General features: G+C 45.4%; 1 protein-coding gene across 2 annotated transcripts; it reads left to right on the forward strand.

The window, feature by feature from the left end:
- Window positions 1–17,922: 17,922 nt before the first annotated feature.
- Window positions 17,923–57,030, forward strand: SORD (sorbitol dehydrogenase). 2 transcript variants are annotated; one of them, XM_084640788.1, is made up of 9 exons: window positions 17,923–18,289; window positions 24,523–24,556; window positions 27,254–27,418; window positions 29,628–29,787; window positions 35,800–35,918; window positions 36,420–36,485; window positions 40,339–40,514; window positions 51,778–51,899; window positions 56,722–57,030. In XM_084640788.1, the coding sequence occupies exons 1-9, from the start codon at window positions 18,227–18,229 to the stop codon at window positions 56,885–56,887; spliced, it is 1,071 nt and encodes a 356-aa protein (XP_084496914.1). In that variant the 5' UTR covers window positions 17,923–18,226; the 3' UTR covers window positions 56,888–57,030. The 2 variants fall into 2 exon arrangements, with proteins under 2 accessions (XP_084496914.1, XP_084496915.1); XM_084640789.1 differs by lacking the exon at window positions 24,523–24,556 and having other exon boundaries at window positions 17,925–18,289.
- Window positions 57,031–72,089: the final 15,059 nt, after the last annotated feature.

A 72,089-nucleotide genomic window follows, 5' to 3' on the forward strand; every position in this document is an offset into this window, starting at 1 on the left:
AAATGACTGCTTCTTGGAGCAGCTGGTACAGGAACCCACAAGGGGAGAGGCAACTCTCGATCTAGTCCTGAGTGGAGCGCAGGATCTGGTCCAAGAGGTAACAGGACCGCTTGGAAATAGTGACCATAATATAATAACATTTAACATTCCTGGGGTGAGAAGAACACCTCAACAGCCCAACACTGTGGCATTTAATTGCAGAAAGGGGAACTATGCAAAAATGAGGAGGTTAGTTAAACAGAAATTAAAAGGTACAGTGACTAGAGTGAAATCCCTGCAAGCTGCATGGACACTTTTCAAAGACACCATAATAGAGGCTCAACTTAAATGTATACCCCAAATTAAAAAAAACACAGTAAAAGAACTAAAAAAGAGCCACCATGGCTTAACAACCATGTAAAAGAAGCAGTGAGAGATAAAAAGGCATCCTTTAAAAAGTGGAAGTCAAATCCTAGTGAGGTAAATAGAAAGGAGCATAAACACTGCCAAATTAAATGTAAAAATGTAATAAGAAAAGCCAAAAAGGAGTTTGAAGAACAGCTAGCCAAAAACTCAAAAGGTAATAACAAAATGTTCAAAATGTTTTTTAAGTACATCAGAAGCAGGAAGCCTGATAAACAATCAGTGGGGCCCCTGGACGATCGAGATACAAAAGGAGCACTTAAAGATGATAAAGTCATCGCAGAGAAACTAAATGAATTCTTTGCTTCAGTCTTAACGGCTGAGGATGTTAGGGAGATTCCCAAACCTGAGCCGTCTTTTGTAAGTGACAAATCTGAGGAATTGTCACAGATTGAAATATCATTAGAGGAGGTTTTGGAATTAATTGAGAAACTTAACAGTAACAAGTCACTGGGACCAGATGGCATTCACCCAAGAGTTCTGAAAGAACTCAAATGTGAAATTGCAGAACTATTAACTATGCTTTGTAACCTATCCTTTAAATCAGCTACTGTACCCAATGACTGGAAGATAGCTAATGTGACGCCAATGTTTAAGAAGGGCTCTAGAGGTGATCCTGACAATTACAGACCGGTAAGTCTAACGTCAGTACCGGACAAATTAGCTGAAACAATAGTAAAGAATAAAATTGTCAGACACATAGAAGAACATAAATTGTTGCACAAAAGTCAAAATGGTTTCTGTAAAGGAAGATCATGTCTTACTAATCTATTAGAGTTCTTTTAGGGGGGTCAGCAAACACGTGGACAAGAGGGATCCAGTAGACATGGTGTACTTAGATTTCCAGAAAGCCTTTGACAAGGCTCTTACGTAAATTAAGTTGTCATGGGAAGAGGGAAGATCCTTTAATGGATTGAGAACTGGTTAAAAGACAGGGAACAAAGGATAGGAATAAATGCTAAATTTTCAGAATGGAGAGGGGTAACTAGTGGTGTTCCCCAAGGGTCAGTCCTAGGACCAATCGTATTCAACCTATTCATAAATGATCTGGAGAAGTGGGTAAACAGCGAGGTGGCAAAGTTTGCAGATGATACTAACCTGCTCAAGATAGTTAAGACCAAAGCAGTCTGTGAAGAACTTCAAAAAGATTTCACAAAACTAAGTGATTGGGCAACAAAATGGCAAATGAAATGTAATGTGGATAAATGTAAAGTAATGCACATTGGAAAAAATAACCCCAACTATACATACAATATGATGGGGGCTAATTTAGCTACAACTAATCAGGAGAAAGATCTTGGAGTCATTGTGGATAGTTCTCTGATGACATCCATGCAGTGTGCAGCGGCAGTCAAAAAAGCAAACAGGATGTTAGGAATCATTACAAAAGGGATAGAGAATAAGATGGAGAATATCTTATTGCCCTTATATAATCCATGGTACGCCCACATCTTGAATACTGCGTACAGATGTGGTCCCCTCATCTCAAAAAAGATTCATGGAGGTTAAGTCCATTAATGGCTATTAGCCAGGATGGGTAAGGAATGGTGTCCCTAGCCTCTGTTTGTCAGAGTGTGGAGATGGATGGCGGGAGAGAGATCACTAGATCATTACCTGTTAGGTTCACTCCCTCTGGGGCACCTGGCATTGGCCACTGTTGGTAGACAGGATACTGTGCTGGATGGACCTTTGGTCTGACCCAGCATGGCCATTCTTATGTTCTACCTCTCGGCCCCAAGGAGGTGCCGGTCACCTACCAGTGCCAGGTGGATTAGTTACTGAGGGGGATGGAGAATTTTACCTTCGCGTACATTGATGATACTTGTGCCATTAGCCAGACCTGGGAGGACCATGTGTCCCAGGTGAAGAAGGGGTTGAGTCGCCCCCAGGATGCAAGGCTAACTGTAAAAGCTGGGACATGCAAGGTGGGGATGTCAGAGGTGTCGCACCTGGGCCACAAGGTGGGGAGCGGTTGCCTAAAGCCAGAGCCAGCCAAGGTGGGGGTGATCAGAGACTGGCCTGCTCCCCAGACCAAGAAAGAGGCTCAGGCCTTTACTGGGATGGCAGATTACTACTGGAGGTTTGTGTCCCAGTTTAGCTCTGTGTCAGTTCCCATCATTGAGCTATGCAAGAAGAGTAAGCCAGACAAGCTGTTCTGGACCAGGCAGTGCTAGAGGGCTTTCTGCCTGCTGAAGGAGAATCTGGTAAAGGGCCCAATGCTAGGAAACCCAGACTTTGACAAGACATTTATGGTGTTCACCAATGCCCCCCCGCACAGGGCTGGGCATGGTGCCGAGGCAAGCTAATGCAGAGGGGAAGAAACACCACATGATGTACCTGAGTGGCTTTCATGGGAGCAGGGCTATGCAGCCATAGAGAAGGAGTTCCTGGCCATGGAGTGGGCTTTTAAAAGGCTGCAGCCGGATCTATTTGGGCGGCACTTAACTGTGTACCCAGACTACGCACCCTGCCATGGCTGCACCATGATGAGAGGGGCCAATGCCAAGTTTCAGGTGGAGTCTGTCCTTCCAGGATTATTTGATGGAGGTGGCCCATGTTAAGGGGAGTGCAAATGTTAGAGCTGATGCTTTGTCCTGGAGAGGGAGTTCTGAACTTCCACAGGCCACTGGCTAAAGTGATCCTGCTCAGTTTGGTCTTGAAGGGGGGGAGAGATGTGATGAAATGGGGATTTTCCCTTGTTATGTTGTATGTGAGCCTATGTGAATCTTACTGTTTTGCACGAATGCTGTGTGTGCCTCAGTTTCCCTGTGTATTGCACCAATGTCTAGGTGGTGGGAATAAAGTGTGTGTGACTTTTGCAGAGGCTGCACCAGCTGCCTGCACTGATGCTATGGCCACCCCTTCATAATCTGAGACCCAGCAGGGGGATGCGACCAGGTGACTCTTGACCCAGGATGCAAGACAAAGGCCGGAGGAGTAGCAATGGGCAGGATGGGGACCAGGCAGCTGGAAGCGAGTCAGTCTCGGCTGGCTTGAGGTGCAGAGGGAGGGCCAAAGCCCTGGCTCTGTGACAGTGTTTTCCCCAGGAATTGAAATTTGAGAGGGTGTTGGAATATTTCGGGGGGTGGCGGGGAGGGCTGACGAGGGTGGAGACCGTGAGGGCAAAGGTGGGCTGTATGGCACCATAGTGAAAACTGAAAAATGTTTCATGACCATTTTATTAGACTTAACTCATGTTTTAAAATCATCACAAAAATTAAAGTTGGCTACTCAAGCCTACTATGAAGCATGACATCTACAGTCTTCTTGGTTTCTTGTTGTAATTTTGCACTCTTTGGTGTCGTCTTGTGTGTCCGTTACTTCCAGTCCTTCATGATATGCTCATGATCAGGCCGAAGGTGACTTCTTTCAGAACACACAATTCTATTCAATGAGAAAAAGAACCCTCAACTGTAGCTGTTGTGACTGGGAGTAGCAAGAGATGAATTTCTACTTCTTTCATCCCAGGAAACATAGCACAAAGGTTGGGTCAAACCACTAGCGATGATAAAGAAGTTGAAGTTAAATTGTCATTTGCTTGTCATCTGATATTCCACTCTGTGGTCAAAATTCTCTATTCTGTCCTGAGCACATGGCAGCCCCATTGCTGGTAGTGCGTCACTCCACTCAACTGTAGGTGTTTTATAAGACAGGCATCTGTAAAAGCTATGTAGAGGTTGAGTAGAATCCAGAAATCGCTATTGTAGATTTGTAAGAATCAAGTCTGTGTACTTTTTCAGCTGGATTAACAAGCACTTCTTGTCCTCTTCACTTAAGGAGTCAAAAAAAAGTACCTTCATTAGTCAACTTCTGGACTGAAGTCTTTGCTTCTTCCAGTACACTTTCAATGGATAACTCTCTGATTGATCCAAGGGTAGCTTCTACTGCTGGACAAAGATCTACTACTGTTTTAGCAGACACTTGGATGACATTGTTTAATGAGTTTCAACAGTAGACTTACAAGACAGAGAATGGCAATAGTCTTCTCTGAACCTAGTAACAAAAGTAGTCCACCAGCCTCACTACTTAAATCTGTCCTATCTTGGTGGATACTTTCCAAAGCCAGTAATAACGGCTGTAGTAATTTTAAGACAACAGCCAAGAATCGTTCATGAGAAAGCCAGCAGGTTTTCCCAGGTTGGTCTAATCTGAACTTCAATCCCAGTGTATCTTCTGTTTGTTTCCAAGACGTTCAGTCCTTTTGGACTCTTGCTGAAAAAGAGAGTATAAAAAAGCCATTACATTTATGGCTTTTTAATGACTTTTGAAGATTCTGCAGCTTGTACTAGCACTAGCTGGAGTAGATGGCCTCTGCAGTGTGTATAGGAGAAATTAGGGTTATACTTTTCTCTGTGCAAAGCTTGTATCCACTATGTCTTCCAGAGAAGTTTGCATCTCCATCAAATGCACAAGCAGCCATCTGTTTAGGGTTCATTTTACAAGTATTTAACTCTTATAAGATGTCACAAATGCAGCTGATGTGTCTTCTATAACCTGAACATCTAGAATGCATCTACTGGCCTACCACAAACATCAAGATAACATATACAATGACTTAATACTTAATGCCTATTTGCATTGGTGCATTCATTAGCCATGTATGCACATATTTTGAATGTGGTGAGAGAGTTCTTCACTTTTTCAACTGTTGAGTCTTTCATGGTTGCACTGCATGCTTCTAGAGAGTCAGCTGAGTTTTTTCAGAAAGATAGTGAGCATTTGCCAGTCTTGTTTGAAACCAGTGTCCAACTTCAGGATGAACAAATGCCAATGCACTTAACATTGGCCTCCAGTTTGTAGCGTGTGGCATAGGTGCCGACTCCGTGGGTGCTCCGGGGCTGGAGCACCCACGGGGAAAAATTGGTGGGTGCTCTGCACCTACTGGCGGCTCCCTGCCCCCCCGCCCTAGCTCGCCTCCGCCTCTGCCCCTGAGTGCGCCGCTGTATCCTGCTTCTTCCCCCTCACTCCCAGCGCTTGCACCATGAAACAGCTGTTTCAGGCGGCAAGCCGGGGAGGGAGGGGGGAGGAGGGGGAATGCCGCCCACTTGGGGGAGGAGGCGGGGCTGGGGTGGGGATTTGGGGAGGGGTTCAATAGGGGCAGGGAGGGGCGGCGTTACGGCAGGGACTTTGGGGCAGGGGTGGAGTAGGGGCGGGGGGGGGCACGAACACCCACCAGCTCAGGAAAAAGTTGGCGTCTGTGGTGTGTGGTATCTTGTGCTTAAATAGGAAGTATGATGCCACAGCCATGCTGGGTCCCATAAGCTGAGTTGTGTCTCCAGCATTCTTAACAGCCTCATTAAGTTCTTCTAACATTGGTGTTGACAGTTACGGGCTTATAAGGCTTTCTGCATGTTGATGCAGTCCAGAGGCATGGTGTTTTGCAGACTTTTCGTATAGGTTGTCAGTGTGGGCTTAGCTGATCAGTCTGGCAAACCAAGCTCCTCCACTTTTACTATATAAATCCATGATATGCCCACATCTTGAATACTGCATGCAGTTCTGGTCGCCCCATCTCAAAAAAGATATATTGGAATTGGAAAAGGTACAGAGAAGGGCAATAAAAATGATTAGGGGTATTTTTAATCTCTCGTCAGATTCCATATGAGGAGAGATTTAAAAGACTGGGACTTTTCAGCTTGGAAAAGAGATGACTAAGAGGGGATATGATAGAGGCCTATAAAATCTTGACTGGTGTGGAGAAAATAAATAAGGAAGTGTTATTTACCTTCTCCACTTAACACAAGAACCAGGGGTCACCCAATGAAATTATTAGGCAGCAAGTTTAAAACAAACAAAAGGAAGTACTTCTTCACACAATGTACTGTCACCCGTGGAACTTTTTGCCAGGGATGTTGTGAAGGCCAAAATTATAACACTGAGGTTAGGTCCATCAATGACTATTAGCTAGGATGGGCAGGGATGCAACACCATGCTGAGTGTCCCTAGCCTCTGTTTGCCAGAAGCTAGGAGTGGACGACAGGGGATGGATCACTCAGTGATTCCTTGTTCTGTTCATTCCCTCTGAAACACCTGTAATAGTTATGGTTGGAAGACAGGATACTGGGCTAGATGGACCATTGGTCTGACCATTCTTACATAAAATGGTCAGATCAAAAAGAATGGTCAGACCAAAGAATGGTCACCAAAGAATGGTCAGACCAAAAGAATGGTCTGGCCATTCTTACATAAAAAATAATTATAATAATAAAAAAGTTAGTACAGAAACTCCCCAAGATAGTGACCTCTTCAGATAGTGATGATATGGGATAATGACCTTGACAAATAATGCATTTTTAAAATCTTGGCCTACTAGGAAATGTATATTTATATAAGTTTCCCAATCACAAATCTAGCATTCTGGAGCAAAGTCCCTAAAACATAGTCCAATGCTCTGGCCACTTTGTTTGTTGTGCCAACGTTCACTCTACTGCTCTGTCCCTAATGGCCCTGTGCTGTCACCTTCTGCTGCCACCTGCCACTGTGACCTCTGCGAGTCGGTCTCTCAAAGGTCCACCCAGCTCTCAGTGGGGGAACCTTGCTGCTAGTGCAGGCTGGGGTGTCTCTTCCACAGAAACACTGTCCTGCAGCAGGTCTAAGCACTTAAACCTGATTATCAGTGATTTCAGCTCTAGTGGTCACTTATGAAGCCTAATCAACTCTCTCTCTAAACAGGAGAGAGGGGCAGGTCAACTAGTGCCTGTGACTCCTAGGCAGAGCCCACACCACCAAGCAAAACCCCTGTGCTCCACCCTCTCTCTCTTCACTGGTGTATGGCATCCAAACCTCCTGCTTAGGGAGTGCAGTTCAGTTGAGTGTGACCAGTGCTTAATTTGTAATGAAAGAGGTGCCGGGGCTCAAGCAAGTTTGTTACTTTCATAACTGATGTGAGAAGCCCAGAGGTCCCAGGGCTGCAAACTGTCAAGCCTAGAGGTGCTGGGGCTCAGCTCTGCCAAGCCTTAGCACAAATTAAGCACGGAGGGAGACTCCCTCATTCAACCAGGCTAAGTTCAGTTCTGCTGCCCTTTCCTCATACAATATGGAGAACAACATTTCAAGACTCCCCACGTTTAATACTTAAGTGATTTGTAACCCAACACCGGCCAAAATTGTTCACTTGGGCAGCACAGTTCTGTCTGCTGGATACTTAGGCCGAGTAGGTGAGTTCATGTAAATACAGTCTGGTCCTGAAGCCTTTCACTAGCTGTCAGGGGAGAGCTCATTCAGACCTTGCTTATATATAACAATTTGAAATTATTAGGTAGGCCAAAATAGCCAAAACAAATGTGCTGACATTGTCATAAATAACAGCTGTGTGAGGAGGCTAGTCTTTATTCATACTTTTCAAACCCATTATATTTCATTTTCTCATATACTGTATATGCTTTTAAAGTGTGTATTAATGTTTAAATTTCAATTCAGATTTCCAACCAATGACTAAACTGGCAACACTGCATGTAACTGTGTGTGGGGGGGAGGGGAGGGGGGGGTCCCTGCTCTGGGCTACCCTTCCCCCAAGATGTACTTGGCTGAAAGTCACTGATTTCTGTGCTAACCAGTTCTATCCTACACTATGTTCCTATCGACTAATAAACCTTCTGTTTTACTGTCTGGCTGAGAGTCACATCTGACTGCAGAGTTGGGGTGCAGGGCCCTCTGGCTTCCCCAGGAGCCCCACCCGGGTGGACTTGCTGCGGGGAGCACACTGTGTGGAAGGGGATGATGAATGCTCCAAGGTCAGACCCAGGAAGGTCGAAGCTGTGTAAACTTCTTGACCTGGAAACAGTATGCTCAGAGAGAGGAGACATGCTCCGCCAGAGTCCTGCCTGGCTTCATAGGGAGTAGTTCCGGAGCATCACCCCAGTGACATCCTGTTTTACAGACAGCATAGCCATGTACTTAGATTTGGTAGATGTTTTCTGAGAGACAGTAAGGCTAGGTGGCTGAGAGCTTGGGTTGCCATATTAGAAGCCAAGGCTCTGTATCTTGTGTAATTGCTTTATGGGGTATGAACACTTGCTCAGTGATAAAGGTGATATTAAGACCAATTGTAGGAGTGAAACTTGAATGTATGATCTTCTGAGATGGAAGATCTATTTTGTCTCTGTGTTGCATACTAACAAGACATGCCTGCACAAGGCTAATAAACGTTTGCTCAGGGAGCAAGCAAACTGTAGTGAGCACAATGCAAATGAGAAATGATGTGATTCATAATTCAGCCAAATCTACAGGAATTTACATGGGACCTGTAAACCACACACCTCTATGATCTAAGTACTAGCCCACCCTAGCAAATGACACAGTCCTGCTTCAAATCATGGTGGTGCTAGAGATCTTCAAATAAAGGCTTGAAGTATGTTTACAAAGAAAAGTGTTAGGCAACCCAGATATAGGGGTTACTGCTGCTCCCCCACGGCTCTCCCTCAATGACTCTCAGCTCCCCTCCACTCAATCAGTGCTACCCATGGCCCCCCTCCCTCAGGGACTCTCACCCTCCTGCTCCCCCGGCAGTGAGCGGGATAGTGAGCGTTCCATGGGATGAATACTTGCTTTCTTGCTAAACTAAATCTTTTCACCTCAATTCCCCTCAGTGCAGAACCCTGACATTCCCCCCTGCACACAGCTCTCAACTGATGTTGAGAAGGAGTGGAGCTGCTTACAAGGTGTGGAAATTTCCTGCGCATACAATTATATATTATAGAATCATAGAAGATTAGGGTTGGAAGAGACCTCAGGAGGTCATCGAGTCCAACCCCCTGCTCAAAGCAGGACCAACACCAACTAAATCATCCCAGCCAGGGCTTTGTCAAGCCGGGCCTTGAAAACCTCTAAGGATGGAGATTCCACCACCTCCCTAGGTATCGCATTCCAGTGCTTCACCACCCTCCTAGTGAAATAGTTTTTCCTAATATCCAACCTAGACCTCCCCCACTGCAACTTGAGACCGTTGCCAGGGCCATCCTTACCCATATGCAAAGTACGCAGCTGTGTAGGGCACCAGGAAATTTGGGGCACTAAATTTCCTGGTGCCCTGCACAGGCCCTGCTCTGGCTCTTCCCTAGGGCCCCCGTCCCTGCTCTGCCCCAGCCCTGCCGCCACTCCCCATAGCTCTGCAGTAGGGCCAGGGCTGCACTCGCCGGCAGAGGGAAGTGCAGTGACCTGGCCCCAGCCTGCTCCGAGCCGCCAGTGAGTGCTGGGGGGTGGTTCCCTCCTGCCCCCCAAGCCATCCCTCCCAACAGAGTCTTGGGGTCAGCCCCCCCCCCACTCCCTCCCACAGAGGCCTGGATCTCCTCCCCCCCGGGGGGGGGCGCTGTGTAGGGCCCCAGAATAACTAGGGATGGCCCTGACCATTGCTTCTTGTTCTGTCATCTGCCACCACTGAGAACAGCCAAGTGCCAGCCTCTTTGGAACTCCCCTTCAGGTAGTTGAAGGCTGCTATCAAATCCCCCCTCACTCTTCTCTTCTGCAGACTAAACAAGTCCAGGTCCCTCAGCCTCTCCTTGTAAGTCATGTGCCCCAGCCCCCTGATCATTGTTGTTGCCCTCTGCTGGACTTTCTCCAATTTGTCCACATCATTTCTGTAATGAGGGGGCCCAAAACTGATACAATAGTCCAGATGTGGCCTCACCAGTGCCAAACAGAGGGGATAATCACTTCCCTCAATCTGCTGGCAATGGTCCTACTAACGCAGCCCAATATGACATTAGCCTTCTTGGCAACAAGGGCACACTGCTGACTTATCCAGTTTCTCATCCACTGCAATCGTCAGGTCCTTTTCTGCAGAACCGTTGCTTAGCCAGTCGGTCCACAGGTTGTAGGGGTGCATGGGATTCTTCCATCCTAAGTGCAGGACTCTGCACTTGTCCTTGTTGAACCTCATCAGATTTCTTTTGGCCCAATCCTCCAATTTGTCTAGGTCACTCTGGACCTTATCCGTAGCCTCCAGCATATCTACCTCTCCCTCCAGCTTAGTGTCATTTGTGAATTTGCTGGGGGTGCAATCCATCCCATCATCCAGATCATTAATAAAGATGTTGAACAAAACCCCTGGGGCACTCTGCTTGATACCGGCTGCTAATTAGACATCAAGCCATTGATCACTACTTGTTGAGCCTGACAAACTAGCCAGCTTTCTATCCACCTTATAGTCCATTCATCTAATCCATACTTTTTTAACTTGCTCCCAAAATACTGTGGGAGACCGTATCAAAAGCTTTGCTAAAATCAAGATATATCATGTCCACTGCTTTCCCCATATCCACAGAGCCAATTATCTCATCATAGAAGGCAATCAGGTTGGTCAGGCATGATTTCCACTTGTTGAATCCATGTTGACTGTTTCTGATCACCTTACTCTCCTCCAAGTGCTTCAAAATGGTTTCCTTGAGGACCTGCTCCATGATTTTTCCAGGGACTGAGGTGAGGCTGACCTGTCTGTAGTTCCACGGGTTCTCCTTCCGATTTTTAAAGATGGGCACTATATTTGCCTTTTTCCAATCATCCGGGACCTCCCCTGATTGCCAAGAGTTTTCAAAGCTAATGGCCAATAGCTCTGCAATCACATGAGCCAATTTCCTCTGTACCCTTGGATGCATTAGATCTGGACCCATGGAATTGTGCATGTCCAACTTTTCTAAACAGTCCTTAACCTGTTCTTTCACCACTGAGGGCTGCTCACCTCCTCTCCATACTGTGTTGCTCAGGACAGGAGTGTGGGAGCTGCCCTTGTCTGTGAAGACTGAGGCAAAAAAAGCATTGAGTACTTCAGCTTTTTCCACATCATCTGTCACTAGGTTGCCTCCCCCATTCATTAAGGGTCCCACACTTTCCCTGACCTTTTTCTTGTTGCTAACATACCTGTAGAACCCTTATTGTTACCCTTCACATCCCTTGCTAGCTGCAACTCCAGTTGTGTTTTGGCCTTACTGATTACACCCCTGCATGCTTGAGCAATATTTTTATATTCCTCCCTATTGTGTAAGTAGGTTGAGAATAGGCCCCTAAATTTCTAGCTATTGTTGCCAGTTGTTGAACTGGAACTGAGTGTTGCTTAAATGCAAGAAATTATTCTACTTCAGTCTTCCTACTCTGGTCACATGCCTCTTGAAAACTGTAAAGCATGATTTGTGCAAAGTTTGAGGAAGGCTTCAAGAATATAATAGATTGTTCAGTCTTTTATTTTCTCCACTAAGTGTAGTTTAGTTTACAGTGGTGCTCAACCAGCGGTACCCTAGAGTACACAGAGGTCTTTCAACTCATCTAGGTATTTGCCTAGTTTTACAACAGGCTACATAAAAAGCACTAGCAACGTCAGTACAAAGTAAAATTTCATACAATGACTTGTTTATACTGTTCTATATACTATACACTGAAAGGGGTACAGTAGTCTGGAAAGGTTGAGAACTACAGGCTTATTTATGTGAATAAATTGGGACCACTTTCACCATAAGCAGCACTGGATATTTTAAGAAATCCTATAAAAGAAAAAATATCAACTCTCCCAGTTTCTAAACCAAAAAATGTACAGCTGTTCAGAGATGTTGATGAAGGACAAAGAATAAAAAAGATGACTGGAGGTGCAATCAATACAAATGGATCCACAAAGGGAATTATCTCTTGCCAAGTGTGGGGATCCTCTGGTACAGAAGACATATTTTTAAAGACTGATCAATACAGATGAAATTATGTTTCGCCAATATCAATATGAAATTCTTGATGGAAGTATGTAAACACAAAGTGTGCATGCCCCATGGGTATATGAGAAAATATTCCTTGAGATATTATGCTTGTACAATGCATGTGTACTGTTGATAGCTAGAGTAGAAACATGCCTGTCTAATTTACCAGTGACAAATAACACAAGCTGATGCTTCATCTGCCCATATGACAGTGACGCTGCCCAAAAATACACAACAAAAGTCAGTCCCAAATGATTTACATGGTGTGTATGAGACTTGAGCTTCATGATAGCCAGGAAGGATGTGTGTGTCAGTACTCGCTGGTTCCTGCAATCTCTATAACTTTGGCTCTTCCAGGAATTATTGGGCTTTTTGAGGAGGTTGAAGCCAACTACACTTCTTTCACATGAGACAAAATTTCAGATAAGGGACTTTTATGTCTCCCCCTCAACATTTCAACATGCCTTTTTTGAAGAACATCCAGCAATTCCTATGACTGCACTGATTCATGACAAGCTGACAACACAAGTGCATGAGAAGTTCTTTTCATTTCTAGCAAAATGCATATCCCATGTCAGCAACAGGTAATGGTAAGAGACAGAGAAGCAGCTACTGTATAAGCTCTAGGGAATGCTGTGTGGAGTTATACACACACAATTTACTGGAATCATATAATCAAAGATGTGAAATTCTGGGTTTAGCTCAGAAAGGAGGGAAAGTTGACAGGAAAGTTTATGACAACAGTGTTCTTCAGCTATTAAACTATGAGAATGAAGAGGAACTTGGGGAGATGTTGGGAAAACTAAAGGTAAAATGGCGTGCATCCTCTCTCGATCATTTTGATCAGAAACTCAGAAAGGTCATTGTGTCAAAGACTGGCAGATGGCTATTGGAAGAAAGAGACAGGTAAACCAATGGAATTACAAAAAACAATCAAAGTCTGAATTCTGTGCTGAATAGGCTAACTAAGCGGAAGTAAGCAAACACAGGCAAAATGGTGTTGGCTTTCTACTTCCTGCAAACATTCTATCTACAAAATTTTAAGAGGATGGTGTGGCACGGGAAATTATCATCTTACCCAAGCACGCAAACAGTTAAATCCAGATTATATTGAATTCTCAGTTGATTACATGCCCATAGACAAGATTGTGTCCTTTATAAAGCAGTAGTGTAACAGAACATGTGTTTGGCTCAGAAGAGATGGTCACAAATCAAAGACCATGGACGGTCTAGCTCAGTGGGTCTCAAACTTCTTTTGCCCCACAGACCGCTTGAAAATTGCTGAGGGTCTTGGCAGACCACTTAATGATCTTTCCAAATGTTGTTAGTACCATCAGCTCACTACTGTAAAGTGCTTTGGATAAAAGTGCTATATAAAAAAAACTGAATTAACTTTTTTAGTTTTATAAATAAAAGCACACAACTCATTTTAATATCAGTAGTCTTACCTTTCTAATGCGATGGATGTGCCCTCTCCCACACACCGCAGCAGCCCTTGAGCTGGGGCTGGGAAGGAGGGCTGTCTTTCCCTGGCCACTGCAGCTCTGCACTTCCCAAATTCCCCCCACCACCTCTACTCACCCCACTGCTCCCTCCCCGCTATTCCCCCCAAGGCCACCATCTCACCTTACATGTGTGTCTTCTTCAGGGTCCAGTCACCTAATTGGAGCCATGCCTGCGTGACTCCACTAATTAGGTGGGTGGCCCTTCATTCTCTTGTGTGCAGCCGCCCAGGTGCACACCTAAGAGGGAACTATCCATGGACCACCTGAATGGAGCTCGTGGACCACTGGTGGTCCACGGACCAGTTTGAGAACCTCTGGTCTACCTGACTTGATAGCGAAGCAAAACTGTGTATTTCTACAATCACAGTCCAGCTGCTTTTGAATCAGAGGATTATGCACAAAGGAGTATGTGGTGAAATTATTCCCAGTTGAAACATGTTCCTGCAACACTTCTCAAACATGTTGCCACATATCGGCAGCACAAAAGTCCAAAGGTACAAGTCTAAATGCAAAAAAAGGCAGAGTATGCTCTGAAAAAACTCATGATGAATGCAAGAAAAAGCAAACCTGGAAGGAAAAAAACATGACAAAAGGATGAACTCCACGCACTGGCAGCACTGGATTCCCCTCTGATGAGTGAAATCAGAATTGATGCTGCAAAGAAAAACATCAAAGCAGGGGGAAAACATAAAAAGGGGACAAGTTGAGGTAAACCTGTTCCCAAGGGGAAAAGGTGAGTCTTCCTTTGTACTGGACAAGTTTAATTCTGGAGCACCGCTGTCTTCATGGTCTCCCGAAAGAATAAAAAAGCTATATAACTTCTATGAAAATCCTCAACAGGTTATCCATCTATGAAGAGTGTTCATGTACAGAACATTTACAGTAATGTTGAAGACATGAAGTATCTCTTGAACAACTAGCTAGCTGATACTATAATCGAGGGCTTCCTGCTTACTAGTTTCCCTAGAGAATGTTACTGAAACTGATGTTAACAGTTTTCAGCCCATTTATCATTCACTCATTTGTTACCTGGATACACTTTAAATGTGCACAAGTTTGGCATAAAACCAGACGTTATGGTGAAGGATCCCACAAATGTATACAGTTTTCACTGCATCTTAGTACTTGTTTTTCTGAAATGGGAAATTATTTTGTACCTAGACTCCAATCAAGGCCTCTCCACCAACTACATTCACATGCTACAAACAATTATAGAACCACAGATGGCTTCTAAGATCGACTGATCTGTGTGGATCATTCATGTACTGCTTGATGTTCCAGTTTGGCATGATTCACTGGCAAATGAATTTCCATTTTCATAGCAGAATATTTACTGTTTTGCTTACCTTTGCACTTTTATTGTATTTTATTTGTTTCAGAAATGTGTAAATATCTGAATATATTAAATAGATTTAAAAAACCTACTATACAGGTGTGCTTTAGATGTGTCTTATTATCAGAGTTACTGGTTCAGGTTTTTGCCCACTGATGGTGTCAAGGCCGATTCCACACTCTGGCACTTTGAGTGCAGGAGGTGGGGGCCTGCAAGGATTCTAAAAGTTAATACTGACCACTCCAGGCTTGTATTAAACTCCCAAGGTTACAGCTTCTCTCTGACCTTGGATGGGTAGATACTGCCAGCACCCAAGTACAAAACCCCCTTTTGGAACCTAGGAAGGCGCACTTGGGAATTCCTTCCTGTGGAGTACCCTTAAGCCCTTTCATGCCCCCCCCCCCACCCTTTCCAGGGAAGAGCTGAGAAAGAAAACAAAGAAAATCAGCTGTTGCCACCAGCTAATTAAACATCATGTGCACAAACCTTTTAGGACACAAAAATCTAATTCTGTTCTTAAAAAAAGGTAAATTTTATTAAAAACAAAAAAGAAAGAAAATACATTTGGAATTTAGGCTTTTTGCTCGATTTAAAAAAAAATTACAAGGATTAAACATCAAGATAGCTCTCTTGAGGTCCAGCTTAAAGGTTACAAGCAAAACAAAAGCACCTGGGGTTAGCACAGAGGAGTCCACAAGCCATAAAGAAATAAAAGAGATAAACCTAATTGTGTCTTCCTAGACATTTCCTGATCTATTTACATATCTGGGGTTTCAAATGAGTAGATTCTAAGTATGATTTGATGATTTTTCATAACTGGCACAAAGCTTTTTACAGCATAGCTGCTCTGTTCCCCCTCTCCGGAGAACAACAACAGATAGATAAAGGGGAAGTTCCCCCCCCCATTTTAAAAAGTTCTGGCCTTCCCATTGGCTCTTTTGGTCAGGTGCCCACTCCCCTCGTTTTTACCTAACGACTTTGTAATCCTTTACAGATAAAGCAAGTAGAGAACAGCTACTAACAGGGATTTTATAGCTAACTGCCTGGCTAGGAGTCTATATAAGGTAGCTACCCCTCCCCCTGCCTCACCTTCATTTATCACAGATGGTTTAACAGATGTCAACATAAACGCTGTAAGAAACTCACCATGAATGATCTTATGTGTTTGTTCCACATGCAGACCTACTTACTTAACCCATTTCAACTTGAAAACATACTCTTCTCAGACATGCAACCCAATATCCAGCTCTCCACTGGCAGCTGCTGACACCCATTATTTAAATTAACTAAGAAAAAATAGTTCTTGATAGCATGCATGAGGTTCTTCATGGTTCTTTGTTAAGCCATTGAGATTTCAATAGTTCTTTATAGCCATTTACCATTTCAGCTGGTTCATTGCTAGTTCTGGACAGCAATTTTTGGGATTGCAAGGGAAAAAATCTGTTATTAAACTAAACGAGGAAGTAAGCATGTGCCAACAAATACGTTGTTCAACTTTCGTAGCTCTACATTTGTGTTAATGATATGGTGTTTAAAAAACAGCAACTGTTTGATCTTAACAGGCAATAAAGATCCAATAAAAATTCCAGGCCTGTGCAATAAAGATGTACGTGTGGTGATGAAGCTCTTTTATCACTTCCTTTTGTAACAAGTAGAAATAGGGCCTTGCTATATGTTTCTTGGTAAAGAAAAGGGGAAATGATGTTAAAAATCCATTCTGATTTTTAAAAAATTAGATTGCAACACAGAACCTATGAAATAAGGTTCCCTATCAAAACAAAACAAAAACCGATTGGAACTGTTTCCCGCACTAAAATATTTCATCTCTCTACCATGACACAAGACAACATTTTTAGTCTCATTTTTTTTAGACTATATGGAAATACTATATAAAGATACTCCTACTACAATAACAACAACAACAATATGCTAATAATAATACATAACATTTTACTGCACAGTTGGCACAGTATTAAAAGTTAGTTTGGATTATGTTTTTACAACTATTACATTTTTCTGACACGGCTTCATATTATATAGGCCGATGCACTATCCTGGAAGAGGCTGTTACAGCTCAGTTCGGCCAGGTTTTTCAGTAGCCTTGTGTAGCTCTCACCTATTTGCATTACACGTATAATTTCCATCGTCTGTGCAACTTCGGAATGGATGGTGGTTCCGGAGCCTTCCTGGTGTTCAGGGGTTCGGGGTGGGGGGAACGTATGACATCGTGCTGTTACCTGGTGGCCTCCTTACCAGGCTACTGCCCTCCACCTGGTGCTACTCGTTTTCACCCAGTTTTGGTTATTAAAATGTATTCCCATCCACGTGTCGGGGCACTCAGATTCTTCCTCCATAGTAAGAATAGGAGTACGTGTGGCACCTTAGAGACTAACAAATTTATTAGAGCATAAATTTTCGTGAGCTACAGCTCACTTGAAGTGAGCTGTAGCTCACGAAAGCTTATGCTCAAATAAAGCTCAGTGGTTTGAGCATTGGCCTGCTAAACCCAGGGTTGTGAGTTCAATCCTTGAGGGGGCCATTTGGGGTCTTGGGCAAAAATTGGGGATTGGTCCTGGTTTGAGCAGGGGGTTGGACTAGATGGCCTCCTGAGGTCCCTTCCAACCCTATGATTCTATGTATTCTAAATGTGTTAGTCTCTAAGGTGCCACAAGCCCTCCTGTTCCTTTTGCGGATACAGACTAACACAACTGCGACTCTGATTCCTCCACAACGTGGCCGGGGCGTGTCACACTGTGGTACAAGGAAGAGAAGCTTCACTAGCTGCCTTCTCCCCAAGAGACCCCAGGCCTGTCCGCCCTTCAGGGCCCTGCGCCGGGTCCCAGCCACCCCCAGGCCTGCCCCGCCCCCCTTCAAGGCCCTGCGCCGGGTCCCAGACACCCCCAGGCCTGCCCCGCCCCCCTTCAAGGCCCTGCGCTGGGGCTCAGGCACCCTCAGGCCTGCCCCCCTCCCCCCTTCAACGGCTCAGTCACCCTCTGGCCTTGCGCGGCTCCCTGGGGGCGGGGCAGGGGTCCTCTCTCGTGCCCCCCCGGCAGTGCTGGCTCCCGCCAGGCTGCCTGCGGTTTGGACTATGAGAGCCGGCCGCTCCCCACCCCCCACCGGGTCCTGCCAGCCGCCGGCCCTTGGACCCAGCTAAAGTCCCTTGTGCCGCGGCTGCAGCGGCCGAGGCGCCGACTGTCGCTCACCCCCCGGACCCTGGGCCGCCGGGCGGCTCGTGCACCTGCGCGCGGGGAGCGGCCGTTGCTGAGGGCGGAAGCGCCGCGAGCGGCCCCGGCCCGGCTGGCTGAGGGAGGATGGCGGAGCAACGCGCCGAGAACCTGTCGGTGGTGGTGCATCGCGCCGGGGACCTGCGCCTGGTACCGCCGCCCCGCCCCGCCCCACCCCACCCCGCGCCGCGAGAGGCGGCTGGGGGAGGGGGTCACAGCCCTGAGGGGATTTTGGGGGGATCACAGCCCTCAGGGGTCAAGGGATTGTGTGTGGGGGGGTCACAGCTCTTGGGGTTCAGGGGATTGTGCGGGGGGTTACAGCTCTTGGGGGTATTCCACCCCTTGGGGTTCAGGGGAGCCTTTGGGGTTCAGGGGATTTGTGGGGGGATCACAGCTCTGGGGTTCAGGGAGTTTCTGTGAGTTTGCAGCCCCCGGTTCAGGCAGCCCAGGGCACTGCCTGGATCATAGACGTTTCAGGTGTAAAACCTAAAATTGGGTATCCCCAGTCCATCCTCTCAGGGCCAGGGCAGGGTTATACCCTACAGGGCATTTCTGGGTTTTTGCCAGTCTGGATTTCTATGTTCCACGTGGTGAGGCTCCCAACTCTTACCTATGGAAATGTTTTCACATCTAATACATCTTTCTTGCAAGAAGCTTCTGGTATTTGGCTTAAATTCATCTTTAGTTAATTTTGCCCCATTCTTCCTACTTAGACCCCCCTGTGGCACACTAAATAATTCCTTTCCCTCAAATGTCAGCATACTCTTAGCATGTCTCACTTACCCCTCTTCCCAGTCATTGCTTAGCTAAGCAGTTAACTCTTTTTATTTTTCCTCCAGCTCCCTGATTGTTTATATTGCTTTCTTCAGGGTTTCTGCATATTTCACCTAATGAAGTGTCAGCTCATTGATGATGCTGTTTAATAAGATTCAGCCTAACCCAGATCTACTCCAGCTATGTCCATTGCTATTAATTATTGCCTGTTGTTACTGTCCTTCAACCTGTTTTCAATGCACATGACTATTCCTGTCCAGGCCAGTTGGCATTAATATACGCAGTGAATTCATGTGACACAATATCAAATGACCTACTAGAATTAAATGGAGGAAGATTTGAAATCTTTCTGGTCCTTGGCAAGGCTGTTTTGTACCTCCTCAGAAGTCAGAGGACTCAGGGCCCTCCCAGGCCAGGAGTGGAATGGAAGCTCCTTTTGCCCCCGAGTTTGGCAGGGAGTGAGGATCGTAGGGCTCAGTGGGTTAGCTGGGGAGACAGGGGTTGGCACCGCTGAAGCTCTATTTGGCAGGGTAGGGGCACTCCCAAAGGAGGGCAAGAGATCGGAGAAGAGATGGCAGGGAAATGACGCTGGAGAAGTTTCACCACACTAGACTACAGAGTGACAAACTAACCCTGCAGTCTTCTCTGTTTTACCCAGATTCTGCACATTTCTCATGATCCAGCAAATTGCTAGCATGAGCCTCTGCTGGCAAAGTGTGGGCATCCCTGTTGTACAGGTTCTGGGAAAGAAGAGCATTGCTAACATTCTGTTTGTATTGCATTTGATGGTGTGTGGTGGGGAGGGCTTTGGAAGCCATACAGTTCAGTACATATTCCTGCACCAGAAGGTGCTGCTGGGACACAAGAGAAAAGATAAACAACATTTCATGGTGTACATTGAACATAGCTAACAGGTTGGAATGACAGAGTGCCAAAAATGACCCAATGAGGAATTGCATTGTGTTAAACTTGCACACTATGGGCCTGATTTTCATAAGTGCTTCAATTTGGAATCGAACTTTCTGGCTCCAGTCAGGTAAATAGACATCTGTTGTGTGTACAGGTATTTGCATTTGCAAATTTGGAAGATGTCAAATAAAGAGGCCACTTCTGAAAATCAAGGCCTATGTCTTAATGAACTTTGATAAGCAGTGAGGTAGTCACAGAAAATAGTTTTGATCTGGCAGGTGCTTGATATTAAATACAGACTTTGGTCACCTGTTGTGGCTCAGTTTATTTTTATTGCTCCTGTGCAGCTCAAACAAAGTGAGCAGTGTTATATACAATGTGTGGCTCACAGCCATATTTGAGATAGCGGTAACATCTGCCAAAACAGTATTAAAAAGCAACACTTATAATAATGTGCATCTCATACACATATAATGTACAGTTTTCTAAATAGAAACATAGGAATTGCAGTACTAGATCACACCCAAGGTCCATCTAGTCCAGTATCCTGACTCTGACAAAGGCAGAGGAGGTGCCCGCTTTGGATCACCTCATGATTTCTAATAGTTAGAGATTGGCTTAAGCCCTGAAACATGGGGTTTAATATTCCTTTCTAAATATTTGTTAGCATTAACTGTAATAACTGCATATTCTTATTATTCATATAAATGTCCAATCACTTTTTGAATCTCATTACATTCTTGACTTTAATGACTTCCTGTGGCAGTGAGTTCTAGACTCTATTTTTATTTTCTTTGTACAATCTCTTGCACAATGGGGTCCTGATCCACAACTGGGGCTCCTAGGTGCTATGGTAATACAAATAAATAATATTTATATGTTGTATTTGTATAGTATTTACATGCTTTTATCAATTTTACATTGCCGGTTTTTAATTTAATTGAAAATCCCCTCTATCACAATCATTATCATGTCCCCTCTTATTTGTCTCCTATCTGAGGTAACAGTCCCAATCTCTTCAGTCTTTCTCCATATGAGAGTTTTTCCAGGCCCATGGCCATTCTCTTTGTTCTTCTTTGAGCTCCCTAGTGAACAAATGGGTGCATGTTTTTTAGGATGCTCTTAGATACTCCACTTTCAGTATTGTGAGCTTCATTATCTTTCATACATATTGCAAACTCCTATTTTCACACACAACTTTTTAAAAAAAAATAGCTGAGGTTGTAAAAATTGTGTTTCACCAGTTCACACGTTTGTTAGATGCTTTCTATACATGTGAATAACTCAAAAAAGGCTTTCTTTAAAAACTTCTGATTCACTTTGGCTGTGTCCTGAGTGGGACAAAGTGCCTTGGACTGAAGAAATCTGGGTCAGAAATAAAGTTCTGGGCACTAAAATTACATAGAGCAGGTTGTGCCCAGATGCATACCCCATTGAGCTTCATTAATATCAACAGGCAGAATTTGGCCACATACTGTCCATATGCAGTGTTGATCATTTACTGCTTATTTTAACAATGAATGTCAGTGCAATGCTTGTGAGATATGCACAGGCAAGCAAGCATTTTAGTCTGGGAACACTGATATAGTAAAATCCAATTCCATGGGCAAGTTAGTGATAGAAAGGTAAGTGAGGCATCATTTAATTCATAAAAATCTGACAGAATCATAATTTCAATGTTGTCACGTTGTGCAGTGTAGCAGGGAGGGCTCACTGCCCCATCCCCTGGCTCCCAGCTTCAGGTCCTCTGATTGGTGGAAATTTTGATAATGCAGGGCTGTCAGAAAAGGATTCAGTTGGGTTTCATTTGAAAGCCCTTTTCCCCCCAAACACAATGGTACCAAACGTGACAAACCTAGAACACTTATGAAGATATATATTCAAAAAATGTTTAAAAATCAATTTTTTTTAAATTACACTGTAACACAAGGATGCATTGCTTGCATAAAAAAAGACACAGATTTTTGGTAATCCTATGGAAGTTAGTCTTGACATATAGGATTGAAAAAAATTATTCATTAAAGTCATCATCAGTGTCTTCTCTGTCTAGGGCACCACTCTGCTAGACACATTGTCATACTGATCCTCCCCTGCACCACACTCACACATCACCATACAAGGCAGGCTACTGGCCAACCATTTGCATGGTGGTGAGCATCTGGCTTTTGTACATGACCATTTGATTAGGATTGATTTAAGAATGCATTGTATTTCATGTGTAACTGGAAAAACCCATTCATGCTTGAAAGGAGAGGGTAGTTTGGGATGTGCTCAGTAATACTGGAGCCATTCCTTTGCTTGATGAGGTTCTCGATAGCAGGTAAAAAATGCACCCCTTCGTGGCATTTGTCTGATCCTTGGAAAACAGCCACCAATGTAGCTCTGCAAGTGTTGTAATGTTGATCTCAAATAGTAAACTTGACATATGAACGCCTCCAGGGCATTTATGATCTCATCAGTGACTGTCTCAGCCATTCCAAGCACCTTCAGTCTAAGGAGAGAGTCTTCGGAGGCTGAATCAAATGTCTTCCAGAAAGAAAATTTTGTCTTCCATCCTGAAAGGGTGTGAAAACCTGGAAGTGTGGCAGCTTTTAATGGTCTGGGAGATAGGAACACATCTCTGAGGGGATTCTGTTCTCCAGCAGCAGGCACAGAAACAGAATTTGCAGAAGTCTCGGGAGTTACAAAGAAACTACTGAAAAGTGAGAGGCAGAAGTTTCATTACGCCATGTGACAATGAAATTCTTCGAGCAATTCTTTGCATGCTGTACTGTTTTTCCTGCAATGTGTAGTTACTCATGCTTTGTGCAAGTATGAGACAGTAGCTTCTTCACTGTGAGATTGGAAATGTTTATGGAGTCAATGATTTTGTATTGGACAGGTGCAATACCAACCATAACTCCGCCCCACCCACTTCTCTGTCCCCTCGCACACTGGATCTGATTCACATTTACACTTATTCACTTTTAAATCACTCTGACTGTGTTAAGGGATCTCGGTGTAAATGAGCATCAGGCCCACCATGTTTATTTGACTTTACAGTCATTAAATCACACTAATCAAATCTCATCCTTCCCCAAGCTTTATGCCCTACGCTACTAAAGAGCCAAGGAAAGCAAAAAACAGCAGGGTGGGTTCAAAAGCACTGCTGGGATTGAGAATCTATATTGAAGTGTAGTGCAGTGGCTCCACTAAAAAGTCAGCATTTGCCTCACAGAGATATCAGAGATACTACAATATTTCCCTAAAATGGGTGGTAAGTCTGGTGTCTCTGGTGCCCTGTTGTGGTAATCTGTACATGACTGTTGGAGCTGATGCTTTGTGGACAATCATAACAAGACAATCCACTTCTTCAATCCAAAGTAATATTTGCTTATCGACTAAAAATTTAAATCATCTTTGCAGAAAGGTACAGCAAAAAATAAACATAGTGAGGTGAAATCAAACCAAACACAACACAATTCTCTTCACTTTAACTTTGCTTTCGTACTGTGATAGTGATGTCAAATATTGAGTTTAGTGTTTATGGAGTTTTTAAATTGGAAATTCTTTTAGGAAAGAATATCTGCTTTCAAAGGTCCAATGCCCGGGCTTATGTGTGGGAGTAACTGGGTGTAGGACACAATGTATGCCTTTGATAATGAAATAACTTCTAAGCAAACAGATTATACAGCTCTTATGCTAGTCCCAGTGAAGGACCAATTCAGTTTCCATTGCAGTCAATGGAAGTCTTTCATCTGGGAGTTGGGCTGGTTCCAGTCAACTTGAAAAGACAATGGCAACCACCCCACTTTCATTTTTAAAGTTAAGAAGAAACTTTGCAGCAAATCTACCGACAACTCAGAAATCCACTTTTCCTCCCCATTGTACACTAGCTTCCCAATCCTGTGAACAGAGTCAGTTATAGGGGTTTGAAAGCACCATGTTTATTTTTGTACGTGGGCATTTTGTTTAACCTCCTTGTGTAGTGAAATCTTAAGGACTTATTCTTTTTTCTTTGAATACTTGGGAGGAGCTCAGATACCACAACGTTTGGGAACCAGGTAAGTATATAAATATAGAGAGAAGAGGTAAAAGTCCTGCCAACATATAGGTTACCTTTTATTGGTGTGAAAAGTGACCCAGGGTTGTAGCTGAGCCCTTCTATATATGACAAAGTAGCTGTGTAATGCTCATTTTCCTGGGATGCTCAGGCTCCACACTGTTAAATAGCCACTGTATCCTGCTTCTTTCATGCTCCCATTAGTTCCACTTGTGGGGGAAAAGATGGTGTTTTTGTCCTCAGCCACATGGAATTTTTGTTTTGTTTTCCCTGTGATTGGTCAATGATTCAGGTTTTATAATGCCTCATTCATATAACGATCTCAAGGGACAGCTATTTCAGCAATAATAGCATTACAAGAGAAGGGCGTGAGAATAGGCATTTAGAAAGGAACATTTAATCCTGACGGTCTTTAAAAGTTGTTGGTTTACTGTGAATATCTGAAGCCACTCTGATTTCAGAAGATGAGTTTTTTGGATCATGGGATAAGTTGCTCAACTGAAACCACAAGTCCTATTCCGTTGTAGGGAAGTTTGGTATATAAGACATGATCCTGTTACTGTAATTACTTATATACTGGAGAAAATTCTAGGGATTTCTCAGAAAGCAGCCCCAAATTTTAATGCAAACTGAATGCTTTTTGTTTGTTTCCCTATAGGAAAATCGCCCGGTCCCAGAACCAGGTCCCAATGGTAGGTCTCTAGAGTGACTGCCTGCCTTCTACCTTGTGGTTTTCTTTGAGTGTAATTTCTTCCTAAATTTTCTATTTGCCCTTCTCTGATCTCCCCCTGTAAACCAACTATAGCGTCTATGATAACATATAACATTGTTCAAAAACGGAGCATATAGGTGGAGCAGGTCAAATCTTGCATCCATCTGAGAGGGGATGGTGGTGAAATCTGAAATGTATGTGGAGTTAGCTAAATCCCTCTCCCCATGTTTTCGGTTGACAAGATCTGGGAACAATAACAATTTATGAAAGACACAGTCCTGAGGGTCCTATTGAGAAATGATGCATAAGATTTAGAAAATTAGTTTTCTTCCTTTAGACCTACCTGAATCCACTCTGCTGAAGTGTAAGTGGATGGGACTTGCACTGGGAAGGAAGAAGGTGTAAATAAAGTTGGGCGAGAGACTAGGTCATTTTAATAATATCTGAATAACCAGCAGTGTTTGTGTGCTTCATATTACCTTCCTCTGAAAGAGAACGATATCAAAAAGGGGTGCTGAGCATTGACTTTGATGGGAGTTGGAAACGATCTGCACTTCTCAGGATTGGGCCCATAGAAACTAGAGAAGGAAAAAATAGCTAGAAACTCCATTCTGGCCTCATTCAGATAACAACCTTGTAAAATGGAAATTGCATTGGGATTTTGATGACTCAGGCTACTTATCATGTGATCAGAAACACTAAACATAGTTTCCTTTTGATAATCTGATTGTTTGTCTATTACCCTAACCCTGAAGTATATGTGCTTTATTGCTGCGTTCAAATGCATAGTACCCCATTCTATCTGAATATTAGTCAAGTAGGTCGAAGGCCTGTGAATCATATTTAATCAAAGATCTCATTTGGCACCCAGACTAGAGCTCTCCTCTTAGATTACATTTGCCTTCATTTACAAGAGATGTCTTTTATTTTAAGCTCTTGGAAGTTTTAGATCCTTATCTAGAATGTTCAGATTTCAGTAAGTATCTCATAAATGTCGACTGTCCTATAGGATGTAACTGCAAATGTGTAACTTTTATGAAACATGTTAGTAAATGATGGTGAACGGATTAGGAAGGTAAAGAAATAGAGGGAGGAAGAAGATGGAAAACCTATTGAAACCTGTCTAGTCCACTCCTGGGCTAGTGCAGGATTGTTCACTAGTGTCTTTTCTAGTTATAAACATTAGAATGAGATTTTCAAAAGCGTCTCAGCATAGGCTTAATTCTGTTCTCATTGAAATCAGTGGTAAAGATGCCGTTTACTGCACCGGGAGGAGAGTTAAGCCAATGCTGAGTGCTTTTCACAATCCTACCCTAGTAGTTTTTTTTCCTCTGTTAAATATTTTGGCAGTGTTTTTATTAAACTTTTTTTCTACAAATTATTGAAGAAAATGTTTCCTTGTAATGATTATTCTAAACTAAGCTCTACAAATCACCATGTAACCCTGAGCAACAGTGACTCCCAAGAGAGAGCAAAATTGTGACTGAAAATGTTACTTGGAGTGACATTGAGGGACTGCAGAATTGTAAGAGAGACAAAGGAAAGGTTTAGCAGCACAGTTCTTAAGGGTGACCTGCTAAGATTTAAAAGAAATCAGGCTTGTGCTGTTTTATGCCTTTTTAATGGCATATAAAGAAAGTCTGAAAGTTGTTGTGGTTTATTTTCCTTAAAGGTTCAGTGGCAAGGGGGTTCTGTTTATTTTTTGCATTAGAAGTTCAGCATGTGTGTGTGCGCTGGAAGACTCTGTGGGTAACTAGAGAGCTGATAGAATTATGGAGTATAAAAATAAATGCGTTTTGGAAGCCCTGCTTCAGGGCTAAAGCCAACCTCTCACTGTTAAGGTTTCCCTAAAAACAGATTATCACATTACTTCCTGCTGCAGGTTTTCTGACACCTTCCTCTTAAGCGTCAAGGGGTTGGCTGCATATCAGAGATACACTTGATAGATCATGGGTCTGATTTGGTTTGGCAATTCCTGTGATATCACAAATGCCAGGGAAATGAAATTTGATTAATTGATAGGGGAAGGAATTTTTATTCAGATTGTTTAAATTCTGATTTTTCCTAACACAGCTTTAATTCAAACCCTTGCAAGCAAAGCTCTCAGTCCATATCCTGAGTCAGCCCAGGAGTCCTCCAACATAAAAGGGAATCAAAGACTTAACATGTTGCAGCTTTCTAATGAAAAATAAGTAGGGAGAAAAAAACATTTTATTGAAAGAACTGAGCTCCTTTCCAGGCCTCCTGTACATATACAGAGGCAAAAAAGGATATAGGCCCCCTTTAGTGTTCCTCTGTAGGAAATAGAGTAACAGCCGTGTTAGTCTGTATTCGCAAAAAGAAAAGGAGTACTTGTGGCACCTTAGAGACTAACCAATTTATTTGAGCATAAGCTTTTGTGAGCTACAGCTCACTTCATCGGATGCATCCCTGTGTGTATAAAAACATCTTCTGTATTTTCCACAGTATGCATCCGATGAAGTGAGCTGTAGCTCACGAAAGCTTATGCTCAAATAAGTTGGTTAGTCTCTAAGGTGCCACAGGTACTCCTTTTCTTCTCTCTGTAGGAAAGTTCCTTGTCAGTCTTTAAAGCCTTTGCCAAGCAGATGCCTCACCTTGCTGCAGAGGTCTTTCATGCAGTTGGTCTCTGGTTTATGACTCTTTCTTTCTTTGCCAGAGGTGCTGCTGAGAATGCATTCGGTCGGGATCTGTGGATCTGATGTCCACTACTGGCAGAACGGTAGAATTGGGGACTTTATTGTAAAGAAGCCCATGGTGCTAGGGCATGAGGCATCGGGAACCATCATCAAAGTGGGGTCATCAGTAACCCATCTGAAGTCAGGTGAGCAGTTTCCTTGAATCTTGTGGACGGTTGCCTGATATGTACTTTCTCTGTTGTGATGAGGTTGAGAGGCTGGCCTGCTAGGAAATATTAAATGTGCATTGATGAAACATTAGGAATCCTGCAAACCAGAGAAGGCTGAGCCAAAGCCTTCAGTTTGGAAGTGATAAAAAGAGGAGGAAGATGGTCCAGTGGTGTGAGTGCTAGCCTGGAACTCAGCACTCCTGGGCTCAGTCCCCTGCTATGCTAGCTTCTTGGGCAACCTTGGGCAAGTCACTTAATCTCCCTCTGCCTCCGTTCCCCTTTTATAAAGTGGGGATAAGAGCACCCACCTATCTCACAGGGGTGTTGGGAAGGTTAGTACGTTAAAGATTGTGAGATGCTGGGGTACTATGGTAATGGGGGCCAGATAAGGGCTTTAGATGAAAATCTTAACTTGGATTTGAATTTCATAAATGACTCTGCCTTTATATTGGGTTAAAACTGGTGTGCAGATCCCAGCACCACCGGACTCAGGGTTCAGGAGCCAGAGCTGGGTCCCAGTGTTATGGTTTGCACCTATATCTACCTAAAATACAGCTGTTGTCCTTATATGTTTGTTCACTGCCCTCCTCACCCCTTGCACAAATCCTCCTAACCAACCACCAGCCCTTTCAAGCCAAGTCTAGCTCTCTTTTATTTAAAATCAAACCTAGAGTAAGATGTTACAATAAAAGGAGCTCCTCTTGGGTTTTGTCTCCTGTCCCTGCTTTACTGCACAGTACATTGGGCAGATTGAGATCTGTTGTGATTTGGCCAACACTGTCTCCTCACAAATGACAAGGCTCACTGCCATCCATCGCTCGCGTTGGACAGCTGACTTCATGGCACTTCTTAGGAATCACTTGCTTTGACCTTTTGAAGAGTGCTGATATGATCTGAATATTGCATATATCCTGTTGTGTATTTAATGGACACGTATTGAACATGCAATCCAAGCAAGAACATAAAGCCTTTGTAGACCATGCATGTGAGTCACTCTTGCTGCTAGTGAGCCCTTTTATTAAGCCAGTTAACTCAATATTGTAACTTCCTTTTGCTGTGTGTACGTGCTCCAGAAGTTGGGGACACCTGGCATTGATATTTAAGTGCTGGCCTAGTAAGAAACGTGGTACATTATTTCTCATTTACATCATGATAAATCTGGGGTGACTGTTGGCTTCAGTAGAGTGACTCTAGATTTAAATAGGTGTAACTCAGAGCAGAGTTTGGCCCCAGAGTTAGATCTATGGGGCAGGGACTAAACCTTTCTCTGTGTTCTGTGCAGTGCTGAATGCTCTGCAGTTAATAAACAATAGTAATGACCATCTGCCTGGACATCCTGAGCAGGACCCCTGAGCTAGAGAGATGACCACAGCCTCACTGAGGGATTTGCCCAGTGATTAGATTTCTCGTGCTGAATGAAAAGGGCTGGAAGCATTTTGGATGTTTTACAAGTCTCTTATACTCCCTTGTGGAGCTCCAGAAAACCTGACTGTGGAGCAGGTGAACAACTGCCCTTTTTCCACTCTGAGCTGTCCAAGGATTGGGTCAGGCAATGTGGAGCTCTCCCACATGGGGGAAAAGGGATTTTGTGCTCTTTGGATTTTGGAGTCTGATCTCCTGACTCCTACATGCACTTCCAGGTCTTTACCAAAAGCCCAGCCTACCTCCCCATCATAACTGTCAGTCTGGAGAGCAAGTACAGTGATTGCCATTAAAATCCAATGTTTGCCAACAGATCCTGCATGGTGTTTCCGTTTAGTTCCTAATTGCAGGAGATCTCAGATGCCACTCAGTGGTACTCCGTGACAAATGCTGGCTTTTTGATGGGAATAGGAAATCAGCCAATTTACAGTGATTAGACGAAGGGGAAGATATAGGTAGCTCTGCATGTGACTGAGCCTGCATCCTCTTAGTGTTTGTCTGCCTCTTACATATTATATTTTCTTCTGTAATGCTGAACACTGTGTGTGGCTGGGTCCCTGGGGCTGGGTGTTGAGTCTTCTGTAGCATGGCATTAGGGAAAGAGATTGAAGTGTATCAAAGGAAGTCTTTGTCTTTCAGTGGGTGTTTACAGAACAGGGTAGATCTCTCCCTTCCTTGGCATCCCTCTTGATCATTCAGATCTCCACATGGTGCAGTGCCCACACACTCCTTGTCTCACCCCACCCTCCTTTCACTCACTCAGGCGATCGAGTGGCCATTGAGCCTGGTGCTCCGCGAGACATCGATGAATTCTGCAAAATCGGACGCTACAACCTGTCTCCGACTATCTTCTTCTGTGCGACACCTCCCGATGATGGAAACCTGTGCCGATATTATGCACACAATGCCAGCTTTTGCTACAAGTCAGTCACACACGCCCCCTGCCTACAAATAACCACTCCCTGTGTGGGGTTAGCCATATTGTTCCTCCCTCTCTCCCTCAGCCATCTGCACAATGGGGATAGTAATCTAGTTACATGAAGCGCTTTTTGTTATTTCCCTAGATGCCCCTGGCATAGGTAGGGTTCAGATGCCTGGTTGCGAAATGTTTGGGAATGTGATCTAGACCTTAATCTGATCTCCTTTGTACTGACCTTCTGTGTAATGCACTTTGAGAGCTACAGATGCTAAGTACTGTAGAAGAGCTAGGGATTATTTATTTATTTGTTTGTTTGTCTTTGTTTTTATCTCCACTCTTGACTGTGGTATCTGAGAACTTTATGACAGGAACTTGTTAGACCTTTCTCTCCTGCAGAGTTCCTATGACTTTATCACTGCTTTAACCCCAAAGGGTGTCCTTTTCTTAAACCCTCTCTCTTTTTGCTCTCATTTCTATAAGGCAAGGTAAGGCCTGATGTTTTTTTGGGTTCTGCTGTTGGAAACTCCAGGAAGGGCTTTCCCTCATTCATCAAGGAGAGCCAGCCCCTTGCTGCCCTGTAGAAAGCACTGCAAGAACTGCTAAACCTGCAATATGATTTGCTCAGGTATTAACTGAGAAGACCTAGACTGGTTCTGATTGTCCCAGGCTGCCAGTACCCCCGCTAATCCAGCCTTTGTGCAACACTGAAGACAATTTTGACCCCACTGGTGCCAAAGGTCACATCCTGGTTGTCAGAGAAACTCATTTGGGCTCCGATTCAGCAAAACATTTAAGCGTATGAGCATCCATATTGCTTGATTGTACTGGGACTTAAGCACAAGCTTAATGTTAAGAATGTGCTGAAGTACTTTGCTGAATTGGAGCATTAGAAAACCTAGCAGTCCAAATTCATCCCTGCATAACTGCTCTGACTTCAGTAGAGTCATGCCAGGAATGAACTGGGTCCAGCATATCCACCCCATCGAAATACTCTGTTGGCAGTGCCATGTAGATATTTAATCTATGGAGTTTGCTCCCATTTGGAGGCTTGTGTGGAACACAGAGTTCCATGTACACTGAAGAAAGAACAAATCTGTAAATCCAGAAATTCACTAACGCTAGGGACTAACATTCTTCTTTCATTTGTGCCTGTGCATGCTCTAGAAATAGCATCCCTGATGTTTGCTGGGTTGTCAAAAATGGACCTCTGCATTGGGATCATTGTCTCGTAGTGACAGGACTTTGTGCTCTTACTGGAGGGCCTTGGAGCATTTTGCAAACATTAATGAATGAAGCTTCTTTGCAAGGTAGCTAAGTATGATGATCCCTCTTTTTAGATGGATTAATTGAAGCACACATTCACCCTGTGGACCGGCGACAGAGCCCCAACAGACTCTCAGTACCCTGCTCTGCGCAGGGAGGAGACTAGTATCTGGCTTGGTTCCTTTTTTCAGGTTATAATAAAAATCACACTTTGCCTTTCACTAGCACCTTCCATGTGAGTATATCCAGGCACTTTGAAAGCATTTATTAATGTAACTACATGGCTCATGGCAGGTGAGCAGGAATCATTCACCTAGGAAGTTATGGGCTTGGTTTTCAAAATGTGAGACTGGATGATGGACTGATTGTGTGTGTACACATGTAACTGGTTGTCACTCTGGCAGCAGGCACACAGATACCCATGTGGTGCTAACTCTCCACAGAGCTATAATATCTAGGTAGTTCTTCATGTGTCACTATCATCACTTCATACCCCAAGCACAGCGCCCCCCTGGAAAAGGCTGAAGACTCCAGGAAGGCCACTTGGGACTTTGTTTCATCAATCAGATTTTTCTGGGAGTTGATTAAATACCCTGGTAATGAGCAGCAATATAGAATCCTTAAAAAGATAGATTAGTGAACTCCCTCCCCCACTAGTAACTGCTCAGACAAATTACTGACATGTACACCCTTGTGCACAGTCCTGGCCTGCTTCTGTTCTGAAACACGGCCCACAAAGTATCACTTCAGTATGCAGCATAGCACCAGTGATTGCACTGATAAAGCCCTGGGGTAGTTTTATCAGAGACCCAAATCCTTACTCAGGCAAAATTACCCCAAAAATCAGTTGCTCAAGGATCCTGCAGGATTAGGTCCATAAAGCAATAGAGTGTAGTCTGCTTTAGCACAGTGTGATGGGTTCGATCACAGAGACCCCCGTTGGGACTGTCACCTTATGTGCTGAGGCTACCTCTGAGCCCGTCTTCCCTGCCAGGTTGGGACTTCAGAACTCTGCCTTGTTGAGCCAGTTATGCTAATCTGCTGTAACACAGACCAACACCCCCAAAGCTGCAGACTTAACTGAAAATGGCTTAGCAAGTGCTCCTGTCCCTAGCACCCAGACACCCAGCTCCCAATTGGATCCAAACCCCAATTAAATCCGTTTTACTCTGTATAAAGCTTGTACAGGGTAAACTCGTAAGTTGTCTGCCCTCTATAACACTGATAGAGAGATATGCACAGCTGTTTGCTCCCCCAGGTATTAATTACTTACTCTGGGTTAATTAATAAGCAAAACGGTATTTTACTAAGTGTAAAAAGTAAGATTTAAATGGTTCCAAGTAATAACAGACAGAACAAAGTAAGTTACCAAGCAAAATAAAACAAAACATGCAAGTCTAAGCCTAATACAGTATGAAACTGAATACAGGTAAATCTCACCCTCAGAGATGTCCCAATAAGCTTCTTTCACAGACTAGACTCCTTCCTAGTCTGGACCCAATCCTTTTCAGACCAATGTTGTGGTTTATGGCCTGGGTCCAGCAATCACTCACACCCCCGTAGTTACAGTCCTTTGTCCCAGTTTCTTTCAGGCAACTCTTTGGGGAGGAGAGGCCATCTCTTGAGCCAGCTGAAGACAAAATGGAGAGGCTTCCAGGGCCTTTTATATTCTCTCTCTTGTGGGCGGAAACTCCTTTGTTCTTCTGTACAAAATCACAGCAACAAGATGGAGTTTGTAGCCATCTGGGCAAGTCACATGTCCATGAATGATTCAGCTTTTTGCAGGCCAATGCCATTGTTTACATGTTAGTTTGAATGTTCCCAGGAAAGCTTAGATGTGGATTGTCGTCTCCCAAAGTCCATTATCAGTTAAGTATTTCTTGATTAGGCACTTACTGAGAATAGTCCTTTCTCAAGAAGCTGACCAAATGCTTCACTGAGGTTACTTAGAATAAAACACATTGAGATACAAGTACATAGCCAATATTCATAACTTCAAATACAAAAATGATACACAGATACAGACAGCATAATCATGACCAGCAAATTACGACCTTTCCATAGACACCTTACTTGACCTCCTTTGTACAAGATTTGGTGCAACTATAGGATCTTGGTTGCAACAATGATCTATACAGTCACAGTTCCTGTCAATAACATCACACACAGGTTTATTGATTTTCTTCAGAAATCTCTCCTGCAATAAACTAGACATTTTCCTGTTTACAAACAAACAGGCCATTTCTCATCTGGGTTTGTATTTGGTACCTAATGAAATGTCAGCATTGGAATATGAAATACAATTAATCTGAAAAGGTTTGTCCCTCCTCCTGACTCTGTCCACTAGAGTGCACTGCTGCTGTCTGGCAGAGGAGGGCTTCTTCAAACTGGGGTCCTAAACAGCTTTTGGAGACACTGTGGTGGCTAGGACTAGACCGTGCTGTTTAGGGCCTATTCTTCACTGTCAGACGAGTGTAGCTGATTGTGACAGTATTTCTGCTCTGTTAGGAGAATTTCCTTTTATTTGATGTCAGTGTTTCCTGGAAAGTCACTGTTTTGATTCATGGGGCAGCTCTCCTCTTGCAGGGGAAGGGAACTTTCATTCGTACCTGAAGGGGGGATTTGATAGCTGGAGGGGAGGGATAGGATACAGAAGGACCTAGACAAATTGGAGGATTGGGCCAAAAGAAATCTGATGAGGTTCAATAAGGATAAGTGCAGGGTCCTGCACTTAGGATGGAAGAATCCAATGCACCGCTACAGACTAGGGACCGAATGGCTAGGCAGCAGTTCTGCGGAAAAGGACCTAGGGGTGACAGTGGACGAGAAGCTGGATATGAGTCAGCAGTGTGCCCTTGTTGCCAAGAAAGCCAATGGCATTTTGGGATGTATAAGTAGGGGCATAGCGAGCAGATCGAGGGACGTGATCGTTCCCCTCTATTCGACATTGGTGAGGCCTCATCTGGAGTACTGTGTCCAGTTTTGGGCCCCACACTACAAGAAGGATGTGGATAAATTGGAGAGAGTCCAGCGAAGGGCAACAAAAATGATTAGGGGTCTAGAACACATGAGTTATGAGGAGAGGCTGAGGGAGCTGGGATTGTTTAGCCTGCAGAAGAGAAGAATGAGGGGGGATTTGATAGCTGCTTTCAACTACCTGAAAGGGGGTTCCAAAGAGGATGGCTCTAGACTGTTCTCAATGGTAGCAGATGACAGAACGAGGAGTAATGGTCTCAAGTTGCAGTGGGGGAGGTTTAGGTTGGATATTAGGAAAAACTTTTTCACTAAGAGGGTGGTGAAACACTGGAATGCGTTACCTAGGGAGGTGGTAGAATCTCCTTCCTTAGAAGTTTTTAAGGTCAGGCTTGACAAAGCCCTGGCTGGGATGATTTAACTGGGAATTGGTCCTGCTTCGAGCAGGGGGTTGGACTAGATGACCTTCAGGGGTCCCTTCCAACCCTGATATTCTATGATTCTATGATTCTGTGAAAGATACTTTGGCTAAAACTTTCAAGCTTAGGTGCCGAGAATTACCCCTCAGAATCTATATTTAGATTAGATTATCTATATTTAGATTAGATTATCTCCTAAGTAAAAGTGCCCTGATTTACAGAGCTGCTGTGGGAGTCAGCAGTTTCTCTGGCTTTACGCTGACCCAGTTGAGATCAGAATCTGGCCCTCTGACTTCAGGCTGCCCCTCTGCTGTCTCAAAGGAGAGGCCTTGTCAGCTGTCTCTGCCCTCCACTACCCCATTTTATGGAACACTTCCTTTCAAATACAGTTTCCAGTGCCTGTTTTGTGAGAGGTTCGGTTTGCCTACTGATTTTCTGGATGGCTGCATTGAGCAGCAGGGGGCTGGGGCTCATCTCTCTTGCAGCAGCTCAGAAGTATCTGTCTTATAGCAGAATCATTGGGTTTGTCTCCCTCTGGCCATGTGCCTTTTGTCATCATTTACTCCTGTTCCAACTGCATACAAGACACTACCACTGTGGTTTGGGGGCATTTGACTCCCTCTTTGGACCAGGTGTTAGTTACTCCGCTAACTATGGAGAGTCAGTGCCTTCGATTCTTCTTGGGAGAGTGAGTGCTAGGACCTAGTTACCAAATGTTAAACTCTTTGTATATACCAAATATTTGTATGAATCTCAAGCCAACCCACTGGTTGAAACACTTCCCACATGTCAGTGGCCAGCAATAGGGTATGATGGGGTAGTGAATAAGGGGATGTCTGATCATATGTCCCTTTGCTTTGCTTTGTGAGATGAAGTGGCCAGCTCTGCAAGCTATAGCATTTCATGGGTCTGACAGGAGTAACTTAGGGAACACTTCCCTTATTAACCTGAAGAGAGGATGATCTGCAGCACATTCCCCCTCTCCTCCAGGAATAGAACAATGATAGAAGTTGAAGGTGCAGAAGCCTTCTCCCCCATACCCATCCACAAAGGCAGGGCAGACCTCATCCCCACAGCACATTGCTGAACATCCTCACGACTCATTGCAGCAAACACCAAGCATTATGTTTTCTAGGGTGGGTGCCTAAATTGTGCCTGCCGAAAGAGAGATTGTAGAGGCTGATGGGTACTTTGCTGCATAGTAGCCTCTTATGCAGTGCACAGGTGTGTGTTTTATTCCAATTATAAGGGCATTTTGCCAGCACAGTTTAGACATTAATCTTTGCAGACGTGGTTAGCTTCACCCCACCACCATTAAAAGCCCCTATTGTGGCGGTTGCTTGTGTCTCTGGTTCTTGCAGGCTTCCAGATAACGTCACCTTTGAAGAAGGGGCCCTCATTGAACCTCTTTCTGTGGGAATCCATGCCTGCCGAAGAGGCGGAGTCACTCTGGGATCCAAAGTCTTAATCTGTGGGGCTGGTATGGAATAACCCACCTTGTGCTTCCCACCTGTCGTGAGTGCTCTGTCACAGAGAAATGCAGTAGAGTGACCAGCCTGGTTTCTAGGTTCAGGATGGAGCACTGTGTGCTGACAACTTGGTCTCCATGGCCCGCATCTCTGTATTGAGGCTGAGGGTGGTCTGGGTCAGCAGTGCACTCCTTGGCCACATTTTGGCCAGCCCTGCTCCAAAATGGATTTGAAGTGCGTGTTGTGGCTAAACAGGCAGTTTGGGTGGTAGCAAGATACCTAGGAATCTGACAGTATTCTCCTCACTGCCAGCTCCAAACCTGGAACAATAACAGTCATGCCCACTGCCATTCTCAATGCACTGCAGCGGATCGTGACATCTGCCGTAATCCCAGTACCAGTCCTCCATGGAGCACTGCTATAACCCCAGTGCAGTGAGCTTTACACTCACTTCACAGTGATCATGATTTTCCTGTATTCTGACATCTTATTTTCCTTCCTTATTGCTCAAGGACCCATTGGGCTAGTTTGCTTGCTCGTTGCCAAGATGATGGGTGCCGCCCAGGTAGTAATCACTGGTAAGATCTTCTTTTAATCCTTAAAATGCTGCCTCATTCTCACATGTCCTAAAAAGGCTGCTCTTTCTGTGTGGCAGGTCACTGTACAAATTAGCAGCAGAACTGCCTGGTGGTAAGACAAAGCTATGCTAGGTGCCTATGTGAAGATCATCACCTGGTGTATGTATGTAGGTGTCTTTAGCAGACCTGTTCTTCGTCCAGTTTTTCTTTCTGCATCTTAATGACCGGTAAAGGGAGATATAAATAGGACTGTGCTTAATTAGCACAGGTTTACTGAAATGTTCCCCAGGCCAGAGCCCCCAAATGGAAACTACTAGGAGGATACACCTGCACCCTTCACAACTAGGAGTATGGATGTTCATCAGCATTGCAATTATTGTTTCAGTCTTCAGGCTGAGGCATAAAACTGATGTTCCATCTGCTAATTAAAGACACATTCTTCAAGAGTAGTGGTGCTAACCTTGGAATTTGTGCCGAATTCCAAGCCAGGTAATTGCATTCTCCTCTCTAAATCCTCCTGCATTTCATTTGGTATAGTATTCTTTCTGATCTGAATTATTATATTATTTTGCTGTGCTCTGCTGATCAGCTGCTGCATTCCCCCGCCCTCCAGAGGTGACTGTGTTTGAGCGATGTGCTGTTTGCTCTGTATATAATTTACAGAGTGCTTTGGCACCCTTGAGGTGCTATAGAAATAAAATCTGTGCGTAGTGTGACAAATTTTGATTAGTCATCCACTGAGTTCCTTCAGATTGTGAAGCTATCACTGAGGCCTCTGTAATTGTCCGTGACATTTGGGCCTTCCCAAGCCACCTGTGTCACAGATGCTGTTACTCAGACAGCAAGAGGCTCAGAAATGCCCACTATGGGGCAGTCTTGTTCAAATGTTTCCCGTATTATATGTGGCAAGGAGCGAGATTACCCTTCTTTGAACTTTAGGAGGCGGGCTGCCTTCAGGAAAATATTTTCCATGTTGGCGTTAGGAGGAACGCCTCTCCAACCCATTATTTGCCTAGACATGTTTTACTGCACTTCCCAGAGAAATATTTTATTTTACTTATACTTGTAAAATATTTGCCTATAAAACTCTTTATCTGCACATTTCAAATTGATCTGTTTGTGGAGATATTTGCCTATTGCGTCTATAGCAGGACATAAATAGCTGAGAGGTAGAATAAAGGACGCAGACCCACGCAATGCAGTTCTACTTGCCCCATCTCAAAAAAGATGTATAAGAATTGGAAAAAGTACAGAGAAGGTAACAAAAATGACTAGGAGTATGGAACGGCTTCTGTATGAGGAGAGATGAAAAAGACTGGGACTGTTTGGCTTAGAAAAGAGACGGCTAAGGGGGAGTATGACAGAGGTCTATACAATCATGACTGGTGCAGAGAAAGTGACTAAGGAATTGTTATTTACCCCTTCACGTAACACAACAATCAAGGCTCACACAATGAGATGAATAGCAGATTTAAAACAAAAGGAAGTGCTTCTTCAAACAATGCACAGTCAACCTGTTGAACTCATTGCCAGGGGTTGTTGTGAATGCCAAAGATATAGCTCGGTCCAAAAAATAATTAGATAAGTTCATGGAGGATAGGTCCATCAGTGTCTGTTAGCCAGTTTGGTCAGGAATTCAACCCTACACTCTGGGTGTCCCTAGCCTGGGTGTCCCGAGCAGACTGCCAGAAGCTGCAGCTGGATGACTGGGAATGGATCACTCAATAATTGCCCTGTTCTGTTCATTCCCTCTTAAGCCTCTGGCACTGGCCACTATTGGAAGACAGGATACTGGAGTAAATGGGTCATAGGTCTGACCCAGTATGGCCGTTCTTATGACTGGTACTTGCAGATGGAGGGAGCCAGACACCCAAGCTTACTATGGAGGCAAGTCTCCTAGCTGCTCCCCATCAATAAGGAATGGACCTCTAAGTGCTGCCAGATCCTGCCCTGGTTATTAAATGGGTCATTGTCCCTCTGCTTCAGAGCCTTTCCCCAGCTCTCCTGCTCTTGGGATGAGGCCAAGGATTTTGATGGGGATATCCCCCAGGCCTGTCCTCTCCTTGATGGGGATGTACACCTCCCCTTTCAAAGGGCTGTCTTTGTCCCTGAAGGGCTGAAAAGAGCAAACTTATCCTCCAGCAACTGTGCAATGGCCCAATAAAAATAATGCTAAAAAAGAGGAGGAGGCAATCTAGGGGATACAGGTGGCCTCTCCCTGATTTCCTTTCCACATCCTCATGTAGGTGGATCTTTGGAATCCAACCATGAAACTGGTGTCACAGCAAAATCAGGAAGAGGGATTTCCCTCCTTTCCTCCCCCAGGCTTGGCTGCCTGACTTCATGTGAAGAGAGGATGTCCACGGTCATCTGCACCTTAGCAAATAGCCCGCAATGATTTATTACACACGGGAACCAAAAGGTTTCACCACTGTCCTGCATCTGGCAGCGATGCATGGATACTGTCCACCTTTTCAGAGCGGATTTCTTCCCCAAAGACCCAGAGAACATGAAGCTAAAGGAAACCCTTAGAAGAGATTTGGAAACTTTCCTAACAGTTCTGTGGACTTCCCTCCCCACCACCTGTTTCTCAACCATGTTACAGTGTGCTGGCCTCAAAGGGATAGACCCCCCTCAGGTTAAGAAGAATTCCAATATGCCTTAATGCCAGGCTCCTAGCAATGCTCTGGTCTCCATGCATTTGCTGCCAAAGTGATGGTATTGAATTCACTAGCAAGTCAAGTTATGGTTAGGCAGCTGGTAGACTGTGATCACTGCGTATTACGCTTCTTCATAATTTTCTCGCTGTTACTTTGTGCTCCTTATGTAAATAAGGAAGTGTTATTTACTCCTCATTACACACGAACTAGGAGTCACCAAATGAAATTAATAGGCAGCCAGTTTAAAACAAACAAAAGGAAGTATTTCATGACACAACGCCCAGTCAACCTGTGGAACTCCTTGCCGGAGGATGTTGTGAAGCCCAAGACTATAAAAGGTTTTTAAAAAAAAATCTACATAAATTCATGGAGGATAGGTCCATCGATGGCTGTTAGCCAGGATGAGCAGAGATGGTATCCCTAGCCTCTGTTTGCCAGAAGCTGAGAATGGGTGACAGGGAATGGATCACTTGATGATTACCTGTTCTGTTCATTCCCTCTGGGGCACCTGGCATTGGCCACTGTCAGAGGACAGGATACTGGGCTAGTTGGACCCTTGATCTGACCCAGTATGGCCTTTGTTATGTTCTTACATTATCTCCCATCTACTTACCCTCTCCACCAACTGTCTCTTGTCTCATAGGTTGATTTTAAGCTCTTTGGGGCAAGGACCCCCTCTTTTATCCATAGTTGTACAGCACCCAGCACAGAGGAGCCAGGGCTTCTAGGCAGTTTGCTAATTCGGTACAAATCATGAATAACCATGGGGATAATGTTACATCTGTAGAGAACCCCATTGTTGTCAGGTGCCTGCAGCTGCACCTTTGCTACATGCCCTGGTCAGAATGACTTGTCTGTGGGCTTTAGAGTATTAAGACCTCAGCATCTTTGAAAGAGGCAACTTTATCTGTGGCCAGAGTCCCGTTGGCATCTCTTGTGCCTTTAAGTTGCTTGTCACACGTCTTTCCCCACCAGCCCAGAGAGGAGAGCTGATCTCCTACCCAATCCGTGTGCCATCAGGCTGGGGGAGTTCTGAACCAGACTTTTCCACCCAATGTGCCTGCATTGTGTGCGTGCAATGTGTCCGTGCCCCACTGGGCATGCTTGCTGCAGGGCCTCTCTGTGTGACATCTTTTCTTGCATGACGTTTGTCAGCCAGCTGCAGTTCTGTGATTTATTTCTTCCTTCCCCAGATTTATCTGCCTCCCGCCTGGAAAAAGCCAAAGAGATTGGGGCAGATTTCACCATTCAGATAAAGAAAGAGACCCCAAAGGACATGGCCTGCATGGTGCAAGATTTGCTTAACTGCATGCCTGACATAACCGTGGAGTGCTCCGGGGCAGAGGCCAGCATCCAAACTGGCATTTACGTGAGTTCCTTCTTCCCCTATCTAAGATCCAGGGTGGATAAAAATCAATGATTTTAAAAAATAAATAAATAGATAAATCAGATTTTTTAAATTTAAATTGGATTTTTTTTAGAAAATGCTTTTTGAGGAAAATCCTCTCTAAAGATAGTTTTAATTAAGATACATTATAGCTCAAAGATATCTCATCATGGTAGAGGGATTATAAATTCTAATTCTATAGCATGAGACAATATATTCATGTAATGTTTAAGAAAAATTTTGTAAATGAGTTCCAATAGTTCACTGATTAGAGACCCAATCTTATGGGGTTTCAGGGGCTTCTGTATAGATTATTTAGGTTAATCTTTCTATCTACCCAATAGGACTCAGTGCTCAGTCTAGAAGATACCATCAGAGATGCTTAGTTTTGCAGTTCTCAAACTGTGGATTTGTGTCTCTAGAGATAACATGCTTGTTAACAGCAAAAATGTTTTTAAATAAATAAATAATATATAGAGGTGTGAAATAACAGATCTCAACCTTGTTGTCGCTCTGCAAATTTGTGTACACGGAGTCAATCCCTTACCTCTCTCTAAAAGTGCAAAGTTTCAAAAAGTTAAATGAATAGAAGATTGTTGGGGGTGGAATAGATCTGGACAAGGAGAAGAAGTCTGGAGATAAATGTGAGAAGGGAGGGACAGGCAGTAGAAACAAAAGTGAAACTGTTTGAGCAGCATATTCCAGAAGACTTGAGGTCTTTCTGAGTGTAACCTTCATTGATTTGAGATCTACCATATCCAGTGATGAGCTGCCAAAATCTTAACAAATGGTTCCCTCCTCACCCCACGAGGGGGTTGTTGCCCACCCCCGCTCCCCGGGACTCCTGCCCCATCCAACCCCCCGCGTTCCTTGTTTCAGTCACATCATGTATGTCACATAGCCACAGTATATCACCTGTAGCAAAAAAGGAAAAAAAAAATCTCCATCATCCAGAAACAACTAGAGATAAGTTTGTAATAAGAACCAGCACATTACAAAAAGAGGTAATTGATGAAAAAATTGCCCCATTTGTTTATGTAACAAACTCTTCTTTCTGTACGATTGAGAACCCACACTTCATTAACATGGTTCAGTCATTAAGACCAGGATACAGTCCACCCAACAGAGCAGATGCCGCAGGCAAATTGCTGGATAAAATGTATGAAAGAGAAATTGAGCAGTGTGCAAAAGGTCTAGAGGGTAAAATTGTTAACCTGAGTCTTGATGGGTGGAGCAATGTCCACAATGATCCTGTTGTATGTGCTTGTGTGACAACAGAAGAAGGGAATGTCTTCCTTACAGATACAATTGATACATCAGGAAATGCACACACAGCAGAATACTTACAAGAAGTAGCAGTAAAAGCTATAACAAACTGTGAAAAAAAATTCAAGTGTCTAGTACGCAGCTTGGTCACAGACAATGCTGTAAATGTATCCAAGATGAGAAGAAATTATTTAGAAGAGAGTGAAGAGAGTCCCAAGTTAATAACATACAGTTCCGGTGCTCATTTGATGCACCACCTAGCCAAAGACTTCAGTGTTCCAGAAATAAAGGCTAATGTTGTTGTAATTGCAAAATACTTCCGTAACAACCACTTTACAGCAGCTGCTCTGAAAAAAGTGGGAGGAACCAAGCTAACTCTCCCCCAAGACGTTCGATGGAACTCAGGAGCTGTTTTGAGCACTATATCAAGAACTGGCCTAAACTGATGACAGTTTGTGAACAAAATCATGAAAAAATAGATGGCCCTGTCACAGCCAAAGTGCTCAACATTGGGCTTAAGAGAAATGTTGAACACATGCTGAGTACCTTGAAGCCTATTTCTGTAGCCTTGAACAAAATGCAGGGAAACAGCTGTTTTATTAATGATGCTGCTGAAATTTGAAATGGAACAGAGAGATCTTAAAAAGATGACAGAGTTGAATTACAAGCATTAAAAAAACAAATTGGACAAGCACTGTCTCCAGCTCATTTTCTTGCAAATATTCTCAATACTCAGTACCAGGGTCAAACCTTAACTGCTGAAGAGGAGGAGTTGGCTATGACACGGACATCCAGCAATCATCCCTCCATAATACCAACTATAATAAACTTCAGAGCTAAGGGTGAACCATTCAAGAAAGTTTGCTGGTGATGTTTTAAAGAAAGTCACACCTGTGAACTGGTGGAATTCACTTAAGCACTTGGATTCAGAGACTGTAGAAGTGATAATCCCACTTTTAACAGCAGTAGCTTCTTCTGCTGGCGTAGAAAGAATATTTTCTTCCTTTGGACTAATTTATTCCAAATTGAGAAATCATTTGGACCTGAAAAAGCAGGAAAGTTTGTTTTTCTTTTCCAGATTATGAACAAACAGGAAAACTAAGGTGAAGAGGACAGAGTTAGCTGCAGAAGCCAATATTTTAAGTTTCTCATGTTGACCTGGCTGACGTAGTCGATTTACTTTTGGGATTTTTTTAAAAAATATATTTCATTTAACTATTTTAGTTAACAAAAACAAACCTGATTTAAAAACTTAATGTTTAACTACATTCAAAAATTTATATGCTTGTTTTGTTAAAATATTATATGTTTGCTGTTGAAGAAAAAATCCAGAATATACAACGTTGTTGTTTTAGTTAAATAAAACAATTTAAATGTCTGTCTGGTGATGTTCTCCTCCTAATACAGCGTGGCAAGAAAATCCTCCAAATATTAATGATTAACCTGTTGAATTGGAGATAGTTCACCTCCCAATGACTTCATATGCTTCAATTACCTTTGGTAAATGAAATAACCAAACAATCATTCATCTTATGATATAGCTGTAAAACGAATCTGAAAAGTTTTCAAAATAAATCACTTTAAAAATGTATAGTGTGTACCTTCTAAAAACGAAACCTGCATCTATCTCTGAGTTGTGAAGAATATGTATTAAGGTTATAACAACCAACAAGAATGCACTTTTATGTAGAAATCCATGATTAAATCGAGTCTTCCTGATGTGATTTAAATCAATTTGATTTAAATCAAATCCACCCTGCCAAGATCAATGCCAGCATTTGCTTCTCTCCTTTCAGGTTGATCACTGGAGTGACTAAAAATAAAATGAGAGGTGAAACTGTGTGAGAGACCCACAGACTGGCCAGACTCCTCTACCAGCAGGGCAGAGTCAATGGATGACAATGGAGATTTCAGTCTTTTGCTCCCACACAGCCGCTTGTTCAGGCTGACAGCGGGCTGCACCCACCATAGTCTCCCTGAGGCCACATGGATAAATTTACCTTGTGGTGGTTCTGTGTCAGAGCCAAGGCTTGCCAAGGAGCTGTCAGTCCTCTGTGCCACCTTAAGCAGAGTTAGTGGTAGATAGCATATGTGCATTTACTTTTCTCTAACTTCAGTGGGACTTGTGCGTGTGTGTATCTCAGGGCAGAACTTAGTTGAATGTGCATATGCAGTAATAATAATATTGCTCTGCTCCCCTGCAGGGGAAATGAGTTCTATGCTATGGGGTAGCCATGCCCTCCCCATGCTATCAGGGACTGGGAATGTTCTTCTCCTCTGTGCAGGAGAGATTGGCCTAAATATTCCAAACCCGCTATGATTTTTGAGTGCCTAACTTTAAAGAAGCCTGAATTTCACAGGGCAGGTGCTCAATAATTTCTGCAAATTGGGTCCTTTTAGAACTATACTTTCCCTAGACTATACTTTCTCTGACTACAGAGGACTTGAGTTGTATTTCCAGGGATGGTCTCTGGCTTACTGTGCAGTACTCTGCTCTGAGGCGTGGCGTAGAGAGGCCGCTGAGTTCTTTATGTATTGTGTCCTCTCCTTGCTCCTTCACCTCTCCTGTTTGTAGATGTCAATGTTGGCCATTGATTGAGGCAAGCAGCTCCCCTTCCCTTGCAGCCTCACCTTTGGAGAAGGCAAGCAATGAGTCAGCAGCATACAGCGTGCAAGAGAGAGAGGGTTGTGTAAGCTCAAGGGAATGTGTTGTGTTGGCTCCTAATTGGCCGTAGTCTCCTGTGGGTAATGGTGATTGGCAGAACTGCATGATGTTGTGTTTTCCCATCCTCCTCCTGCCTTGCTGGCTTCTACAGTATTTCCTTCAATGGCTCTTCATCTCCCCACTCCCTTATCTGTTAGCATCCCCCAATTTGTCATGTGTCCCCTCTTCATCTTTCATATACTCTCCTCACTGCTTCCTGTGTTTCCTCCCACTCATGACTTGCCCCCACTTCTCCCAGGCCTGGAACTGTCTCCCAGATTTTGTCCACTGAGCACCTTCTCTCTTACCCCAGATCTCACCTTCAGACCCACCTTTCCCAGGACTGTCCTGCTATCCATTGTGCACGCTATCCCTTGGCTTGTGTATGTATGCATTGTTTGCCTTGTGAGCTTTTCTGGGCAACTTGCTTCATGATTTGTACCCTAGCTGTGCTGTTGGAAGAACTAGGAGCACTGAAATGAAACCAAGTAAGTGAAAATGCAGGCTGAATCACAGGGCCATATCCCCTACTGTGCATTCTGCTAGGATGTAGAATGGTTCAGACAGACCACAGGGTAATTTATTCTAGGGAACAGCTCTGACTTGATGGGCCTTTTCCATCTCTAGCTTCTCAATCACTGGTCCCATCTTCCCCTCAGTCTTTGTGCAGAATTCTCATTGCTATCCATGAGATTGCCATAGCAAGGCTAGTATTTGTGTCTATGATTATGGGACTGATCATTGACCAGATGTCTTCTGGTTATAAGGAATAGTCAGCATGGATTTGACAAGAACTAATCAAGCCAAACCAACCTAATTTCCTTCTTTGACAGGGTTACTCGCCTAATGCTACGGGGAAACAGTAGATATGATATATCTTGATTTTAGTAATGCTTTTGACTAGTTTTGTCAATTAATTGCAGTTAACTCACGCAATTAACTAAAAAAAATTAATTGTGATTAATCGCATTTTTAATCACACCGTTAAACAGTAGAATATCAATTGAAATTTACTAAATATTTTGGTTGTTTTTCTACATTTTCATATCGGTTGTATTCTGTGTTGTAATTGAAATCAAAGTGTATATTATTTTTTATTACAAATATTTGCCCTGTAAAAACGATAAACAAAAGAAATAGTATTTTTCGATTCGCCTCATACAAGTGCAGTAGCGCAGCGGTTCTCAAACTGTTGGTTGGGACTCCAAGTGCGTTGCAACCCCATTTTACTGGGGTCACCAGGGCTGGCTTAGACTTTCCGAAGCCCGGGGCTGAATCCGAAGCCCGGGGCTGAATCCGAAGCCCGGGGCTGAATCCGAAGCCCGAGGACTTCAGCCCTGAGTGCTGGGGCTTAGATTACAGGCCCCCTCCCTGGGGCTGGAGGCTTTGGCTTTGGCCCCCCACCTGGGGTGGTGGGGCTTGGGTGGGCTCAAGCTTTGGTCCCTCCTCCTGGGGTCATGTAGTAGTTGATTTGCATATCTGACAAAACGCAAAGAAGGTACCAAAGTGAGATTTCTAAAAATAGGTACTGCACACGACCCAAGGTTTAAGAATCTGAAGTGCCTTCCAAAATCTGAGAGGGACGAGGTGTGGAGCATGCTTTTAGAAGTCTTAAAAGAGCAACACTCTGATGCAGAAACTACAGAACCTGAACCACCAAAATCTTCTGCTGGGGGCATCTGACTCAGATAATGAAAATGAACATGCGTCAATCTGCACTGCTTTGGATTGTTAACGAGCGGAACCCGTCATCAGCATGGACGCATGTCTCCGGGAATGGTGGTTGAAGCATGAAGGTACATATGAGTCTTTAGCACATCTAGCAAGGAAATATCTTGCGACGCCAGCTACTGCAGTGCCATGAGAACACCTGTTCTCACTTTTGGGTGACGTGAACGAGAACCGGGCAGCATTATCTCCTGCAAATGTAAACAAATGTGTTTGTCTGAGCGATTGGCTGAACAAGAAGTAGGACTGAGTGGATTTGCAGGCTCTAAAATTTTACATTGTTTTATTTTTGAATGCAGGTTTTTTTGTACATAATTCTACATTTGCAAGTTCAACTTTCATGATAAAGAGATTGCCCTACAGTACTTGTATCAGGTGAATTGAAAAATACTATTTCTTTTGTTTTTTTACAGTGCAAGTACTTGTAATCAAAAATAAATATAAAGTGAGCACTGTACACTTTGTATTCTGTGTTATAATTGAAATGAATATTTTTGAAAATGTAGAAAACATTCAAAAATATTTAAATAAATGGTATTCTATTATTGTTTAATCTTGCGATTAATAATGATGGTTTTTAATTGTGCGATTAATAATTATAATGTTTTTAATTGCACAATTAATCACAATTAATTTTTTTAATCACTTGACGGCCCTACTTTTGACACAGTCCCACTTCACATTCTCATAGCCAAACTACAGAAATTTGGTCTAGATGAAATGACTATAAAGATGGTTGTACAAATGGTTGAAAGACTGTGCTCAAAAAGTAGTTAACAATGGTTTGCTGTCAGACTGGGAGGCCTATCTAGAGTGGTTCTGCAGAGGATAGCCCTGGGTTCGGTACTCGTCAATATTTTCATTAATGACTTGAATAATGGAGCAGAGAGCATGCTTATAAAATTTGTGGATGACTCCAAGCTGGGATGGGTTGCAAGTAATTTGAAGGACAGGCTTAGAATTTAAAACAACCTTGACAAATAGGAGAATTGGTCTGAAATCAACAAGATGAAATTCAGTAAAGGCAAGTGCAAAGTACTAAACTTAGAAAGAAAAAATCAAACGCACCATTACAACATGGGGAATAATTGGTTAGGTGGTAGCACTGATGAAAAGGAGATGGGGGTTGGAGTGAATCATAAATCATGAGCCAGCAATGTGATGAAGTTGCAAAAAAGGCTATAATTCTGGGGTGTATTAACAGGAGTGTCATATGTAACACATGGGACGGAATTGTTCTGCTCTACTCAGCTTTGGTGAGGCCTCAGCTGAAGTGTTGTGTCCAATTCTGGGTGCTGCACTTTAGGAAAGATGTGGACAAACTGGAGAGAGTCCAGAGAACAACAAACATGATAAAACATTTAGAAAGCCTAACGTATGAGGAAAATTTATAAAAAGTGGACATGTTTAGTCTTGAGAAAAGTCTGAGGAGGGACCCGATAATGGTCTTCAGATATGTTAAGGGCTGTTATAAAGAGGACTGTGATCAATTGCTCTCCATGTCCGTTGAGGGCAGGACAAGAAGTAATCAGCTTATTCTACAGCAAGGGAGATTTAGGTTAGATATTAGGAAAAACTTTCTAACTCTAAGGGTAGTTAAGCTCTGGAACAGGCTTCCAAGGGAGTTTGTGGAATCGCCGTCATTGGAAGTTTTTAAGAACCAGTAGGACAGCCACCTGTCAGGGATAGTCTAGGTTTACTTGGTCTTGCCTGAGTGCAGGGGGCTAGACTGGATGACCTCTTGAGGTCCCTTCCAACCCTACGTTTCTGTCATTCAATGATTTGTGACCATGCCGCTTCCTCTGACCCAATCTGCAGAGGGAGGTGAAAGGTGTCAGCTGTCACTTCTCACTGGGGGTAGGGGGGTTTGTCCATAGAAGAAGCAGAGGGTGTAATGTTAGCTGTTTAGCTGGGTGACAAGCGTGACACAAAAATAACTCCCTTTCTGAGGTGCTGAATGGGTGCCATGGGAAGTAAATGGGCTAGTAAGGGATTGAGAACAGCCACTTTCCCTTCCTTGCAGAGCTGTCTAAGTGCAGTGTTGGAGCCTTTCATCATGGGCAGACAAACCCCAGCCACATCTGAAAATCAAATGTTAGTCTATGCTGTGATAAAGGGGAGCAAGTCCAATCCAAAACCCACAGCATGCCCTGTAACTAACCCATTAGGACTGTACTATCTGAGAGCCTTCAGGGTTCACAGAAACCTCCTGCAAATATTTTTTTCTTGTAGGTGAGAATCAAAGTTTGACCCATGCTGTCCTGGACTAGATTATCTCATGAGCTCTCCCTCTGATGTAATATTAATGTAATTTGAGTCTATATTTACTGCAGAAAACATTACCAATGTTTACACTGACCCTACTGATTTTGCAATCAGGGTCACGACAATTGCTAAGATAAATAAAGACCTATCTGCACTCGTTTTCTGTGACTAACCGAGGTGAGTGACGCTTAGAGGAGGTCGTGCCCAGAAGCACTGGGATTCTGAAACGAGCTGCACTACAGATAGCTCCTGTATCGGGAGCGCTGCAAGAGAACCCAGCCAAACCTCTGCTGGCATGACTGCAACGCCAGCCCCCAGGAAACAACAGACGCACAGTGGCCTTGTGGGGAATTTCACAGTGAGGGAGATATTGAGGCCTGTCCTATGCAGCGTCATTAACAACCTCAGGGCTGAACTGTGTCATATAGTATAGCTCAGTGTTGGGGCACTGCAGAGCAGCTGTGCCCCATTCACAGCTCAGGGAGGCAGAATTACCCTGCTGCAGCTGCTGCTGTGCCAGTCCTGCCCTGGGGTCTTGTCGTGTCAGGCACTGCAGCGGTCTGGTGTTTGTATGGGCTATAAAGGGGGAGCAGGCTCCCTGACCCATTCCCCTCACTGTTCAGTGGCCTTGTGAGAATAGCAGATGACGGGGTCATTTGGCAGAGCCCCAGTATCTCCAACTCTGCAGCCTAGTAACAACTGAGTCACATCTGCAAGCAGTGGGATTTTGGCGTCTCTTGCACTTTGTGTCATGGGGGAGTGTGACCTAGCCTCATGTCTGAGATTAGACACTGATAGCCACTCTGCTTTGGCAACATCATCTTTTCCTGGGAATCTCCAGTGGGAACACTGTCACTTTTCTGCCTCCTCCCCCCGGCTCAGGTCTGTCTCCTTCATGGCCCCAAGTAGCGTTTTTGGGGGGTTGTTGGAGCATAGTGATTCCACGGAAGTGGATGATCATCTGCCAGGTGGGTAGAGATCCCACATTGGTTTCTCCTTGTGCAGACCTAGTCCCATTCATTCCACCTCTCATACAATTGCTATAACATCATTGTGACTGTATTGAACTCATGGCCTAAGAAGACTTCAGACATTGGAAAATTATGGTCTGGATTTTCAGCAACATCAGAATCCTGGAGCTAGGGCCCTTTCTCTAGGTGTCTGTAGATCTCTGGCCGCCAGAGCAGTATCAAAGAGGTGGGATGTCCTTAGGTACGGTGAGGCAGGGTCCCTGGTACGAGCCAGTCCCTAGGATAAGCATGCACACGCCTATCTCTGTGCTCCACAGCTCCTACTCGCTGTGGTTTGGAGCACAGTGGAACCTGTCAGCAGTCACATACACCTATGCAAATTACAGCACTTGTGACCAAGTAGTGTTTTCTTCAGAAAACTTCTTAATCCCAGGCTTGACAGAGAACCAATCCTTCTTGGGTCAGGTGCCAAGAGCCGGGAATATAGCCTAGGTGGGTTATTGAAGTCCCATTGAGAACATCAGTAAGTTGTGTGTGCTATGGAGCAATGGACAGTGTTATTTAGAGATCCAAAACAATGCGATGGTATACAGCACAGTTTCAGGCATAATAAATACATCAGTAGATGTGCAGGTTATTATTAGTCATTCTGAGCACTCCTGCCATGGCATTATTTTATTATCAACCTTAATGTTTTGACAGCATAGTGTTGTGGCAGGGCAGGACTGTGTGGACTGTGACTCAGAAGGGCTGAGTTCTAATCCCACTCCTGACACTGCAGTGCTATATGGCCTTGAACCCTGCCTATTCCCCTTTCTGTCCAGCTTGTCTGTTTAGATTGTAATTTCTGGGGCAGGGACTCAAGGACTGCCTCTTGCAATGAAGCCCTGATCTTGCTTGGGGCCTCTAGATGCTACTGTTACACAAATAATTAATAAGAGTAATTGGGACAGTTTGTTTCTTAGGCCTTGTCTACACGGGGTTTCAGCCACTAGTGGAGCAGCCCAGTGCTTAGCCCCAGTGTAGAGGTGATTATATCAGTACAGTGCAGGTTGCACCAGTTCACCTTACCCTTAGGCTCTGCCCCAGTGCCTTTCTCCCTGCCCCTTGGCAGTTAGGCTCCAGGAGAGCTGAACTAGCAGAGATTCCCCTGCCAGGTTCCTCAGGACCCCTACATGGAGCTCAGCAGAAAAAACAATTCAGCTCCACACAGTGTATTGTCTTTTCCTGGTAAGCTCTGCAGGGCTTGAGGGGGAGCAATGTGCTCCTCCACAGCCCACTCTCTGCCCCCTCCTTGTGTGTGGACAAAGAGCTGTGGAGTTCCCCCTTGGGACTTAAGGGTAGGAACTTAGAATGGGACACCTCCATGCACAGGATGATGGGGAAGAGGATCTGGGTGGTTTTGCTGGAAACTGGCTGAAACATCAAAAGCACCTATGGGTATGTCTACACTTGGAGCTAGGAGTGTGCTTCCCATCTGAAGGAGGCATACTCGTGCGAGCTGTCATCAAGCTAGTGTGCTAAAGATAGAATGTAGCTGTGGCAGTGTGAGCTGCAGGATGGGCCAGCTGCCCCAAGGACAAGCCTGTAAATGCTTTAGGGCAGCGCTTCTCAAACTGTGGGGTAGGCCTTCCAAGGGAGGTGCGGGAATATGTCAAGGGAGGCGCGAAGTGTTTGCTTTTTTTTTTAAGAGCGCTGGCTGTCATCCCTGGTGGGTGGGCTTATGCAGAAAGGCTGTGCACACCAGGGAAGCAGGGAGAAAGGGGACAGCCAGAGTCCCACCACTTAGGTTTAGGTTCTCCTCCCTGGCCCAACCCTCACCGGGAGGCAGCCCAGTCTCAGGTTCTCCTTCCCCCCACTTCCCCAATCCCTCACTTGGAGGCAGCGGGGTTCTGCGTGTCAACCCCAGGGTGGCAGAAGCAGTACAGAAGTAAGGGTGGTAATGGGGCACTAAGTCTGCTGTGAAAAGGATATTGACAAATACCACTTTTCACATTGCCACCCTTACTTCTGTGCTGCTGCTAGCATGGCGGTGCCTTCAGAGCTGGGCACCCAGCAAGCAACCGCTGCTCTCCACTCTGCCTGGGTATATGCACTGGGGGGAGCGGGGTGGCGTAAATGACTACAGACACACAGAAGGGGGAACCCGATCAAAAAAGTTTGAGAACCACTGCTTTAGGCTATCAGCTCCTTTTATAGCCTGCTGAGAAGACTGGCAGCAGTGACCAGTTTTGCTGTATACACAGGAACTTGTCACCTTCCACAGGCAGGCAACATTTGCATTTATTTTGTTTCTGTTATTCCTCCTCAGGCCACTCGCTCGGGCGGGACCCTAGTTCTGGTGGGGCTGGGGCCAGAGATGGTCCACGTCCCCATCGTGAATGCTGCGGTGCGTGAGGTGGATATCAAGGGGATATTTCGCTATTGCAATACGTGAGTATTGATCAGGGTGCACTGGCATGCCAACAGACTACTCCATTGTCCATGAAGGAATTAATTCCTCCACAAGGAAGGAGGAAATGGAAGACCCTGTAATGTTCCCACTCTAATCACTCCTTCTCAGGACAATGTAAATGTCCCTGTTGCAGAGCGGGGTCCCTGTCAGACCATCAGCCGCACTCCTCCTGCATCATGCATCTTGGAGACTGGCTGGCTTTCCAAGTGACACTGCAACATTTTAGGAAAACTAGCAAATGTGTGCAGTGCAAACCTGCTCCCACTTCAACACAGGAATGGTGGGGATGGGTGAGGAGGTGGGAGCCAGGCAATGGGTGAGGTGGGGGAATAGGCAATGGGGGTTGGGTGGGAAGATGGGGGCCAGGAGATGGGTAAGGAGTTGGAGGATGGGTAGGGAGGTGGGGCTGGAGGCTAGGTGGGGGCCAGCAGATGGGGGATGAGGTGGGAGCTGGATGATAGGGAATCAGTGAGGGATGGGTGAGGAGGGGGTTGTGTGGAGAGGTCGGGGCTGGGAGATGTATGGGGAAGTGGCCAGTCCATGAGCAGTGGGAGCTGGGTGATAGAGAATCAGTGAGGAGGTGGTGACCAAGGGATTGGTGAGGAGGTGGGCAATATGGGATAGACAGAGATGGGTGGGGAGCTGGGCACTGGGAGATAGGGGATGAATGGGCATGTGGGGGTGGGTAGATGAGGGCCAGAAGTTGGGTGAATAGGTGGGGAGATGGTGTCGTGGTGAGGAAATGGGGGATGGGCAATGGAGGATTGGTGGCAGGTATCCGTGAGGCAATCTCTGTAATAAGATATGGTGTGTGTTGGGAAGAAGTTTGAGAGCTCTGCCTTAACGCAGATAGACACAAGTCTCATTATTGGCTACAAAATTATTGAACCCTCTGAAAATCCTGTCGTGTGTGTTTTGATCTCTTGTGGCAGTGGGATATGAACCTGGATTTAACAACCAATCCTGCAGATCCAGAGGGTAAAAATAAGATCCTACTTGTTTGTGTCCTATAACTAGGGCCCTACCAAATTCATGGTCCATTTTGGTCAATTTCACAGTCATGGGATTTTAAAAATAATAAATTTCATGGTTTCAGATATTTAAATTGGAAATTTCACGGTATTATAATCCTGGGGGTCCTAACCCAACAAGGGGTGGTGGGAAGGGGGGTTGCAAGACTACTGCCAGGAGATCATGGTATTGCCACCTTTACTTCTGTGCTGCTGCCTTCAGAGCTGGGCAGCTGGAGGCAGCTGCTGGCCAGGTGCCCAGCTCTGAAGGCAGCACCACCGCCAGCAGCAATGCAGAAGTAAGGGTGGTGATATCAAACATGCCACCTTCACTTCTGCGCTGCTGCTGGCAGCAGTGCAGCCTTCAGAGCTGGACTACCAGACAGCAGACGTGGAGCTTCCTGCAGCCAGGGGACGTTCCCAGAGATGGGTCTGACATGGCCTCAGGAGTGGCCCGTGCAGAGGAAAAGGAAGTCCTGTCCATCCCCAGCCTGTCTAGGACTAGCAGCTGGAGCCCAGTGCACAGTAGGAGCCCCCAGCTGGGGTGCCCTCAGCCTTGTCCCTTCCTGGCTCCACACCCAGCACTTGGGAGTTAAAGGGGCCTTGGGCTGACACCGTGTGTGGAGGGGAGGCGGGGGTGGATCACGGCACCCCCTTTGACCACAAGGCCTTGGGTGGTTGTCCACTCGCCCACCTATAAGGCCAGTCCTGACCCCACCAAAAATTGATGACCCCCCTAACATGCTACCCTGACTTCTGTGCTGCTGCTGGTGGTGACACTGCCGTCAAAGCTCAGCTCCCGGTCAGCAGCTGCTGCTCTCTGGCCACCCAACTGTGTGAAATCTGATCTCCCCCACAATAGCCAGATTTCACGGGGGAGATCAGATTTCATGGTCAATGATGCATTTTTCATGGCTGTGAATTTGGTAGGCCCTTATCTATAACAAGCTTGATCCAGTCTTGCTAGTTTGGTGTTTTTTCCCTTAGTCTAGGCTGTAGTTTCCCAGCTTTGACCTCTGAGGGTTTGTTCGTGGAATTGTCATGTGATTTATGGCAATTTAATTCTGAAAGAATGGCTGAATAAAGAAGACACAGATTTGGACCTCATCTATGCAGTTTTAGGTGCTGTCTATGCTGTAGAAACAGCCATGTTGATGGATGTAGGTCAGTCTCGCAGTGTAGATGGGACTGAGCTGTGCTTTACCCTGACCCTGGAGCAGGCGAAAACCTTGGTCTTGCTGGTGTGGCAGAGCTGGGTTTAATTTAGATTTAGGTTTGTGTAGATCTTTGGTCTCCAAGTCCATCCTTTTCTTTAGTAGGGACTGATCTCCAGAGATGGTTTCCTATTCTTTATTCTTAGCTACAGCCAGGCTTCCCTGGTAAGCCTGGGGATCTGTTTAATGAGAAGGTTTGTTTCTGTGCTGGTTTTATTAGATCCCTTCATATCTCTGTCAAATTCTAGCTTTTGCCCAGGCGGAGTTTGAGCTGTAAGCCAATACAAGTGCAATACAACCTGTGGAAGCTACTCTGTGAATTTCCATACTCCTCTTACCACCAAAGGGGTCAGTAGTGGCCCGCACAAGTAGCTATCTGTGGATACACACCGCTGGCTCCTTAAGTGCATTGAACTCTAAGTGAACCATTTGAGCTAAAAACACAATGGAGATGCCAGAGGTCTCGATTTTACCTAGTAACCAACATGCATAACCAAGGAGGCAGAGCGATAAAGGACCAGCAAGCAGCACAGATTTTTTTTTTCAGACTTCATTTTGCTGTGATTTGAATATACAGTAAAAAAAAAAAAAAGGAGTACTAGTGGCACCTTAGAGACTAACCAATTTATTTGAGCATAAGCTTTCGTGAGCTACAGCTCACTTCATCGGATGCACTTAGTGGAAAATACAGTGAGGAGATTTATATACACACAGAACATGAAAAAATGGGTGTTATCATACACATTGTAAGGAGAGTGATCACTTAAGATGAGCTATTACCAGCAGGAGAGCGGGGGGGAGAAAACCTTTTGTAGTGATAATCAAGGTGGGCCATTGCCAGCAGTTAACAGGAATGTCTGAGGAACAGTGGGGGGGAATAAACATGGGGAAATAGTTTCACTTTGTGTAATGACCCATCCACTCCCAGTCGCTATTCAAGCCTAAGTTAATTGTATCCAGCTTGCAAATTAATTCCAATTCAGCAGTCTCTCATTGGAGTCTGTTTTTGAAGTCTTTTTGTAGTAATATTGCCACCTTTAGGTCTGTAATCGAGTGACCAGAGAGATTGAAGTGTTCTCTGACTGGTTTATGAATGTTATAATTCTTGACATCTGATTTGTGTCCATTTATTCTTTTACGTAGAGACTGTCCAGTTTGACCAATGTACATGGCAGAGGGGCATTGCTGGCATATGATGGCATATATCACATTGGTAGATGTGCAGGTGAACGAGCCTCTGATAGTGTGGCTGATGTGATTAGGCCCTATGATGGTGTCCCCTGAATAGATATGTGGACACAGTTGGCAACGGGCCTTGTTGCAAGGATAGGTTCCTGGGTTAGTGGTTCTGTTGTGTGGTGTGTGGTTGCTGGTGAGTATTTGCTTCAGGTTGGGGGGCTGTCTGTAGGCAAGGACTGGCCTGTCTCCCAAGGTTTGTGAGAGTGATGGGTCATCCTTCAGGATAGGTTGTAGATCCTTGATGATGCGTTGGAGAGGTTTTAGTTGGGGGCTGAAGGTGATGGCTAGTGGCGTTCTGTTATTATCTTTGTTGGGCCTGTCCTGTAGTAGGTGACTTCTGGGTACTCTTCTGGCTCTGTCTGATAATAGCTCATCTTAAGTGATCACTCTCCTTACAATGTGTATGATAACACCTATTTTTTCATATTCTGTGTGTATATAAATCTCCTCACTGTATTTTCCACTGAATGCATCCAATGAAGTGAGCTGTAGCTCACGAAAGCTTATTCTCAAATAAATTGGTTAGTCTCTAAGGTGCCACTAGTACTCCTTTTCTTTTTGCGAATACAGACTAACACGGCTGCTACTCTGAAACTTGAATACACAGTAACTCCCAATGCTTGTCACTTATTTTGCTGGAGCAGACCACAGCTAGCTGTCCCATGCGAACAGCATGCATAACCATTGGCTCAGTATTACTATACTCACTTCGGAGTCATTGCTTTATACACAAAACCTCATAAACCCTTGGCCAATGCAAGCTCAGTGCTTCCAAACAGATAAAGGCTATGGTGGTGTTTTATAGCAAGCAGAGAATCCTAGGACGTAAACGAGCTGCACGCAGAGGGGTCAGTTGAGGCTCCTTGCTCCAATAGGAGCTCCGGGAGGCACTGTGCTTCATGGAGCTCCTGGAGTTCTCACTGCTCGACCCCTGAACAGGTGCAGTGTATGTGCTTCCTTCTGAGCCTGGCCTGCTCTGCCTGCCAGTGTGGAAGGTGGGGACAGGGACAGAGCCATGGACCTGCCCTGTCCCATATAATCCCTGCTGATCAAGAGCAGGCTTTGCACTCTGCTTGAGAACTTAGTCCTGAAGCCTTTTGCATGACTTTATGGGAATGACATGCGGGACAGGGTTCTAAAGAAATCGCTTCTCGCCTGTTTAGCAATAACTGAGGAAGGCCCCTTCAGACCTGTCATTTCCTGTTTCTGAACATTGTAAGAATGCTGTCTCATATCTGGACAGTTCATGTGCAATTACGCAGATCTGCTGGTCAATATACAAATTCCCCAGACCTAGAGAACTACCCTTTTCTTTCGCTGTTTGTGCTCCCTTCCAGGTGGCCCATGGCGATTTCTATGCTTGCATCCAAGAGAGTGGACATCAAGCCTTTGGTTACACACCGCTTCCCTTTGGAAAAAGCCCTGGAGGCCTTTGAGACAACCAAGAAGGGCTTGGGGGTGAAAGTTATGCTGAAGTGTGACCCCAGTGACCAGAATCCCTGAAGAATGGCACTGCACTCCTCCCCCATTATACTGCCTGTCTTAAAGACGAAGAATGGGCTCTATAGCGAGATGGAAACTGTAATTATAAGTTTATAAGTAGTACGTAGTGTTTGGAGAATAAAGTTATGGTCATCTGTTGTGCAGACAGTGCATTGAAGGAGAAGAGATTATGGGTTAAGGATATTTACACCCTTATAGCTCCTTAAATGGGGAACCACTATTTGGGAACCAAATTTGGGCCAAAATCCTCCCCTCAGATCTGTACACGAGATCTTGGCTCAGTCTTCTTCCCCTATGAACGCAGCTCACTGAGGATCTGAGAGGAGAACTTTTCTCCTGGAGAGGACCTGTTAGTATTCACCTCTTCACTAATAGATTATACATTCTGAAAACCGTAGATCTCTCTATGTTGCGTATCAGATAGAGTGCTTCACCCTGCCCACTTGCACTGAAGAACCACCTATGTCACAGCCTGGATTTGAACATGCTGAAGCACTGAATAAGAGTTTCACACACTTGACTCCTGTTAATGGCAATGAAAATTGTGCAGAATAGTGTGTCTGGGCCTCTATTCAAGACTGGGACAGTACTCTCCTGAGCCAAGATTTGTTCTAAGGGGGTGTTGGGGCTGTTCGGTGCCGTCAGACCTGTGTACAATCCCCTGCAAAGCACAGTTGTGGAATACTAATACTTGAATACACTGTCTGTCTCTCAGGGCTTTACAAACATGGAATGAAGTCTTGGCATTTCATCTCTGTGGGATGTTCTTTGACAAAGGCAAAGCAGCTCTTACCTTCTCTGTGCTGGAACAGGTGGGGGCCCCCGGAGCCTGCTACAGCAGCTTTGAGGAGTGCAGTGTCTTGTGCCCTTGCTGCGATGGCCCATAACAACAGCACAGAAGTCCTGAGGCAATCCTGGACTTGGCCTGTCCAATCCTGTGCCCATCCTGGAACAGCTCCCAGGGCTGGCTGCCAGGAAGAGAGTGCAGGGCAGAGCAGGCAGAATTGAGCCTGTAGCTCCCATAGAGGGTCTCTTGTACCAAGAGAATTCCCAGATGGGGCCTTATGGCCCTTTTGTACTGGCAACATGGAGTGAATTTCTGGTAACTTCAGGGAAGAAGTCAGCAGGCAGCCCTGCTCGCTGACTGGTGCTTCTCTCAGCCCTACCCATTCTCCAGCATAGAGGAGGTAAGAGCTGCTTTGCCTTTGTCCTTGTGCTGGCCAGATGACAGGGAGGTTAGCCATCCCTAGGAAATCAATTGTGGTGGAGGGATGCTTTAGAGATGCCACACCTTCTGCACACACTGCAGGCAGTCTTTGGTTCCTGGGACCTGCTGCCAGCTAGGGAGCAGAGAAAAAGGAGCCCAACACAGGGCAGTCACAGGCTGCAGCCAGAGAGTAGCAGGGAGTTCTGTTACCATATTTCTGAACATGGTTTCCATTCCTAATAAATTTTACCGAGGGACAATGCTGCTCATCAGTGAGATACCACATAGTACCAGCGGTAGAAGGCCCACCATGCTGTAAGACCCTGCAAGAGAAGCCATTGAAACGGTTGCTACAGATTAGCAGGAGCAGGCAACCACATCCTAAGTGTAGGTCCTACCAAATTCAGGGTCCACTTTGGTCAATTTCATGGCCATGGGATTTTAAAAATCGTAAATTTCATGATTTTAGATATTTAAATCTGAAACTGCACAGTGTTGTAACTGGGGGGATCCCAGCCAAAAAGGGGGCCATAGGAGGGTTGCAAGGCTATTGTGTGTGTGGGGTGGTGTCAAGGTATTACCACCCCCACTTCTCTGCTGCTGCTGCCTTCAGAGCTGGGCTCCCAGCCAGCAGCCACAGATCCTCCTGCAGCCAGGGAAAGTTCTCGGAGGTGGGTCTGACCCAGCCCTGGAAGTGGCTCCTGCAGGGGAAGAGGAAGAGGAGTAGTCAAAGGTCTCAAACATCTTGAGGTAATGAACTTGCTTCACTGAAGGTGGGAAAAACCCCTGACTGGAGAAGGTAGGTGTTATCTTCACCATGTCCGGTTGATACCCTCTATCAGCCAGCCTCAATTCCATGGAATGCAGGTGAAAAATCAGTCAACAACTGTAGCTCTGGCCCAAGCCCCACTGGCCTGCGTCCACAAAATCTTATTAGTTAAATAATCAGAAAACCCTTCCAGTAAAAACACTCCACTCTGCTTCTGCACTTCAACTGCAGCTCACCTCTCTTTAGCCCCATTGTCCGGAGGAGTGCAGAGTGCTGCTCAAAATATGTCATTCACAACTGAAGTGCAGCTACCTCTGGGGTGGTGAGGAGGAGAGTGTTCCCTCTGGAGCCTATGTGGAGGGCATAATGTGAAATGTGATCTCTAGTCATAGCAGCATGGACTGTGGGGAGGAATCAGGACTCCAGCGCTATGTGGAGTGCAAAGCATGAGATATTGATACACCTGGTTTTGTGGCTGGGGAGTGGGATTAGCATGTAGATCGAAGAGGGGACAGTGGACTCTGTAACCCATGAAGGTTGAGTCTGAGTAATGTGTTGCTGGCCCAGAGGTGGCCGACAGGCAGGCAGAAAAGACAAAATTAAGAGGCTGATGGAATCTTAATTCTAAATTTCCTGCTAGAATTTGATTTAATTCATGATAGCGTTTCAGTGATTCATAGATGTTAAAGCCAGAAGGGCTGTTATGATCTAGTCTGGCCTCCTGCATAACTAGGGTACATCATCCCACCCGCAGAGTTCTGCATGCAGCCCAATAGCTTGTGGTCGAGTTGGAGCCATCTCTTGGTTAAAATGAGGTCCATCCTTAATTAGTGCTGTGTATGGTGACAATGATTCATTCGTTAAGTATAGTGGGATGGCAAGTACTCACAATGAGTGAAAAACCTTCTCATCCTTCCCCTGGCCTACAACTTCCGTGCAACCCATCCCACACCGGAGACAGACATCAGTGAAAAGCCTGGCTGAATTCACAGGCCCTGCAAGGCTGCTGGATCCCCTGCAGATAGCCACGACATTTCAAGTGGCTAAAGCGGGATGCCATGCCACTCAAGTTTGGCCTGTTCACCCTTCCATAGATGGAGGGGCAGCCAGACTATACCTGTATGCTGCTGTGACCCCAGCTGCCAGATTGCAAAGCTACTCCATTTGGGGTTCTTCTCAAATGGGGCGGCCTGGACAAACTACCTCTTGTGCCCCGCAGGTGGCCCTGAGCTGCTCCACCCTGCCTTGAGGAAAGTTACATTTCTTTGAACTTGGAGGATAGCAGGCCAGCTTCACCAGCTAGATCGTTTTGTTCACTCTGTTATTCGTTGCAGACATGACCAGTGCCAGGTTTACAATGGCACCAGTGGCACTACGGAGCTGGCCTTCTCCGCTTGCACTGCACCCCCACACCCTTCTGACTCCCCTGCTGACCACTTGCTCCTCCCAGCCTGCCTGCCAGTTGGCTGAGGGCTCCTCTCCATCCACATCCCCATCCCCCTGTTTCTTTTTGCCCCCAGCCGGACCCCAGTGCACCTCCAGCTCCGGGAAGTCTCTGCTTCCCCACACCAGTCTCTCCGGCACTGAGACGCCTGGGGCCGATGCAGAAGCCTGGCCAGTCTCAGATCTCAGTTGGGGGGGGAGGGGCGGCGATGACAGTGGGGGGAAGGAGGAGGCTTGGCTGGGCCTCTCGGGGCAAGCGGGTCCTCAGAGAGCCCCTCCAGGGCAGGCCCTGGCCTGGCTGATTGCGCCACTCCCGGGGGGCCGGAGTGATTCCCCACCCCGGGAACAGCCCTAGCTGCACTGCCAGCTCAGGCTGGCAGACAGTCGCCTCCCACCAGGGCTGGTGAATGTGGCCAGAGGCAGGGCGTGGGGGAGTGGGTCTCTTAGGGGTCTGGGGCGGTGCTGGGCTGTGACGGGGGTGGGGAAGATGTGTGTGTTGGGGCACTAGGGAGTGGGGGTTCTGTGGGGGTGCTGGGCAGTTGTGGTGGGGCTGTTGGCAGGAGGGCACTGGGCAGGGGTGGTGTTGTGCAGGGCGCTGGGCATTTGTGGAGGGGTCTGAGGTGGGTGCTGGGCATAGTGGGTCCAGGGGGGCTCTGGCCAAAGGGAGTCAGAGGGTGTTGGGCTGGGGGGTATGGCGCAACATGGGCCTGCCCCCTGAGGGGAAGTGGCATGCTGCCAGCACAGGGCCAGGCGGGCCACTATGTGTCTGGCAACTGCTGGTCTGTAAATAGTGCCCTCGCACTGGACTGGGCGGAGTAGGGCTGCCCCTGCTATGCCATGCCCCATTGCCCCGGCTGGCCCCTTCCTCTGGGGACTGACTTCCCCGTGCCATGCTTCCATGGGGGCTGTTATAAATATAAAGATAAGGGTAAACCCCTTTAAAATCCCTCCTGGCCAGAGGAAAAATCCTCTCACCTGTAAAGGGTTAAGAAGCTAAAGGTAACCTCACTGGCACCTGACCTAAATGACCAATGAGGAAACAAGATACTTTCAAAAGCTGGGAGGAGGGAGAAAAACAAAGGGTCTGTGTCTGTCTGTGTGATGCTTTTGCCGGAGACAGAACAGGAATGGAGTCTTAGAATTTAGTAAGTAATCTAGCTAGGTATGTGTTCGATTATGATTTCTTTAAATGGCTGAGAAAATAGCTGTGCTGAATAGAATGAATATTCCTGTCTGTGTGCTTTTTTTGTAACTTAAGGTTTTGCCTAAAGAGATTCTCTATGTTTTGAATCTAATTACCCTGTAAGGTATTCACCATCCTGATTTTACAGCGGTGATTCTTTTCTTTTTACTTCTATTAAAAGTCTTCTTGTAAGGAAACTGAATACTTTTTCATTGTTCTAAGATCCAAGGGTTTGGGTCTGTGGTCACCTATGCAAATTGGTGAGGATTTTTACCAAACCTTCCCCAGGAAGTGGGGTGCAAGAGTTGGAAGGATTTGGGGGGGAAAGACGTGTCCAAACTCCATTTTTTCAGGAACCTAGATAAAGTTTGGTGGTGGCAGTGGAAATCCAAGGGCAAAGGGTAAAATTAATTTGTACCTTGGGGAAGTTTTAACCTAAGCTGGTAAAAGTAAGCTTAGGAGGTTTTCATGCAGGTCCCCACATCTGTACCCTAGAGTTCAGAGTGGGGAAGGAACCTTTACAGGGGCCCAAAAATATGTTTGGCGCTGGGCACACAAAAGGTTAATCTGGCCCTGGACATGACCTGCTGCAAGGACCCGTGGTGTTAGGCAGGAATATTGCCTGTCTAAGGACATTCCATCTTGGTGTCTACCACAATGGGCAGTGCAGAGATCCAACTACTCATCTTGGCCATGTTGGGCCCTCTGGGCTGGTTCTAGAGGCACTAGATCTCCATCAGCTTCTCACTCAAGGAACAAATCTCCTATCAATTTGCCTATCACAAATTGCCTATCACTGCCCCATCAGGGAAGAGCCATTCCATCTGCCTCAAGATCCATTGCCACTTCTAGAGATCACTGAATGACAGGATAGAAGGAAGGACGTCATGGATCAACCTCCTTGTATAGCCCCATCTTCCCCAGATGAAGCTATTACCTTAAGTCCTCCTCACCTATTTGAGAGTTTGAAGGTTTTCCAAGACTTAATGCAGAGAGTGGCTATATCTTTAGGTATCCAGGTAGAAGTAATGCCACACAATCTGCATAAACGTTTGGATATTTTGCAGGATCCATCTCCAGGAAAAGTCATCCTTCCAATTAATGAACCCCTTCTTGACCTCTTCTTGAACACTCTGGTAGACCCTAGCATCCATACCTTGTATATCTAAGCATGCTGAGAGGTGCTATCAAGTACTTCAGCAGGAATGCAGGGTTTTGTTTTTGTTTTACTCATCCTGCTTCATAGCGTTACAGCAGCTAAAAGGCAGTCAAGACAATCTCAGTGCAAGTCTACCCTAAAAGACAAGGCCCATAAGAACCTTGACCTATAGGGCAGGAAGGCTTACACTATTGGGAGCCTACAAATAAGGGTCACAGATTATCAATATATTTATTAATGGGATATGCATTTCTGTTGGCAGATAAGCTGCCAGAGGAGTACAAAGATCAATGTATGGCTATAGTGGCTGAGGGTCATCTTTCTACAAGAACAACTCTTCAAGCAGCCATAGACTTCTCAGACACTGCTTCATATTAAACAGCCAGAGCAATATCTATGAGTTCCTCCTCATGGCATCAGGCCTCAGGGATCCCAAAAAAGCTGCAAAGCATGACTGAGAACTTTCCTTCTGAAGGATCAAAATTGTTGTCTGAAAAGACCCACAATGCTATGCACATATCGAAAGACTCCTGGGGGGTTTATACTCCCACATCAAAGAGAAAGCAGTTCAAACCTTAGTCACAATTCAGATCTTCATACTATCAGCTTGGACTCCAAGACACTTGTAAACATAGGTGTAAACCCCTGAGACACTGGTCTTCAACTTCATTGGCTGTGGAATCTACATCAACAAAGCAATCATGCTGAGATTTTCATTGGGGACAGCATACCAGCCATGACAATTCTTCAAGACACAATACCTTCTTTTGGGAACAATCTGTCCCTTTTTCACAGTGCTTGGGCCAATATAACATCAGATAAATGGGTTCTCTATGGAAGGTGGCTATATCATCCAGTTCAATTCCCTTCCTTCCTCCCGCCACCTTCGTTGTCCCTATTCAGGGACCTAAGTCACAAGGCTACCTCTTCAGGAGGTGCTATCTCTTCCAGACTTGGGAGCTACAGAGGAAGTTCTTAACAAAGAGGAAAATGATCTTATTTTTGTTAGTTCCTAATTCTCCAAAAAGAGGTGGGTTCTGTACTTGAGGAACTTGAACAAGTTCCTCAAGAAACTGAAATTCAGAATTGTTCCCGTTCTTCAGTTTTCCCTTTCCTGGAACTTGGAGACATGTGTGTGGCCCTTTGATTTGTAGAATGCTTATTTTCACACAGCTGGACCTCCAGGCTAGAGGAAATATCTAAGGTTTGTGATCAGAAGAGCGCACGGCCAGTGCACAGTTAATACTGATTGGCCTTGTTCAGCTCCAAGACTTCTCCTCAGGGGTTTGCAGGCCTGGCTTTACTCTATTTACCATCTGGGAGAGGTATGGAGAACAGATACACTTTGAATGATTAATAACTATTCATTCCTCCTGGCCCTCAAAAATCAGAAAAGCTGATGCCTCTGATTCAAAATAGGATCCACCTAGAAAGTAAAGACAAGAAGAAAATGGTTTATATCATGTGAGACAGATCCACTGCAGTCAAGAATTCCACCCCCAAGAATAGAAACTAAAATGGCTAAATGTGAGTATTGTTCATCATCTAAGCAAGAATCTCATATCTGCATATGGATAAACTGTCTTTCTCCTTCCCAATCTAGCCAAAAAGCCGTCCAAAAAATTACCAAGCCGGGTAATGCCCTGTTTTCCTATGCGAAGCGGAGCATTACACATTGTGTGTGGGCCAAGTGATGGGTAGGGAAGCTGTGAGTAAAAGCAACAAGATATAACTTGTGAGATTGAAGGTCAAATGAGGTAAACTGCCTATTGTCCCAAGAAATCCAAACCACGTGTTTGCACTCCAGAATATAAACTATACATTTATTTGCCTTGTGAGGTCTGATCTACAGCTCTCTATATATGGAGAGCGTCCCTTGTTCTGTCGCAAGGCCTAAATAATGTGAAATGCTTATGTACAAGCAAAGAATGTATGAAGTATGGCCATTAGATTTAGCAGATTATAAGGGATTTGTTGGTCTTCACTGGGAATACTTGCTGCACTTTAGAAGTAATAGGAATTGTCTCGCACAAGGAAGAAGGAAAGTTGCAAAATATAACCAAGGGCATTGTTAGGAAAAAAGGGTTCCCCTCCCGTCTAGGGTTAGGAGGGTTGCCTTCCCTGGACTTCTGTATTAGCCAAACAAAACACAGAGTCTTGGCTCTTTGATAAAGTGAGGCACTTTATTGCTAGCAAATACGACAGCTGAAGGGCTCACCAATTCCTTTTCAGAGGAAAATGGTGAAGCCCCGAACAAAGAACAGGGATGAGCTTTTATAGCTTGGTTCAACATACATTGTGATATCTCTTCCAGTTCGAACCGGTTAACCCAGTCTGTTTGAAGTTCTGGGGTAGGTACGAGCATGGAGGCTTATCTGTATAAGGAATTCTCTCCCCAAAAGCAGGGAGTGCAGGTTACACACAGTTCACATTCTTTCTATCCATAAACAAAGTAGAAAGGACAGATAAGCATAGAAAAAAGACAGCAGCGTAGCTTTACATGATTATAGGGTCGTTTTCTGGGTTTTTTTCCCTATCAGTTCCCCCCTTTGAGCCTGAAGATAATTATCTTACATGGCTCATTATTCATTGTTTAACATGTTCATATGTTTCTCATCTTGGTTAACACCACCCTTCTTTACATATAGTATCTTTGCTGGGCTCATGGTTTTGGTACATACCCGGTGGAAGAGGGCACAACAACTGGACGCACAGCAGAACAGCAGACCCACAATCATAAGGAATCCCACTCCATACACAAACAAGGTTTTTAGCCATCCAAAGTTAGGCAACCAGCTGGTGAGCCAGCCCCACAAGTCAAAGCCCACACTGGGAGAAATAGAGGCCTGCTTATGAAAGAAGGCTGACACGTTTGCAATTATGTTAGTATCTGTGACTATGCGTCCGCTTTGATTTACATAAAGGCAGCATGTGGCATTGAGAAATGTGCACACCCCTCCCTGTGCACTTAAAAGCTGATCCAGGGCCAACCTGTTTTGCATACTGTAGCGAGCTAGTGAGCTTATTTCTTCTTGCAAAGCTTGGATTGCATCTCGAGTGGCGTTAGTAAATATTTCCATTTCGGCTGACATATTTTTAGCGCGTATTCAAGTTGGCCCACCCCCACCCACGGAAAAAGAATACGGAAGGCACGCATACCTGTACTGCCTTCCTCGACAATAGGATTATAACTGGTATCTCGACGGGTTCGTCGGGTTGTGTCTCTGATTTCTATTAAGTCTCTACGATGCATCCCTCCTGGCCAGGCAAAGGCCACCGTGCATCTTCCCAACCACTTTGGGGGCAAGGTCTTTCCTGCCCAAGTGCCACATACCCACCATAAGTGATGATCTCCTAATACTATGCTATAGTTGCCTTTATTGCCCCCTGAGTTCTGAGATACTTCCTGCAATCGTCCCACCAGGGATGCAGCATCATCAGGATTGGGTCCTATTCCCCCCCCATTTCCATAATGTAAGGCCGGCAAATTGAGTCGCATTTTCTCTGAGAATGTACCCCACATAGCCTCCAGCACGGGCATAGTTGGCTACCTCAGTACCATTGGGATACAGCAAAAGAGTAGTACTTGCATTGTTTCCCAAAATTAGAATTTTCTCACAGTGGGTTTTCGGGTATTTTCCCAGAGTAGTTTTGCCTCGGGTGCGTAGCGACCTTTTTTCTACGCACAAGGGGGCCTTAACGAGCAAGTCTGGGCGATGGTTCGGGATCCAGGTCCTAAAATCTATGGGTCCCCTTCCCCTTTTTCCCTTTTGGCCGTACCACGCCAAACCATTTTGCCAAGAATTGAGGAGCGCTGGAACCGGCAAAATGGGGAACCCTTGCAGTGAATGGGAAGAGAAGTGGGAACACACCCAACAGTCACTAACATTCCATGCATTGGTTAAATTTTGGGCTAATTGTAGAAACGTATTTTTATCCCAACCCCCCAGGGCAGAGGTCCAGGTTAACGCCCATAGCCATACATACATTATAAACACTACCAGCTACTAACAACTCTAAAAAAAATAATATTAATACAATATTTGTAACAGTATACTAATACTCCAGAGTTCTGTAACTGCTTCTGATTCCGCTGATTGACCGGTACCCAGTTCATGTAGAAGCGGCGGTCGTGATGGGAGTCGTTGGGGATGTTGGAGCAGGAACCTTTTTACAGTGGCTGCAGTGCACCCATCTATCGATGCCCTCGACCTTCACTGCAGTTGGAGTAGTCAGAAGGACTTGGGCCGGGGCCGACTACCTTGGTTCCAGGCAATGCTTCCTTCGATGGATTTTAACACAGACAAAGTCTCCTGGAAAAAGAGAGTGCGCACAAGTATCAAGCGGTAAAGGTTGGGCATCTTTTACTCTGGCCCATGCATCACTCAAGGCATCTTGCAACATGCGACAATAACCCGCCAACTTATCTTGCCCAGCCATTAATGAAGTTTTTGCTGGGGCAAACCCGTCTACACTGGTTAGAGGAATCGGCAAGGGTCGGCCAAATAGAATTTTGAACGGTGTCAACGAATGCTTCCTATGGGGTGTATTACGAAGATTGGTTAACACTATGGGTAACACTTCAGGCCACTTTAATCCAGTCTGCTCGCATAGCTTTGCCAATTGGGTTTTTATCAGCCCATTCACCCTTTCTACTTTTCCTGAACTTTGTGGATGATAGGGGGTATGCAAGGCTTGTTTTATGCCGAGGGCCTTTGCTAAGTGTTGAATAATTTGGGAAGTGAAATGGGGGCCTTGGTCACTTTCCAAACGAGTCATTATCCCGAAGCGGGGCACTATCTCCTTGAGGAGACACTTCGCTACGGATACTGCATCTGCCCTTCGAGTGGGGAAAGCCTCAACCCACCCTGAAAAAAGATCAACCAGGACAAGCAAGTGTTTTAGTCCTGTCACTGGTGGTAAGTCCATGAAGTCCATCTGGACCACAGCAAATGGGTACTCAGGCAGTTTGCAATGTCCCATAGCTTGTGGTTTGACTGCTCCTTGGTGATTGTACCGTTGACACAATTCACACTGTGCAGTGACGGTCTTCGCAGCTGCATGGACCCCCGGAGCAAAAAACAACTTCTCCATTTGAGCCACTAATCCCCCCTTTCCCAGGTGCGAGGCCAGGTGGAGTGCCTGGGAAACCTGAGGGAGGAGTTGTCTTGGGAGAACCGGACGACCGTCCGGGCTGACGTAGAGGTTGTCCTCATTTAGGTGGCATCCAATGGATTTCCAACGGCTAACTTCGGCCGGGGGCGTCGTCTGCTGGGCAGAGAGCAAAACGGCTGGCGTCACTGGTTGCAGTAGCAGGGGTGCCAAAAAAGGAAAAGGGGCTGGAGCCCCACAGAGGGCAGCATGACGGGCCGCCGAATCGGCTGCAGCATTTCCCTTGGAAACCTCGTCCGAGGCGCGGGAGTGGCCCTTACAGTGTGTAACCGAAACAGCTGCAGGAAGTTGAATAGCCTCTAACAAGGCAGAAATCAAGGCAACATGGGAGATCTGAGAGCCACTGGAGGTAAGGAACCCACGATGCTTCCAAAGTTGTCCAGTAGAGTGGCATACCGAAAAGGCATATTTGGAGTCAGTATAGATGGCCACAGTTTTGTTTTCAGCTAATTGACAGGCCCTAACAAGCGCCACAAGTTCTGCTGCTTGCGCTGACTTTTGTGTAGGTAAGGCATGCGCTTCAAGCGTTGCCATCAGGGTAACAATTGCATAGCCAACTCATAAGGCCCCAAACTCGTCCCGACAGGCGGAACCATCACAAAATAATTGGAGGTCAGGATTCTGCAATGGAATATCAGAGAGGTCAGGACGAGGCGTGGAGATCAAATCCACCACGTGGAGGCAATTATGAGGTTCCCCATCCTCAGGCAGAGGCAAAAGGGTTGCAGGATTCAGGACTTCGCAGCGGCGTAGGGTAACAGCCTGATTGGCGAGCAAGGCCAATTCGTACCTGGTCAGTCTGGCTGCTGTGAGGTGCTGCGTGGATCCACGATTAAGAAGTGCTGCAACGGCATGAGGCACTTGAACTAGAAGAGGGTGGCCCAAGGTAAGCCCCGAAGCTTTCTCGACCAACACAGCGGCAGCCGCAACAGCGTGGAGACAGGGCGGAAGACCCTGAGCCACTGGGTCAAGAAGGACCGAAAAATAAGCCACCGGTCGCTGGCCAGGCCCAAAGGGCTGAGTTAGCACACCAGACGCCGTGCCAGATTGTTCATGGCAAAATAAGGTGAAAGGCTTTGCGTAATCCGGTCTGCCCAGGGCTGGTGCAGAAGTTAATGCTTGTTTGAGGGCGGTAAGGGCGTTGTTGTGTAGAGTCGTCCATGGTAAGGGTTCAGGAACGGAATCCAGCAGCAAATCGGTGAGGAGGTGCACTAACTCCGCATAAGCCGGAATCCAGGCTCTACAATAGCCACTTGCTCCCAGTAACTGGCGGAGTTGCTTTTTAGTGGTAGGCCTTGGCATACTCAGAACGCTTTCAATCCTGTCCTGAGTAAGTGCAGTAGAAGCATATGAAATACGATGCCCCAAATATTCCACCTCGGGTTGGGCAAACTGTAGCTTGGAGAGTGCCACCTTGTGACCTTTTTCGACCAATGCAAAAAGAAGGATTCGAGTGTCCTGTACACAGGCAGCCTTGGCTGTAGAGCACAATAACAGATCATCAACGTATTGAATCAAAGTAGAACCCATAGTCAACGAAATAGAGTCCAGATCTCGCTTTAAATACTGGCTGAAGATGGTAGGGCTCTCCCTGTAGCCCTGAGGGAGGCGGGTCCATATGTATTGACATCCGTCAAAGGTAAAGGCAAATAGGAACTGTGAGTCTGGGTGCACAGGGATGCTGAAAAATGCTGAAGACAGATCAATCACAGTAAAATAAGTAGCCCCTGGGGGAATAGCAGTTAAAATAGTTGCTGGATTGGGAACAACCGGAGCTCTCGGGATCACAATAGCATTAATCAGTTGGAGGTCATGCACGAAACGGTAAACCGGTTTGCCATCGGGGCCAGGCTTGGGTTTCTTAACAGGAAGAATAGGTGTATTGCAAGGGCTGGTAGCCTCCTTAATGATTCCTTGAGTTAAAAGCTGTTGTAGGACTGGCCGAATGCCCTCTATGGCCTCTTTAGGCAATGGATATTGCATTTTTCGGGGCAGAGGGATATCTGTACGGTAATTGATATACACCGGTTCTGCTGACTTTAAAAGTCCAGTTTCAGTGGACGCCGAGGCCCACAATGCTTCAGGAATATCAGATAACTCAGCAGGGACAAAGGGGGCGGTGGGTGTAGTGGCTAACAATGCCATTACCGTAGCTTCAGGGACCGAAGTAGGGACTGAGAGATATAGCCCCTCCGGGCTGCAAGTTATAGTTGCTCGTAGTTTACATAACAGATCTCTACCTAATAAATTTGCAGGACAGGAAGTTGCAATTAAAAAGCTATGATCCTCTGATAACGGGCCAAGCTGGACCGTTTGCTCCGCAGTTAGAGGAAGGGCGCACACGGTGCCACCAACGCCTATAGCTTTTACGGTTGCAGAAGTGGTAGGAAGGGTGGGGTCCTGTAGAGTACTTCTATCTGCCCCGGTGTCAATTAACATTGAATAAGTTTTTCCTCCCACCACAACTGGAAGCTCCGGGTGGTTTGCATCCAACTGCACTGTCCAAGAAGCGGAGGGGGTTCCTGGCGAGGGGGACGAAGCATTGTGGGCAGCTAGCTTTCAATCAGTACTTCCTTTTTCTCCCCCCTTTCCTGTACCCTCTGGTAGGCTTGCATAAGAGGGTCAGCTGGCTGGAGGGGGTAATTTGGGCACTGGGCAGCCCAGTGTCCTTTTTGTCGGCACCGCCGGCACTCATCTGGCCCTGCCCTCCCGGGCCGTGGCTGGAAGTTCTGACCTTGTGGTCCCCATCCCTGGGTAGAGCTGCCTCCTCTTCCGCCTCGTCCCCGAAAGCCTCCCCTCCTGCGGCTTGCATCCCGTCCCCGAGAGCCGTCTTGGAAACCTTGCAACTGCAGATTAAGGAGCTTTTCGGACCTCCTAGTGTCTAATTCCTTCCTATTCCTCCAGGCATGGGCTGCTAACCCCACCACCTCCTCCAGCGTTTTGTTTTCATAAGCTGGTTGACTACACACATACTTCCGAGCGAATGGTAATAAATTTTTTACATACTGGCCGATCACTTGTGTTTTCGCTACAGGGGAGGTTGGGTCTAAGCCGCCGTGGTTTTTCAAAACCTTACAAAGGCGGTGGAAGAATTCCCCTGGGTGCTCATCGTGCTTTTGAACACATGCATCTACCTTTCCCCAATCATACACAGGCTTAGACATATCCTCTAATGCTTCTAAGATTCGCTTTCTCATTTTATCCCACTCTTGAACGGTCTCTGGAACATCCCAATCCATTTCAGGTTTCTCTTGCGGATAAGCCGCCCTGCCTTGCACCGTCTCTCTAGCTTTCTTATACACCGTTTCCTTCTCACCCTCGCTTAGCACTTGATTTAAAATCATTTCCACATCGTCATAATTACAATTATACATTGTGAAAATACCCTTTAACTTTTTAATAAATTCTTCCGGACACTGTCGAAATGAGGGAAAAGTAGATGACCAATTCATTAGATCCGTGCTGGTAAAAGGGACATACACCATCTGTGTCCCCCCCCTACCGCTCGGCAGTTGTCGCATAGGCATTTGGACTGCACTAGCTATTGCAGCTCCAAGAACTTTTGCCTTAGGGGTGCCTAGAGAACCATGAGACCGGGTCTTTGCAGGGGTTGCATCACTGGGGTGTCGCGGATCAGGACGTGTCAACCCCCTGGTAGAGGTGCCAGCCTCCGGATCGCCCCCCCGCTCTGCGTTAATTGTGGGGGTATTGGTAGCTAGTGGGAGAGTGGAACCGCTCCTTTCCCCGGTTGGGGGAGTGGGTGCATCAGGGTCAGGCTGCGGTACCCCACCCCATAGCCAGCTACATTCTTCCAATGGTATAGGATCCCCCGCTTCTTTCAATGGGAGTTGGGGATAAATAGACTTTGACGTTTTTAGCTTCTGGTCAGCATGACTAGATTCTGGATTGTATGGTGGGGGCCGCATGGCTTTAAGTTTTTCTACCTCAGCACGTAAACTAGTAGTTACACTGGCACTTTTGCGCTGTTCGGCCTCCCTTATCCATACATCAGAATACTTAAGTTGCCGCGGTTGTAAATCATACAATACTTTTCGTAATTGAACAATGTTATGTAACTCAAATGTTCCTTCCCCTGGCCAGCGATTTCCTGGTTCCGGGTCGTCTTGCGTCATTCCCACCCAGGGACCTTGACACAAAAATATAAACTTATACAAAGCTTTGTTGCCATCCGATTGTAAGGCCTTGATATCCCTATCATAATGTTTTAACATATAGCCCAGAGGTGTAGAAGGATCAACAGTTCTACTG

The sequence above is a fragment of the Lepidochelys olivacea genome, assembly GCF_965140295.1.
Source record: "Lepidochelys olivacea isolate rLepOli2 genome assembly, chromosome: 10".
Taxonomy (NCBI): Eukaryota; Metazoa; Chordata; order Testudines; family Cheloniidae; genus Lepidochelys; species Lepidochelys olivacea.

What these genes read in the sequence shown, in the direction of transcription:
- SORD (XM_084640788.1), top strand. Translation starts at nt 18,227, where the DNA reads ATGGCGGAGCAACGCGCCGAGAACCTGTCGGTGGTGGTGCATCGCGCC. An exon ending in GCGCCGGGGACCTGCGCCTG is followed by an intron (nt 18,290 to 24,522) that starts GTACCGCCGCCC and finishes GTTTCCCTATAG; the next exon opens with GAAAATCGCCCGGTCCCAGA. An exon ending in CGCCCAGGTAGTAATCACTG is followed by an intron (nt 36,486 to 40,338) that starts GTAAGATCTTCT and finishes TTCCTTCCCCAG; the next exon opens with ATTTATCTGCCTCCCGCCTG.